This window comes from Podarcis filfolensis (genome assembly GCF_964270895.1).
Source record: "Podarcis filfolensis genome assembly, chromosome: 9".
NCBI classification, from domain to species: domain Eukaryota; kingdom Metazoa; phylum Chordata; class Lepidosauria; order Squamata; family Lacertidae; genus Podarcis; species Podarcis filfolensis.
In genome coordinates this window covers 20,739,314-20,801,098 of record NC_139610.1, presented here as the reverse complement: position 1 = coordinate 20,801,098, position 61,785 = coordinate 20,739,314, and the positions used below count along the sequence as shown (strand labels likewise).

The 61,785-nt window shown below is 45.6% G+C and overlaps 1 protein-coding gene and 1 long non-coding RNA gene across 3 annotated transcripts; both read right to left on the bottom strand.

The window, feature by feature from the left end:
• Positions 1-1,813: 1,813 nt before the first annotated feature.
• On the bottom strand, positions 1,814-26,991 carry BEND4 (BEN domain containing 4). Of its 2 annotated transcripts, none has more exons than XM_083630523.1 (5): positions 26,428-26,991; positions 12,407-12,970; positions 10,694-10,785; positions 7,193-7,362; positions 1,814-3,090 (listed from the first exon to the last, which is right to left on the bottom strand). In XM_083630523.1, exons 1-5 carry the CDS (start codon positions 26,909-26,911, stop codon positions 3,081-3,083), a joined length of 1,320 nt encoding a protein of 439 aa, XP_083486649.1. In that variant the 5' UTR covers positions 26,912-26,991; the 3' UTR covers positions 1,814-3,080. The 2 variants fall into 2 exon arrangements, with proteins under 2 accessions (XP_083486649.1, XP_083486648.1); XM_083630522.1 differs by having other exon boundaries at positions 7,122-7,362; positions 26,428-26,983.
• A 19,096-nt stretch (positions 26,992-46,087) lies between these two features.
• On the bottom strand, positions 46,088-60,492 carry LOC310770346. Its single transcript, XR_014552094.1, has 3 exons — positions 60,369-60,492; positions 50,451-50,746; positions 46,088-47,254 (listed from the first exon to the last, which is right to left on the bottom strand). It is a non-coding gene; the product is annotated as an uncharacterized lncRNA (long non-coding RNA).
• Between the last annotated feature and the right edge of the window lie 1,293 nt (positions 60,493-61,785).

Below are 61,785 nucleotides of genomic sequence, written 5' to 3'. Positions count from 1 at the left end.
CATAATCTAACGGATAGGTTGCATTCCCAGCTGTCAGCAAGTTTGGGGATCTCAAATCTGGCAGCAAAAAGCAGCTCAAACAAATTCCTCGCCCACCCCCAGCTAGGCTACAGGGAAGCAACTTCTGTGTGGCACTTCATAGTGCACAAGTGGGGCCCAAGTAGAAATCTGTAGATTACCCATCCCATTAAAATAGCCAGGCTTACCCGTTGCCTTAGCAAACCCCAAATGGTATTGCTTCAGTGAGGTCTGTTATGTGAATCTGGTGTGCATAATTCGAACAAAACACTTTTACTTGGATTCATACACAAATATTGGATTTCACACTGCTTATTACAAAAATACACTATCATGAGATTATACTGTAGACAAACGTGGACTCATGCATTCCATCTGACTTCTTTTTTTCCACCAAAAAGATCAGCAAGTGTCACCACAGGAAACATACACCAAGGCCTGCACTATGTTAGCATTGTGGCAGCGGATGTGTTACGTACAACACTATACAAACAGGACAGAAATGCTGTAATTTTTGAAGGATGGGAGTGTTTTTCTTCTCATCAGGCCACCTGGTGTCCTGCTGCTTTACAACAGATTTGTCTCAGAAACGGACGGCACTGAAATGTTGATTGTATGTTAATAGGCAGAGATGGCATCGTAGCCAAATAAAATACATAAACGAAGGATGTGAGCCAGCTAAAGCTAAGCTCACTTTTTAAAGTCTTACAGGTTCCAGTGGAAGAGAGCCGTGTGTGTAGTGATACCTCAGGTTACATATGCTTCAGGTTACATACGCTTCAGGTTACAGACTCCACTAACCTAGAAATAGTACTTCAGGTTAAGAACTTTGTTTTAGGATGAGAACACAAATTGTGCTCCGGCGGCGCGGCGGCAGCAGGAGGCCCCATTAGCTAAAGTGGTGCTTCAGGTTAAGAACAGTTACAGGTTAAGAATGGACCTCCGGAACGAATTAAGTACTTAACCCGAGGTACCACTGTACTTGACACCCATGAGGTTTAAAAGCGCTTAGCTTTTCCATGCCAAGACCCCGTGACCCTGCAGCAATCCAGCAAAGGCAAGCAGAAGGAATGACCTCCAAGTCAGGCCTCAATTTATTCCCTGCTATTTGGAACAGGCCCTCTGGCACTGATTGGCCAACCAAACCTGCCAGGAAGAAGCCTGCCCAAGCCTACCAGGACCCAAACCAATGGCTTCGATTTACAAGAAGGGAGATTCTGATTCAACACCAAGAATAACTTTCTGACAGTGGAACGGAGTCCTTCGGGAGGTTCTGGACTCTTCTTCCTTGAAGGTTTTAAAGCAGAGGTTGGCTGGCCATCAGCCATGGATGCTTTAGTTGAGATACCTGCATTGCAGGAGATTAGACTAGATAATTCTCAGGGTCCCTTCCAACACTATGGTGCTGTGAGGGTTCAGAGACCCTCTGGAATGGTGTTGGTTGTCATGTGGCAAAGGGGGCTGCAAGAAGAGGGAGAGATATTTGACACAAATCGAGGGTGGTGGTGGCAACCTTACCTACGAAAGAGTGTGTTTCTTCTCCTGCTGAGGCAAATTCACTTCCGAGGAAGAACTTGAAACAACAAAACCCCCAAAATAACAAAAATAAGCTATTTCTAGAAGTGTTATACATTTACAGATTATTCTTTAAGACTCCCAAGCAGCAGCTCCCAAACTTGATATTGCAAGATCTTGCGTATTTTTAGACTATGCTCTTTTATTTCACACAGAGAAGCTCTGAACTGTTTCAAGTCACCACCATGCGGGTCTTAACTCTTTGTTTTTTTTGGGGGGGGGGGAAACAGCTGCTCTTTCGCACCTCGGGCCCTTCCACTGACAAGCAAATGGCTGAGGGGAATAAGCAGGGGACTCTCAGAGTGCAGGACACTCATAGAGAGACTTTTGTTTGGTCTTGGCCTGTGGGACTGAGTCGGTGACACTTCTTCAGCTTAAAATATGAAATGTTAACATTATGCCACCTAGGGATGTAAGGGCCACTGCACACCTGACAGAGAGCAGGAGTGTATTCCTGAATTAGTGATTGTACACAAAACTGCGTGGCACAAGCAAAAGCAAGGCTATACAGAAAACATTTAAAGCGACAGAGAAAGCTTGAAAAGTAACAAGTTATCTCTTGGAACATTTATTAATCTATTAGCAGTATAGACTAGTTCCAGCATCTTTAGGTGACATTCCCGCCCCTGCCCCCCCCAAAAGGTAGGAAAACTTCCAAAATAAAATGCAACCTGTCAAAACTCTCCCTGATTTAGATGCCTTCCAGATTTAATGAAATGTCACTACACGTTCCTAATCCCTAAAATTGCACATGAACTCAGAAGTGTAAAGTTGTGTGTCAGTGGGGGGTGCGACTGCATGTGACCACTGTGAAGATATATAGAGCTGTGAGGCTGGTTTTCATTGCCACACGTGAGGTGGGAAGATAAAACCGCATCTGAGTTTTGTGCGTTAAGATGGCAGGTGGAGACTCGAATATGGAAAATACAGGAGAGGAAATCCTTCACATAAAAAAACTAACATGTAAGGCAGACGCTTCCTAGCCTGGCCTGTTTCCTGACGTGCCAACTTTCAAGGTGTGTGTGGCGGGGTTATTATTATTATTATTTTCCGTGGAGGAGAATTCTGCTCCCCACCCACTCAGAAGTAGGTTTGCGTCCTTATATTGCGTTTGAGAAGTCTGGGCTTAGACACTATGGGGTTTCACAGGAAGGCCTTGGATGAAACAAGACTCTGAACATGCTTTGGGTTCTTAAGTCACGTCAAACAGCACATCAAACACACAGTCTCTTTCACTGCCCCAATACACATGTGTGTGTGTGTTTCCTCCCCTTTGCCGTCAGTCTCCAGATCCATCGTGGATGCCCCTGTTGAAGAGGTCGTCTTGCGAACTATGTTGCTCAATCCCTTCGTAATACGAGTTGCCGTTATGGAGGAACGTCCCCACCGCACGACCTTGCCGTGCATGTCCCACGGCATCACTGAACACCTTGTTTATCTGTTCCTCGGAAGGCATCCACCAATCAGGGTTGGACGTGCAGTGCATCCTAATGAATTCTGCAGGGAAATGTGGAGTTAGCAACAGCGGCCCACTGGCACCATTAGCTCTCTCGCAAGCTGGGCAGTGGCATGCGGATGCATCGCATTCATACGCCGGGTATATATTCTTGGAGGCAATGCTAAGAGAGCCAACCCCATAGCTTTAACTCCTGCAACATGTGGTCCTTTCTCCAGCTCCCATCAGGGGCTTCAACACACCGTGGGAGTTAACACTGTTTGTACTGGACGGCTGCACCGTGTGGGTTTCCAAAAGCATTTCTGGGTTAGCAATTGAGGTGTTTGGGAGGGAAAGGAGTGATGGGATGCGTGGGATGTTAAGGAACAGCAGCAGGAACACAGGAAAAAGGGGTAGAAAACATCTGCATTGGAAACAAACCATCTACTGACCAGGACAGTGCTGATTTCATACTAAATAAATTAAAATACTGCACGGAAAAGTGGACATTTCGATTCTGTAAAATTGACACAGGGAGAACACACTGGCACGACTTTTCTTATTTTGCACAACTTATTCACCAAGTCAAGCTATTCTGAACAATGTTGGGCAGAAGATTTCTGCATTGCGGAGGGTTGGGCCCTTGTGGTCCCTTTCCAACTCCACAATTCTGCGATCCTTGTTTTGCTGCTGATAGGGCATGTGGGATGGAGTTATGCAGGACTCCCAAGACAGAGTGCTTCCTTTGCCATTTTAATTTTATGCTCCTTTGGATATTTTTTTTTCAGCTGTTACTCATAGCCATTGTACATACGCAACTGCAGTTTAATGAAGTTTTCAGAATTTTGAGCGACTCTTACTGTGAAATGCTTCAAGATGTTTTTTTTTTAATAACATGTTGTCCAGAATGAAATTAACAAGAGCTGTAAAAGGGGGGGAAAGCCACACAGAGACACAGCCTTCTACTCTGCCTGCACAAACTGGCAGGGCTTAGGAAAAGGTGGCTTTCTCCCTCTCCCTTCCCTGTAGGATTACTTCGTGTTCTAGAAATATAATCTATGGCTAACAGCTTGGGCCCCATTAAAAGTAAACCTCCTCCAACATAACAAAAAGCCTCTGCGAGCCATTCAGAGCAATAGGCATGATGCCAGTAGACATCCACTTCAAATGTTGGGTGCTTCCACACAGCACCCTCCTGTGGGGTTTGTGCTGAGCGAGATTTGCCCAGTGTCCATGCAATGCCCTCAGCAAAATGCTGCCCATTTAATACATCACCTTCCCATTTAATGTGGATTATTGTTTCCTGGGAAAATCTGAGATGTAAAAATAAAACTCGCAGAAAGAGTAAATCCAGATTAAATGGGACAGAGGGTGGGGTGGGGAATATGGGGTGGCATTTTGATGAAGACGATGTTGTGCAGACGCTGCGAAAAAAGGGGGGGGGGAAATTGCATGCAGAAGCCATACCAAGTCTACTATCAGCGACTGTGTGGAAACTCCCTTCAGCAGTGTCAAATGCTGGGTAGCCACCAAACCAACAGAGATGTGTTTGAAACTCTAAGTTATGTTTTGCCTAATTCTCCCACTTAATACTTGCATGCCTTGACTGGTGAGGTATATATGCAATTTACGTGCAAAAAGGCTTGCCACCTGCATTTTTTTTTTTAGTGTGCAATTGAGCACCCCAGTGCTGACATTTAAGGACGGTCTCGATCCAGCAAGGGATGGTTACCAGCATGCAGAAGCACACTCCCATGCCTGTGTGCAGCCAGTGCAAGTGCAGATCCACATCTGCATCACAAACCGGGCCCCACTGAAGCAGATGGATGCATCTTTCAAAGTGCATCCCATTCGGAGCCCAAACTGCCACTGCACTCACACCTGCTGCTCTTCAAGCCTCTGAGGGACGATTCTGCTGCAATAACCCATACAGCTCAGCAGGTGCTAATCTTCCTGAGCTGTTAACAGTGCTGCTTCAGGGCAAGCCAGCTCTCAAGCAAGCAGGAGCTTGACAGCTGCAGCAAGTGTGTCTGTCAGGCAACCAACCGAGGTGACAGCAGTCACCTGAGGGAGGGCGCACAAGGTGTCAGCCCTGCAAGGGATACCTGGGTCCTGCAAATGCCAGTTCAATGCCTAGTGCTAATAGTAGGACTGCCAAAGCCACTAGTCCTTAGCGCTCGACTGGAGCCAGTGTGTTTGGCATTTGAAAAGTTCCATCCTGGTGCCTCTGCATTTAGATGTCATAAAGGGGAGGTGGAAGAGAAAGAAATTTCTCTCTTCTGAAACAGTCTGCTGCTTCACATGGCTATAGCGTGACACGAAAACAACACTGAAATAATCTTGCCGTTGCTCTGCAAAGGTAATAAAACCCATTACTGTATTGACTCGAGTCTAATGCGCATCTCTTTTTTTGCCAAATTAAGCTGCGAAAAATTGGGTGTGCATTAGATTCAATAACGCATTAGCCTCAAGTAAATACGTACCTCACTGTGAGCTCATGCTAGCCGGCAATGAGGTGCAGGCTCTGTCCCACCTCTCCATTAAGGGGTGAGCAGCTGCAGGCCTCAATGGAGCAGTTTAAAAGCTAGTGAGAAGACGTGCAAGATCCTTGCAGAGGAAGCACGTTACATCCGCCAGCAAATACTTTTTTTTGTTGTTTCAAGGTTCTGAATATTGAGGTGCGCATTAGATTCGATGGCGCATTAGACTCGAGTAAATACAGTACGTCCTGACCTGTCAAGAGAGATCTATGGGTGGAAGCACATTGACACATGAGCAGTTGCTGCAGAGAAACCTCTGCAAGGGCGTCATCTATGCCAGTCATCCATCTCTCCCTGGTTTTGCTGGTTGCATCTTTTGCAATTGGACTGTGCTAGTTGTTGTGTACAGTGAGTTGTATGCAGCCACGGCTAGACTGTGGCCATAAGACCAGGATATCGTCTGTTCCATTCCATTACAGATGGTTTCCATATCTCATTAAAAATGGACTTCGGAAACAATTCTATCTCTTATTCTGAAGACAGTGTATTGATTTCAACGAAGAACCACATTTCATTCAATCAAGGATTAATCGGGACAAGAAAAGCCACCTGAATTTTTTTCAAACAGTGAATCCAAGTAATTAGATTTAAACGTGTAGATTAATCAACCTGAATCTATTTTATAATCAAGTTTAATTTAAAGTCTGATTAAAGTTTTAGTTGATTTGAATAGGCAGGGTCAATTATAAGCAATTGGATTGTGTTTTGATGAGAGGGGCTTGGGTAAGAACACCCTTTTTGCTATGGTGGCTGTTTTAATTTTGGCTTCCTACGATGTTGGAGAATGAAAAAGAAAATATTAAAGATGGCCTTGTCATCTAATGAGCAGCTGTTTGGGCTTATTACAAAGTAAATTAGTGAAGGAAATGCTAATTATCTCCAAAAGAGGACCTCTTTTGAGGTTTTGGCGGCGGGGCAGGGCGAAGAATGCTTCTCAATGCTGCTCAAACTTTCTATATTTATGAACCCTTTAGCAGCCTACAGTAAATTTTGGGGCATATTCTTGTCTAGGGCACTTGCTCTGTTCACATGAGGCCAGTTGGGACCTCATTGTCACCTAGCAACAACTGAGAGCGCATCCTTTAAAACATCCTCACATCTGTTCACTGCAGGGGAAAATGGGTGGTGAGGAGGAGGAGGAGGAGGCAGTCTTCCAGAGACACTTCCCAACCCGTGCTAATTGTCTTAGTGAAGAACCCTCGAGTTCCCCAGAGCACAGTCTGAAAACTGCTGGATAAACTGACTAGACAGGTAAGTGATCAGTCAACCCATCTCCCATCGGTTGATGGCGGAACCTAAGCCCCATGAACCCCATGTTTACAGGAAGCTCCCTGTTCCTTCTAGACCAGACATCTCCAACCTGGTGCTCCCCAGGGGTTTTGGACTACAACTCCAATCATTCCAACCAAAACAGGTATCTTGGCTGGGGCTGATGTAGTTGTTGTCCAAAGCATTTGAGAACAGGAAGCTAAGCCTTCTTGCCTAAAAGCCCAAAGCCAATGCGGTGAAATGGAGATTGCGTATGGTGGACACCGAGTGAGAAGATGTAGTACCTCTGAGACATGTTACTTTTACTGGATCCAGAGGGCGTCTTTCAGGACCAGTGTCTCCTGACTGCACTGACCTTTTCCTTTTCCCAAGGCCGCACGAGTACTTAAGCTCATCGGTGGTGAAGACAAATCGGATGAGGTATCGAAGGAGCCTCCGTCCATCTTTCTTTGAGGAGTTTACTGCCTCGTCCCACTGTTTGCTAGTGATGTAGACGGGATAGTTGTTAAGCAACTGTTTGCTCCCCTAAAAAAATAAGAGAGAGAGAGAGCAGAACAGTTTCCTGGTTTTTCAGCAGGCTAACAGGCAGAGAAGATGAAGTCAGTTGCCAAATAAAATAAAACAGAAATTAGGCAGCTGTGAAATGCTGACAGTGAAAACATAGGCTGACGGGAACAAGGACTTGCTCATACTGAGAATGAGCATTAAAAAAAAGAAGAAGAAATCATTTGCATTTTCTATAACAAGAACCAGTGAGGTATAATGAACACCTTGAGAGGAAAGAATCTATTTATAATGTACTTTCGCAGGTAGGTTAAAAAGTGTCAAGATCCAGTGATTGGGAAAGCTATTTAAATATAATTTTCTTTCTTCATCTATTAGAATGTGCAAAAATGTCTTTTGAAGAGTGTGATCAAACAGGCCTTTCAATGGCAGCTGATGGATAGCTACTTCAGACGCTACTTTTTATAATAATTCCATTTACATAATTAACGTATTACCTTTTGTTTAACACCCTTAGAACCTGACAGCAGTTAAGTTGCAGGGGAAACTCTAAAGCAAATAAACAAAAGTTGCAAACCCTCAGTTCCCAGAGCAGCATGACTATTAATGAATTCTACGTAAAGGCAGATGACAGCTTTGTGGGGTGGACAATTTGCCCCATAAAATCTCTTGGTTGCCATTTGCTTAGCATGCCCAGCTAAGGAGGACCATGAACAGGCATTCACCCTAATAGAAACATCTGGGGTTCTGTGGAAACTTCAGGTGGGGTTCCTCCATGAGATGATCAGTACAATGGCTTGCACTCAACCGCCTAATCTTTTCCTGCAGTTACAAGGATGTGCTATGAATATGTTATTGGACACACTGTTAGTGAACAGTTGAAGAGAAGCAGCAGTGAGGTCCACCAGGTCTGGCTCAAACAGCCTATGTGACTCAGAACACAGCCCAGAATCCTCAGCAGCCGGTTAAGGTTCCATGCTGGACGCGAACTAGTTCCTCAGCAGACAAGTCAAAGCAGAGAAGGTTCCATGTAGGAAGGAAATATACAAAACCAGGGGGTGCTGGGCCCCCATGAACTACCCTGCACCTTGGCCTCCCTTTCTTAAACACAACAAGGTAAATCCTGGCACACACTAATGATTCAGGGTAACGCCTAACTGCAAGTGGGCCATGCGGCTGTGGAGAAATAGTTATCTCCTGAAGCTCTGGTGTGGGTCTAACTGTAGGTGAGGGACACTGAACGGAGAACAGGATATTCCAAGCACCTGGAACAAAGTTTCACTCATCTCAAGGGAGCTGAATTGGGTGGCATTTCGAGTCTTGTCGGGTGTTTTGTTTCCTGTACAAAGCAAGTGATGAATAGTTGGGCTTTAGGCATTGGAGTTGGAGGCACTAAGATTATGTTACTGTGGATCTCGTATCACCTGCGCATTTCTTCCTACATTCCCATACAAACCTGCTCAACCTATATATTTGTATAGTGTAAACCAATACCTGTGGCAAACATGTAGTCTGATGCTAAGGATGCTTGATTGGTAGCAAGACCCACAGAGTTGAATAGGACTTGCTCCCAGGTAAGCAAGATGTCTAGAATTGTCGCTTTATATTTCACGATTTGGGAAGGGGAAAGTGTGTGATTATTGATGTTTGCTTAACTTTTTCATGTAAAGAGTATGCAGCAAATTGCCCTCCTGGTCAGCACAAGATTTAGGTCACTTCGCCTGTGGACATTTAAGCCTCAACGTGTAATGTAAAACCCTATGTCCATATGGCTTTTGGGGGAGGGGTGTTCAGATCTCACCGCATTTTTTTCTCGGAGAGGATATTAAAGTTGACCTAATTACAAATGGCGCTACTCAAATATCTCCCTCTTTTAACATTCCCACCCCTCAATTATTGTTGAGTGTGCGCACAGTGATCTAATTACAACTTGCTGCACAGCACTCTAGACTTAATGGCACTGATTTCTGTAAGTGGTGTGTTTCTGGACACAATAACCCTTTGTGAAAAGTATGCTGTGTTTTGGCAGAAATTCATGTGATGTAGTTAACCAACTGAACAAAGCACGTTTTAACCTCTGTACCAGCATATGATGCTATCTATCCATAGAGCCAGACAGAGACTTACAAAACAAAATGAAGAAACCTTCTAACACAACGTTATGTGGAAATATGTGAAAAAGGCAATGTTCAGTTATGTGCCTTGCGTCCCGCTTCAGAGAGGCCTCACCTACACTGTCAATTTACAGTGCTTATATATTTTGGCAACTGTCACAGCTTCCTCTAAAAAATCATGTGAACTGAAGTTTGGTTAGATGCTGAGTGTTTGCTGCTGCAGATCCCCAAGAAAAGCCTCACCTAATTACAATTGCCTACAAAGAGGGAATCACTGTTAAATTAGCCTGTAGAGAGGGCATGGACCAAAGGCTGCAATTGTTCACCACAACATAGCAATGGAAGATGTTTAGCTAGTGCTAACATGCTAGATGTCTCCCATAGCTGCAGTGAAAAGGGCTCATTTCTGTAGGATCATCTCAAATGATGAATTCAGCCAATGGCAGAAGCACATCATCAGCTAATCCTATGTGGAGAGAAGTCCAGATGACAGCTGAAATGGTCACATCAAACTTGCAGTTCACACATGGACTGGGCATGTACATTTTACAGGTACAGTCCAACATCTCAGTTGCCAAACATTTTGGAAGCCGAATGCCGAAAACCCAGGAGTGAATGGCTTCCGAGGCGCATTTTTCATTTTTTCCCCATTGACTTTGCAGCCAGCCCTTTGATTCTCAGTTTTCTATTGTTTTGGAAGTCGAACTGTCTTCCGGAACGGACTGCGTTCGAAAACTGAGGTTCCACTGTAACAGGGAGTAAGTCTCAAGTTTCTAACGCTTGTCCACTGTATGTAAACCTTTAACATCAGTTGGGGCCTATTATACAATAATGTCTACAAAGAGATGTTATCATTCGTGTTAAAGTTTATAATGTCTGATGTTTTATTGTACTTTTAATTCTGTTGGGAAACCCAGCGAGATGGGCAGGGTATAAATAAATTAAATTATTATTACTATTATTATTATTATTATTATTATTATTATTGGCCTGGTGGGGGAAGGACATGTAAACAGCAAATCTTGCACCGGGGTGTGTATTATCAATGTACCTAGGCTGAGAGTGAATGGTTCTCAGTGTCTTGTAAATGTAGTAATGCACTGCAGAAGATAAACGAGAGTTTTGCTGTTTTTTTAAAGTAAAAGGCATATTCATCCAGCACTGCATTATTTCCCTGTGCACACTTGCCCACTGAAGTAGCCAGGCTCCAGGCACTTCTTATCACCCCTGTACAGTACCTCTGCTGGCTGCTCTGCTGGCTGAGGAATCATAAGCTGATTGTGATGCTGAAGAACAGCCTTCAAGTAATCTAAAACAGTCTGGCAGGGCACTGTAAGAAAAACAGGGGAAGTGAGTGTACATCTGCTGCTTATTATTAAAAAGGCAAACATATCAGCAAGTCAAACACCATTTCAGAAAAGCAGAATAAATCCCCAGAACAGTTTTGTTTACTCTTCCTTCCTGAGGTTTGCTCCTTTGTGATGTGCGAAGAAACCCTCAGCAGGACAGCCCTCACCAACCCCTCCCGGGATTGTTGCAAGACTAAAGAAATGCCTCCTTTGGAAGAAAGGTGGGGTAAATATTGGACAGAAATGTAAAATACAGGAAGGGCGAGAAGGGAGAAGAGAATACAGAGATCCTTAAAAAGAGAGAGTCAGAGATGTGGTGGCAGAAAATGTGGATCAGGCATGGGGAAGTTGGCTTGCAGTCAACCATACTGCGCATGATTTTGATGGGCTCACCCACGTGTCAATCATAAGGCCACCTCCCCCACTTCTCACAGCAGCCCCTAGATCGCCAGCATGAGGCATGTCTCTTAATTGCCATCATTTGGGGTGGATGTGGGCAGAGCAGTTACACCTAGCGAGACCCTTCAAGCTACGTGCAATTTAGTAGATGGGCATGTCACTAAGTACAGGTGGGTGAGGAAAGCCCATGCCAAATAGCACTGAGTGAGCAGTTCAGGGCAGGCTATTCATGCCAGCTGCCAGCAGGAGTACCCAAACACTGCAAGCAAGAAAGGGAACGGAATAAACCAATAGGAACTCTAATGATGTAACATGAAGTTTGAGGCAGGAGTAGGTAGAAGCAGGGGGGAAATGTGAATGGTGGATAGAGTTACATCACTGCACATCAAATTTAGCAGGTCAGTCCATTGCTTAGACTAGCTCAATATTGTCTGCACTGGTTGGCTCTCCAGGGCTTCAGGCAAGGGTCTTCTAGAACAATGGTGGGAGAGTGAGAGAGGGCAGCAGGCTACAAAATGCTACCTGGCCACTGACGCCTTTTCTCATTAAATAGGGGCCTTGAGATGCTGATTCTAAAGGATGAGAGTTATCTGAGCATTGTCTATATTGGGATGGCCAATGCAACCAGGGATGATGGGAGTTGGGAGTCTGACACCACCACCCTTGGTCTATGTTAAGTCATCTGAGGACACAGGTTACACCAAAGAAATGTGCTGGAGTATACTTACGCCTGTCTCACTGGAATTTGTAGGAGGCTAAAGGAAACTAGCTAAGTAAAGGTTTCCAAAGGGTGGGTGCTACACTCAAAGAGGCCCTGCCATCCAATTTGAGAAGGAGGGAACAGCCCTCTGGACTTGGAAAAAATAGATATTCCTAGCTAACCTTTCTGTTGAACAATAGTACTGACAGTATGCTAACCCATTTATTTAATCATGAAGGATGATGTTTTAAGGATGGAACACTTTATGTTGGTTACGCTACTACAAAGTGACAAGTAACAATATCCTGACACGAAACGTGTTTATTTGGAACTATGCCTCTGCATTCTGGTACATCAAACATCCATGGTGGCCTTGACCCTTAAACCAAACAGCACAAACTGATGTTAACAGGATTTATAGATGCTAGTCATTGTCTATAAATATATAAGTCACCTTATATATCTACAGCACTAGATGTCTCAAATGGTTTGGTTAGGATTACCTGGAATGCTCTCCAGCTTCCGTCGGAGTTCCTCGTTTTCTTGTTGCAATGAAATTACCTCCTGCTCCAGCTCTTGGCAACGAGGACAGTAGCCTTCCTCTTCTTCCTCTTCCTCCTCTGGAAGCGTGGAAGAGGATGGGTGGCCATGAGACTCGGAGGTTGCTGGGGATGTCCATCCACCCAACGTGTGCACTGGAGAGGTTGAAAGTGGATCCACGTCGGCCAAATGGCCAAAATCACTCAATGAGGAAGCATTCTGAGATGGAAAGCTTCCAGAAAGCAAATAGTTTTGAAGGGAATCAGTAAAGACTCTCAGAAAAGCAGAGGTTTGCTGCTTCTTGTGCATGTACTGCAGCTCTAGGTCCAAGTTGTCTGACGCTTGGCTATGGACCATTTTCCCAATCTGGCACTGCTCTGGTCTTTCACTAAAGCTGAGGCTCTCCTGCTTAACACAGGAAACCAAAGACTGAGTACGGCTGTTGTCTAGAAGTTTCCCACCACAGTTTAAAAGACTAAGAACCCGGCTGCACTGCTGAGCAAAGGCATCCAGAATCATACGGCTCTCTGAAACAGAAGAGGAGACAAATCACAGAAACCCAAAGTAGAGACAGTCTAGTTGGCTAGCTAGATAGAATGAGGAAGTAGATTACAGTAAAAATCCAGAATACATTATGGATGAAAACAGCAAGACAACACCACACAAACACATTAAATTCACCACGGTCCTGCATCATCATCATCATCATTACTGCCTCTCTGCACATGAACCAACCCAGGCCCTGTGTTTGGCACCCATGGTCCTCCTATTTGTGCCCCTTCTGAAGGAGGTGCAGATGATGGCAACAGAGAACAGGCCTTTTCAGTGGTGCCTCCCCACTTATGGAGTGCTCTCCCCAGGGAGCTATGCTTGGCGCCATCACTATCTACTTTCAGGTGCTAAACAAACACATTTTTCTCTAACCAGGAAACTGGCCCTTAATTTGAAGCATTTTAGATATTTGTGGCCCCTTTCAGTTATACCTGCCTTTTATATGCATAGATGTGTTCTTGGCATCCCTCACTCCCCAAATACTTGATGAGGAGAGGTCTGAAGCCTGCTTCCCAAAGGCAGAAAAAAGCAGGAGGACAATCTTAACTTTCAGTAGGGAAGGGACATGTGTGTGCAGAACATCCAGATGACTGGTGTATAGCATCATCAGCATGTTGGAGAGGAATAATGGAACTTTAAAGACATTATCTCAGCCCATGCGGAAGCTGCTCCTCCATGACAAGGTCCTGTGTGGCAGAGAAGACTCTTAAATAAGTCAGCCACACAAATAGGGCTGATCACATAGTTCTTTTGGATAAATAGTTCTCACTTGGCTGGGGGAAAGTATCTAAAGAGTATCCCAGAGAGCCAGAGTGATGTGTTGCACAACATGATGGCTTTGGGCTGGAAAGACTTGGGTTCAAATCCCTGCTTTGGCCATGAAGCTCAACAAGTGGCCTTGGGCAAGCCCCTATGACTCAACCTCATTAACTTGTTTGCCGCAACGATCACAAGCAAAATAAGGTTATGCATACCCTATATGAAGAAAAAGGATAGGTCACAGATGCAATAGGGAACTGTCCCCTTTGCTACCCAAGTGGCAGCCCTGCATGAACATTCAACACATTTATGCATGCCCTGACCCCCTTGCTGACAATATCAGTGTGGGGATGGTTAATTTTGGCTCGCACCAGCACTTATTCAGAGGGACCAGGGACCAAAGGTGGAGGATACCAAACTGCAAAAATGCCATTTTCAATTCCATTTTACTGAACAAATGGATGTAAGTGTTGTCAGTCTTGCACTCGGATGCAGAACTCTGTAGATCTCACACATCTGCAGCAGTCAAGTCTACAGACATCTGATGAAAACTATGTGGCTAATGGCTAGTTTGTCCCCCTTACAACCAGTCATTCCTCCAGGCTGCCTTTCCTTCATAACCAACTCCACCCCATGTGAATGCAATGTCTACTTTGGCCCAGGTACCCATCCACATGTAAGACACTGCAGGACCATGGAGAGCTCCCAGGAACTGCAGAAACTCTATTCCTTATTCTAGCCCTGATGGATTCTAAAGCTCTAAGGCCACCACCCAGCATGCTGTCATTTTAGACTCTGGAATATGTCCAGGGGTGCCAACAGATTTTAAGAGTCCAGTACACTGTATGTAGCTTAGACCCTCCAACCCACTCACCAAAGAGGACACAGATTTGCATAACATTCACATTTGCTCTGTGTCATATGCAAATGTGTGTCCTTTTTTTGCAGGTGGTGTGGAGGACCCAAAAATAAAATAAGTGGTTTCACGCATAATAAAATGTATGACAGACAGAATGTGAACAAATGAAACTTTCCAAGCTCAGCCTGTTGAATTTCTGCCTGCCACACCGTTGTGAAAGGCAGAAGAACCCTGCTTTCCCTCAATGCCAACCCTAAACCAAAGCCCACCGGACAACAGACAACTCTAAACCCACCCTGGACACATTTGGTGGAAGGAAGCTTCCACAGGAGTCACACAGCTCTAGAGAATGAGAAAACAGGAAACAAAAAACTAACGAGAGACTCCTGCTAACATCATGATCAGATGATAAAAGAATAATGAAAATGTAAATATCAGTATCAGCCTCAATATAAGGTTGCCTTCCCTCATTATTCACTCACTCCATTTCTCTTTTGAAAAATATCAAAGGAAGATATTGATTGGAACTTTGTAATTCAAATACACAGCAGTTTTTCATCCGTTTTAATCCTATAATCAGATTCTAGACCTGAAGCTGTATTTACTGTGCGCATTTTAATCAGGATGAGCCCAAGTTCTCAGAAGTTCTCTGCCTTTTGTATCTCCCCTGCACCTCCTCCATCCACAGAAGAAGAAGAAACATATGAATGGAGACTTCAAATTACATTATATATGCTGTGTTAAATATTATGATTTCCCCTAGATTGTAGGCATGATCTACTTTTGAAGCCGCAAATTTAAATGTAAATGACTTATCACATTTTAAAATCAGGAAAAGATAAATTTGTAGATATGGTAAAAGGTAAAGGTAAATGACCCCTGGAAGGTTAAGTCCAGTCAAAGGCAACTATGAAGTGTGGAGCTCATCTCGCTTCAAGCCGAGGGAGCTGGCTTTTGTCCACAGACAGCTTTCCGGGTAGATATAACACCAAATGAGTAAGGAAGCTGTAGATGTCCTGAGCCTCTTTTATTTTTTACATATTGAAAAAACAATACCACTTATAGTATCAGACTATGTTGCGTATGTTCCAGCCAATAGCTTCAACCAGGGATGACCAACATGGCACTCTCTAGACACTGTTGGGCTCCAAGGGTGTTTCCAGCCTATTCCTATTTTCAGCTGGTATTCAGTCACATTTTGGCAAATTCAAGCTGTGCCATTATGGTTGACTGGAGGTCCTGCACAAACAACATGTTTTCCCGTAAGATCAGGCTTTCTGTGATAAGGAAATGATGGGAAAACACGCTGCACAGTGTTGGCAGCACTTGTTTTGACACAAGACCATCTAACCTCCAGACAAACGAATCAGAATAAATGCTCATGAAATAATCAATGCTGTCAAACCTCTCTGCAAAGTCACCAGGGTGGATGTGCAATAAACAGGGCATCTGGAAGAACCCAGCTCTCACCAGCTCCACTCATCATGGTAAATGATTGGGGATGATGGGAGGTGAGATCCAGCAACATCTGGAAGTAACCATGTTGGCTGCCCCAGCTCCAATTGTTGCAAATCTTAAAACCCATGCACATCTCTAGCTATACATTTTGCAGTGGTAGATGGACCTAATGGGCATAAGTCACGGTAAAAGAGCAAGCATGAGCGCGTACACACACATATATTTATATGCAGCTTGATATATTTGCATTCATTAGCCAGACAATGCATGTTTATTTCTTATGAAGCAACCGAGCAGAATATCTGCATGTTTTCTTTTGTAAGAGGGCTAGTAAGAGATTTTATTTGAAGAAAATTGACCAAAGGAACCCAAAACATTTCCCTGAGTGTCATAGCCTCACAGGTCCTGGGGTGATATTCTTAGGAACAATTGTTTATAGCAAGACTCTTAAATCATGTACCAGTACATCTTCTCTGAAAACTGCAGGTGCCCAAACAAAATTAGAGCTTGTGGTGGAGAACCTTTTTGTCCTACTGTAGGAATGGCACCAGCTGGTACAATGAAGGAAACAAGGCAGAACGTAAAACAGTCTTGGGTAGTTTCAGCAACATTTTACATACCAAAGTCCCTCAGATCTTAGCCTCAATTGGATGCTGGATAACAGTTCCAAATCCAGTGCTATTAACAACTGTGTGGGTGTAAAAGTTCACAAAAAGAACATAAAGAGGCATGGTGTTTATTTACGTGCTTGGGTGCACTGTTCTGATTCAAAAGGATTATCTTGCCAAAACTAAAACTGTAAACTGAAGACTGAATGTTCACGTAGGAGAAACCTACAGAGCAGAAGATTTGAGAGTTAGCCTTTCACTTACTGAAGAGGCATTTTGCAACCCTGCTCAAAACGTGCAGATAAAAGGCACATTCCTTCTTGAACTGAAAACTTTAACAAATCAAAGAAAAACTACTTGCACATGGACAGTTAATACATCAAGCAAGGCTCAAACCCTTTCACCCAACTCACTAGCCTTCCATGTGCAGGGAAGTGGCATTTTGTTTTTAAACCCCGGGGGACTTTCAAAGAGACAATCCTTGCCTTGATCGTGGTCTGAAGTCCTACAGCTCAACTCAACACCTCATGAAAATAGTCTCTTACTGATGTCATCAAACAAATAAGCTCAAGGTGGCTTTGCATGTGAAGGCAAAGCAAGCTGGTGATTCACACTTCCTCCTTTTGAGCCTCGGGGGTCATGTGCAAATGGTGAACTTGTGAGTTTCTTATGTAGTACAGTGCTCAAGATATGGAGACAACGTACAGAGCTTACAGCAGAGAATGTGTATGTATTCCCCTCCATATGTTGCTTCAGAAGAACAAAAGGCAGTCTTGTGCTGAGGAAGAGGGAACCCCAGCTGATGAAGTATCTCAGCCCCAATGACAAAGGATGAAGGTATGTGTGAGTTCAGCAGAAGGGTAAGGAGGAAAAGGGGAAATCATTCTCCCTCCCTCTTATTTGACCTAAGAGTTCTGAAGTACTGGAAGCAGTATGCCTCTGTGCACCAGCTGCTAGGAATAACAAGGGGGAAGGGTGTGGTTGTGCTCAGGTAGGTCCTGCTTGAGGGCTTTCTATTGGCATCTGGTTGCCACTGTGAGAACAAGATGTTGGACTAGATGGGGCTTTGGTCTGATCTTTTTATGCTCTTAACATGCAGACTTTACACCTGGCTAACTAGCAATAGGGAGAAGTGCAGCTACTCTTAGCTTTTTCAACATACAGTGGTACCTTGGGTTAAGAACTTAATTCATTCTGGAGGTCCATTCTTAATCTGAAAAGGTTCTTAACCTGAAGCACCACTTTAGCTAATGGGGCCTCCCGCTGCCGCGAGATTTCTGTTCTCATCCTGAAGCAAAGTTCTTAACCCAAGGTACTATTTCTGGGTTAGCGGAGTCTGTAACCTGAAGCGTCTGTAACCTGAAGTTAGCGGAGTCTGTAACCTGAAGTGTATGTAACCAGAGGTACCACTGTACATGCTTATTTTACATGGCGTTAAAAAGGGACCCCTGACCATTAGGTCCAGTCGTGGCCAACTCTGGGGTTGTGGTGCTCATCTCGCTTTATTGGCTGAGGGAGCCGGCGTACAGCTTCCAGGTCATGTGGCCAGCATGACTAAGCCGGTTCTGCCGAACCAGAGCGGTGCACGGAAACGCCATTTACCTTCCCGCCGGAGCAGTACCTATTTATCTACTTGCACCTTGATGTGCTTTCAAACTGCTAGGTTGGCAGGAGCAGGGACTGAGCACCGGGAACTCACCCCGTCGCGGGGATTCGAACTGCCGACCTTCTGATCGGCAAGTCCTAGGCCCTGTGGTTTAACCCACAGCGCCACCCGCATCCCTTACATGCCGTTAGTTGGTGGCAAAGTTGTGGATCTGACCTCAGATGCCACTACAGCCCTGTTAACTAGGCAACTGCAGAAGCAGCTGTCATAAAAGACAGATGGTGTGATACAACAATGTGCCCAATGAACATTCTGGTATGGTAACGGCACTAACTTAGGGTTGAGGCAGAGGCGATATTTGTCATGTGGTTTGCCATTTTTGTGGCTTAACAAATAGCGAGAAAGAGGTCGGGTAGGAGAGATGAAGCCAGATCAGGACCATGGAGAGAGAAAGGCTTTAACCCAGTGTCTCAACTGGAATTACCTTGCACACTTGCAATTTGCAATGAGAGGAAAGTTCCCATTGGCACCATATTGCAAACAGGCAGGGGGATTCAAACTAGAACCCCAATCTCCTGGTCCCAATCCAACCTGGCACCCCACAAAAGGAAACATGAGATGACTACAGTCACAGGGATTGTCTTTCAAGATGCTGCATTGGGTTTATATAGCTCATGAGGTGTACACTTCTAGCAATACCCCTCTAGAATTTCATGTGGCAGTCTCTCGTTGGGAGATTCCAGGGACTGAAGCTGGGACCTTTGGCATATGAAACAAGTACCTTTGCCACTGCCCTCCTTGCCCTGCCCACTTCTAGGTAAGCAGCAGCAAGGCCCTTATCAGGAGGGCTGATCTACGCCTATAGGGGCCACTTTTGAAATTGACTCAGCATCTCATACGAGCTTTTGGCCTTTGGCCACTGGAAAGACAGTACAGCAAACAGCATATAAAGCAAAACATACAACCCAGCTATAACGCAAGATGAACAAACTGGGAATAAAAATCACTGGGTGGTGGGGTGGCTTAGTGTCATTCGGTAAGACAGGCCTGTGGCCTGTAACGTCAAACCATATTTTGTGCAACAGCTCTGTGGAATGCTTGAACAGGCTGCACACACCCTAAAAACTAACATGCACAAGTACAAATCGTGCCATCAGTTCTCTTCCCTCCTCCCTTCAAAAATATTTTTGAATCTGCCTTGTGATTTGGCCTTACATGCATTGGATTTTGTGCAGGCAGACCCTGTCCAAACATTACAGTGACATGGGCTGTTCTGGAGGTGCTGGAGATAGGACAAAAGTGGGAATGACAGAAGGGGCAATCTCTGGAAGGTAGGGGAGAGCAACTTCTGAAATGCATGCTAATCCTTCACCTGAAAAAATCACAAGTTATCCCTGCTCCAAAATCAAGCTCTCCCTATTCTTCGGGTTTGCGTAACAACTCTCCCTGTGGGTTGATTTTCTGGTGCTAGCAATGGTTTTATATAATTAGGTAACTCTCTGCCTGAAGTGACTAAAATGTTTGCATTGTTAACGAGCCTCGTTTTGTATACAAGTCATTCTTCCTTGAAAAACAATCCTGCAATGCTGAAACATCTGTGTCCCTTCAGACACACACACACTGAAAATTTTTAGCAGCAGTAGTACAAAAGTGAAAAATCATAACAGCAGCTTCAATATTCAGCTGGTGTGCTGCTGTTTTGCTGCTACTTTCCACAGCAGCTCTGCATATCTCTTACCTAAGCGTACCTTCCATTCTCTTAGACTAATAATGCAATGACATTCTGTATCCAATCATATTTACCAGACAGTTAAATGCCTTCTGAAGGGCATTCCAATTCTGCAAAGACAGCACTGGTGTTTTGATAATGAAACAATATTCTGATCCCTCCTTTCGACCCAGTCAATCTGAACTCCCTCGAGGACATGAAAAGCAGAATAGAAATAATTTACAAGTTTAGAAGACCTGTTTATTTAATGTACATGGGGGGATCTACACAGAAGATGTGACAGTGAATGTGGATATTCAGAAAGCTTTATTGGCAGGGCAGAAAGAATAATCACATTTTTAATCATTTACTTTTTCCATTCTGTAAATCAAAGATATCTTCATGGGATCTGCAGGAACTGAAGAATGCAATGAGCTATATGAACTTCATAACAGTTTAAAAGGTTTGCAGCTTTTTGCAAAAATTATTGGGAACCGTAGCATGATGAAAGTGCAACGAACACTTGCCAATCACCCTTGAACTGTGATTCTGTTGGGAAAGAATGACTATTACACCAGTTTATATCTGTGGTGTAGATACTCCCTGTGAGAACAAGAGAAGAAATTGATAGGACTGTAAGCAACAGAATGGGTTACAGACAGATCTCTGGAATGTGATGATGTGATGTGACACAGCTCTTTGAATTGCATGTTTTGGTCCTACCATGTGTAGAACACCCTGAGCGATCTAGGGTGTCCTTCACGACACACACATGCTGCACTCACATGAAGCACATCACTTCTGATGGTAAGAGCTGTTTGGCAGTGGAACAGACTCCCATGAGTGCTGGTGGCCTCTCCTTCCTTGGAAGTTTTCAAGCAGGGGTTGGATGGGAAAGGGTTTGGGGTACACCTGTGTAGCATAGTGAAAGATGGTCCCCCTCGCAGAGCAGTCTCACATCGCAGGGCAATTTGTGCATGCACACGGGCAGGCAAATCACAGGAGTGCTCATTGTCAACCTCCCTTCCAGTCAGGCAGTGAAAAACTCCTCCATATTATTAGCCCCACCAAAATGGTTAGTTCCTTCACACAAACTCCCCAGGGGCAAGCAAAGGAGGCCGCTTGCACACTAAGGGAGGGGCATCTGATGGATGCAATGAATTTGAAGGAAGCAGCCCTTTTAAAAAAAACCAAATGAAACACCATTGCATTTGCTGGAAAAAAGGCAAGCAGCCATCAAAGCGACCAAACCAGGCTTTCATCCACCCCCCACCCCCCCACTGCATTCTCCTATATAAATAAATAAGCAAAGGCTGTGTCAAAATGAACAGATGAGTTGAGATGCCCACTGCTATCAAAACCAGATGGTTGCCTCCCAGTATTCAGCCTGCTCAGTCAAACCCTGACTATTTTCTTGGACCCTCAGTATATAAAACGGGGATGCTGTTATTTGTGATGGCAAACAAAAGCAATCATGCCTGCCAAGCACATACTATAACAGTCAGCCTTTCAGCTCTGCTAGACAGAAAGTAATTAGAATGCTTTTAATGTCCAAAAGAATGATGCTGATAGGCTGCCACAGATGTGTAGATTTATGAATATTTATACGGTGGTTTATAGCTGACACTTTTATCAGTTGAAGAAGATAAAATATCTGCCTGACTCAAAAGCTTGACAGTCAGGTTAATAAAATCTCATTAAAGAGAATGACCTATGCAATTATATAGGATTTATTGTAATTCATTTTTGATTGTAGTCTGCTTAAAGATGCAATTTCCCATTTCCTGGTGCCAAATTTAGGCTGCATATCAAGAACTACGTGAGCTCTAACACCAAGCCATCAGTAGGAAAAGGAGAACAGAGAGAGGGATAGAGAGAGGGAGAGATGCATTTAACATCTTAGTAGGTTATACCTTGAGAGAGAGAAAATATTTTGATCTACATCTCAGTTAACACCCCCACACCAAGGCTCAATAAATTTATTTCTAGATATATGTATATATTTTTTAAAAAATCAAAATCTACATGCACACATCTATTGGGGGGATTTTTTTAAACAGTCTGTTTTGTGCTAATGGGCTGTATCTAGAGTCTGTACATTTTACAGAAAGCAAGTCACAGAAGAGTGAGCTGTCACTCCAATGGTCATTTGTGTCCTGTGTTTTTTCTCACCTCATTGGAGAAGCAGTGTGCTGCTCTCATCCAAAAGATCGGGTCACAAAAAAGCAATAATCTTGATCACAAAGCAGCGGCAAAAAGAAATTTCTACCAAATGCTAACCCATTTTCTACAGAAAGGTTTAGGCAGGGCATGAAAAACTTTGTTTAGAGGGTGTCCTAGGTTTTTTTAAAAAAATGTTTATCTAGCAAGAGTATCTACAACAGTTATTACAAAATGAAGAAAAGTCCCCTTTGGAGGCAGAAGTCATATGTGCACGATGGAGACAAAAAGTAATATAAGAAGCCTATCGCATGAGCCTGTACTTAGGCCATGTTGAGATTTTTGAAATGCAAGGCGTTGGACTAGATGACACTTGGGAATGGCTTCCAACTCTACAATTTTCTGATTCTACGACTATTCCTGCTGGTAGCGTCTCTCCAAGGATTCAGGCTAAGCTCATCCCTATTTCCCAAGAACCGTTTAAGATCTATTACTATAATCATTTACAAGAGCACAGCTTAGTTTCTCCTTTTGCCAGCGCCTCCCACACCTTGAACCCTTTGACCTTTTTTTTTACATCCATACTTTCAGTTCTATCCTTTTACTCACCTGAAGGTCGAATGCGCACCAGGGGAGTTAATTTGTTAAATAAGATCCAAAACAAGATATGCAAGCAAGCTTGTGTTTGTACTTTTGGTAACGGATGAGCATGTTTAGCTTGGAAAAGAGACGATTAAGGTGGACACAGGATAGATGCTTTTAAATATCTTAAAGGGCTGCCATGTAGAAGGAGCAGACATAATCTGTCACTCCTGAGGCGGGTTCAGACTGCAGGGAAGCAGAATCTGGCTGAACATTAGCAGAAACTTCCTAACGGGAAGAGCTATTTAACAGTGGAAGAGGCAGCTTCAAGAGTAGGTTGTCCTTCTTGGGGAAAACTGAAGGAGAGCCTGGACACCTGGATGCTGTGATTGCAAGATTCCATAAGACCAGGCCTGATATTTATCAGAATGAGTGGGGAGGTGACTCCTAGGCATCAGAGTAGATCCTGGTAGAGAAAGCAAGATAAAGTTGAATGAAAAAGAAAAAGCCCAGTCCTTCAGCTTTTCCCTGGTTGGCTCTCTATGGCAGTGCTTCTGAAAATGTGAGTGGATCCTCTTGGGGACGTGGAGAAGGTCCAAGACTCCTAGAAGGCAGGTGCAAATGGTTTGGGGGGGTGCACATGGAAGGAGGAAGTCACACAGCCAACAGAGAGATTTTTCTTGCTACCGCCCAGACTGCTTTGCTAACCATGGGAAGTTGCAGAGATGAACAGGCATCAGATGAGGACTTCTGGCTTCCTTCTTCCTCTCCTGCCTCCTTTCCAGGCTGGTTTTTGGAGGGAATCGGAGGCCCAGCCTGCATACTATAAGTTTAAGGCAGTATTATACCACTTTAAACAGCCATGGCTTCCTCCAAAGAATCCTGGGAACTGTAGTTTGTTACGGGTGCTGTTAGGAGTTGTTAGGAGACCCCATACAACTGTCACAGTGGTTTAACTATCAATCCCTTTCCCCAGGGAACTCTGAGAATGGTGGCTCTGTGAGGGCAATAGGGGGTCTCCTAAGAACTCTCAGCACCCGTAACAAACTACAGTTCCCAGGAGACATGACTGTTTAAAGTGTTCTGGTGCTGCTTTACGTGTATAGTGCAGATGGGGGCCTGTAGCAGCCACCTAGTCCGCTTCTAACATGGAGTGCTCTCAAGCCACAAATTCTTACACCCACTTGTTTTGCAAAGATTTGGTACACTTATCTGACAAATAGTTAGGTTTGGGCACACGGTCGAGAAAGCCTTTTCCAAGCTGAGTGAAAACGGTCCAGAATCCTGCTCAGCAGTTAGTATCATGGAAGGGAGTATTGTGGACGGCAGCAAGGACTGGTCAGAACAGACCAGGGGCAGGGAACTGAGGGGGCACACTCCCTTTTGGGGAATATGGGCACCCACTGTCCCTACCTTCCACTGGTAAACCATAACCCCCCAGGTCCCAGCTTCCATTAAAAAAAAAAAAGAAAAAGTTTCTAGCATTTGTAATATTTTAGGTAGGAGACAAAATGTGCACACAGCATTCTCAGTTTTTTTGTGAGAAACTAATCTGCTGCAGATCAAACCTCTCCATTCTTAAGGGAATCAGCCCTGAGGAAGGAGAGATCCTGAAGCTGAGGCTCCAATACTTTGGCCACCTCATGAGAAGAGAAGACTCCCTGGAAAAGACCCTGATGTTGGGAAAGATGGAGGGCACAAGGAAAAGGGGACGACAGAGGACGAGATGGTTGGACAGTGTTCTCGAAGCTACAAACATGAGTCTGACCAAGCTGCGGGAGGCAGTGGAAGACAGAAGTGCCTGGCATGCTCTGGTCCATGGGGTCACGAAGAGTCGGACACGACTAAATGACTAAACAACAACAAATCTGCTGCCCACCTTGAGTGTTTTCCTCTCCCACTCCTGAAAAATGCCTGCTGATGCCATCCTGGGCAGCAACCTTCCTAAGGCCACATGCCCAGGGGGGAAAGCCAGTGGAGCAACAAGTGGGCTATTTTCAATGCACATTCACACACCCCTTTCTATCCTTCATCACACAGGTGAGCAAAAGGCACTCTCAGAGTTCAGGAGGCATTTCGGCCAGAGAAGAGGGCAAAGCAGGGTCTGTGAGGGGCATGGCTTTGGAAGAGAAGGTGTGGCATGGAGAGAGTCCTGTGGGATGGACAGAGAGGCACGGAGGACTTCAATTTGACCCTTGGGCCTGAGTTTTCTCACGTCTAGGTTAAGTCCTGCTGCTACAGTCCCCCTCCATGCCCTTCTTCCCTCTGGGCTAGCAGCTGTGCGACGACAGGGAAAATGGTGATACTGAACACAGCAGATTCGATCCAGATGCGGATCCCAACACAAGGAAATGTTCCCCACAATTAGGATCTAAAGCACCCCACAATCTGTAGGGTGTTTTGCGCACTCCCTCCCAACAGAAGACTGGCCGACAGTTAACTTGCAGTCCCCAGAGGCTACTCCCTAGCTTTTCCCAATTTATTCATTTCTAAAGGAAGAGAGTCTAGACTCTCTGGCTCGTGAAACCTTTTATGCAAATCCTTGGAGAGGGTGGGTAGGATGCTGGCTGTGGTTATTCATCAGCAGGCTTAAGGTGCTTTGTGCATGGGCAGAGACTCTTTTTTCATTCTGCTATATATTATCGATGTTTGCCTTCCGGCACTGGAAATTTTAAACCAGTTCTGAGGCTGAGCAAATGTGAAAAGCTTCTGAAGGGTTGTGGGTTTGAAATGAAGCTGGGAAGGGAGAGGAAGACCTTCCCTCTAATATTTTAAGAACCCACCCATGTGGGATACTCAGACTTATCACCAACCACAGTTTTGAACCTTCAGCTTCACTGATATCTCTTTCACGCACCTTCTGTCAAATTATAATCACTTTCCCCCTCTCCAACTGAGGGGATGCAGCTATATCCAAAGAACCCTCCAGTTTTTAATAGCAGGACAAGCAACTCAAAGCCCAACAGCAAAGATGGATCATAGTCAGCTTGCCTAACGCTTTGCAAGGCCGTTTGCAAGGGATGTCCATCAACATGCAACTCAGCAGCGACATGACGCCTAAACGCAGAGGTGACCTCCTTGGTGTGTGAACCAATGGCACCAGTTCCTCATAAGGACTGGTGTAGGGCAGTTGCCAAGAGCATTAGCTAGGGGACTTCCAGTTCCCATCTCACCTGAACAATGAATTATTCCTCTCATTCTCAATTCCCTCTTTGATCTGCAGTACTGTACAGGGACCCTTGGACCAGCCTATACTGTTGCAAGCGCAGGAGTCAATGCCTAAGGGCCAATGTCCCTTCAACACCCCCCAATAAAATATTTGAGGGGGGCAGACCCCCTCCGAGTTGATGGGCATTGACATTCAAATGGTGTGCCTGCACCGCACCATGTGATTGATTATGCGCATCATGTGATTGATTATTTCCTTCAAGTTGGCACCCCTGGTCGTTAAAATGATGGCTAGCGATCACTCTGAGCACTGCAAACGCGCTCCTCCCGCTACAAAACGGAATGTCGTGTGCTCTGCACATGCCCAGAGGCACCCTTGCTACTTTGCACAGCGCCCTTCAGAATAAGCTTGGGCGTGTGTGTGTGTTAGAGAGAGGAAGCTGAACTTCCCTCCCCGCGAAGTATGCCAGAAGAGGCACCACACGCCAACGACCCTGGCCAGCCCCCTCGGCCAAAGTTGGTACCTGCGCTGAGCTCCAGGCTGCCGCTTCCCTCGTTGCTGCTGCTGCCGCTGTTGCTGCTGCTGCTGCTTGCTGCCCCCTGGTGGCCGTGGCCGTACCTGGCCGACGAGGACGACGACGAAGCGGCGGCGGCAGGAGCCGCTGCCTGGTGTCCCAGCTGCGGAGCCGGCGTCCGGGGCGGGTGGCCCTGCGAGGCTCTGGCGCCGGGGTAGGAGCCGTGCGCCTGGTAAGGCAGCTGGTGCTCGCTGAGGGACGACGACGACGAGCCGACGGCGGGCAGCGGCTGGAAGTGCTGCTGCTGCTGCTGCCCGACGCCCGCCCTGACCTGAGGGATCTCCACCATGGTGGGTCTCTCGTAGCGCTTGCTCAGCGCCGGTCTCCGGCTGCTGGGGAAGGTCTTGAGGGCGCTGTAAGGGCTGCGCTGCTGCTTGTAGATCTTGGCCACGCTGGGGCCCTCCTCCGCCACCGCCTGCATCGCCTCCTCCATCGGCAGCGCCCGCTCGCCCGCGCTCTCCAGAGCCCCGTCTGCCGCCGCCGCCGCCGCCGCCTTCGCGCTCCGGAGCCCCGTCGTGCGGCGCTGGGGGAGACGCGGGCGGGCGGGGGGGAGTTGGCGGCTGATTGACAGGCGGCCTCGCCAATGCCTGGAGGGAGAAGGGCGGCGAGGAGCAAGCGAGGGAGCCCCCACCCCGCCCCGCCCGCTAATAGGAACGGCCCGGGGTGGGGAGGCGGGAGCGCCTCAGGGAGCGCGGCGCGCGGCGCTGCTGGCTGCGCCTCAGGCGGCGGCGGCGGCGACCGCTTTGCCCAAGAAGCCCGCGGGGGCGCTCGTCGGGCGGGCCACGACGAACCCGCTCCGTTCCCTCTGGAGTCAGGGCGCCGCCGCCGGCGCCTCCTGGGGCAACTCCGCGGGACTCCCGCGTCAAAGCGCGCCTCGGCTGGCGCAGCGCGGGAACTTTCCCGCGCTCCAGGCAGGCACGTTTCCTCAGAGACGTCGCGCGCGGGGGGGGGGGAGGGGCGGGCTGAGTTTAAGCGCGCAGAGGAATCCTGAAGAGGGTCTACACGCGCGCAACTTCATCGCGTTCAAGCGGGAAAGGAAGTTTGACTCCTCGAGCTGCCGCCCCTTATGAACGCGTGTTTCGGTGGTGTGGAGGGTGTACACGGGTCTCGTTTCCCCCTCACGGGACCGGGATCACGCAGGCATCTTCCCGACGACCTACTTGCCATTCACCCCGGAGCCTCTCGCGTCTCTCTCATCTCTCCTCCCTCCCTCCCCCCCCCCGCTCTCCCGCCTCGATTTCGCGCCCCTCGGCTCCCGTGTTAGCGATGGGATGGAGGCCGCCGATAGATGAAAGTATTCGGGGGGTCCAAGGGAACCGCCAGGGCCACCGAGAGCGCGGCGCAGAGGACATTTTGTTTCTCATTATGCCCGAGCCGTTTCCTGGCGAAATCGGAGAGGCGGCTGGGCTGTAACTCAAGCATGTCAGATTTCCAGGAATCCAAGAGATTAATCACGTCGCTCGACGTGATTTGCACAAAAGGAGCAGGAGGAGGGAGAGAAGAAAGAGCGCTCGTCTTCCTTGGCCTGGCCAGGCGAGGCGGGTTTGGATTTGGTCTTTTCTTTCTTCCGAAACTCTTTCGACTGGGCGGGACACGTGGCTGCCTGGACCCCAAGACTCGGAAAGAAGAAGCATCGGCTCTCCGGATTTGTTTGCTGAAGAAGAACGGAGATCTCTTTATATGCCTGTTGTCTTTGTCCAGGGAGTTTTCTTGGCAGGGATACTGGAGTGGCTCGCTGGTTCCTGCTCCAGGTGGAAAACGTTTGGTCAAAACTCTCCATTATGACTTGTCCATCCTGGGGGGCCCTGCACGGCATAGCTCATAGCTTCTCTGAGTTATTCAAGCCCCTTCTCCACGGCAAGGCAGTGACAGTGACAAACCTAGACAGCATCTTAAAAAGCAGAGACATCACCCTGCCAACAAAGGTCCATATAGTTAAAGCTATGGTTTTCCCAGTAGTGATGTATGGAAGTGAGAGCTGGACCATAAAGAAGGCTGATTGCCGAAGAATTGATGCTATTAAATTATGGTGCTGGAGGAGACTCTTGAGAGTCCCATGGACTGCAGGAAGATCAGACCTATCCATTCTGAAGGAAATCAGCCCTGAGTGCTCACTGGAAGGACAGATCCTGAAGCTGAGGCTCCAATACTACCTCATGAGAAGAGAAGACTCCCTGGAAAAGACCCTGATGTTGGGAAAGATGGAGGGCACAAGGAGAAGGGGACAACAGAGGACGAGATGGTTGGACAGTGTTCTCGAAGCTACCAGCATGAGTTTGACCAAACTGTGGGAGGCAGTGGAAGATAGGAGTGCCTGGCGTGCTCTGGTCCATGGGGTCACGAAGAGTCGGACATGACTAAACAACTAAACAACAACAACATAGCAGCTCCAGCCTGGGGAGAAATTGCCCAGGGAAGAAAAGGAGCCAGACCCAAACGCTCGTTCTCCCAGTTTCCAGCCACGCAGTCTCATGTGCATGGTCTGCATTATCATTTCCTGTCTTTGCACGGGGGGGGGGGGGTGCCAACTTGAATAAAATATTGGGGGGCCCAGGGAAGCCCTGCTTCGCATAATCGATCACATGTCACAGTGCACACACACCATTTGAATGGCAATGGCCATCAACTGGGGGGGTGATGGCCCCTCCAAATATTTTATTAGGGGGCCCGAAGAGACCCATCACCCCCTAGGAGTTGGCTCCTATGCTCTGCACTTACACACTCCAATATCCCCACCCCCTGCCTTTATTTCAGTAATTTAATTTCTCAGGTTCACAATTAGCCCCTTGGCTTTTGAAAGTCAAACCACAGGCTGCCCGACTCCTTGTGTTATTCCAGGTGTTGCCCTGTAGAGTTTGCTAACCTGCTTCTGTTGTGGCATCTCATAGGAACGTAGAAAGTGGCCTCACACGGAGTCAGACTGCTGGTCTGTCTGGCTCACTATTATATAGTGGAGGCTCTCTAAGCTTTTAAGAGGGGAGGGATCTCTTCCAGCCCCACCTGGAGATGACCGGGGCATTCGGCATGCAACGGGGATGCTCTAACACTGAGCTGTGGTCCTTCTCTTAGTTCAGCTAATTCTAGTGGTGCAGCAATGCTAGCACATTTGCAAAACTAAGCAGGGACTGGTGTGGTTTCAAATCGGATGGAGGAACCACATGATGAGATTCTTGCATTGCAGGAGCTTGGTCCCATCCAATTCTACGATTGGATCTAATGGAACAATTGATTCTATCCTGAGCTGCGGCCCTTCTCTTGGGTTCATCTAATTCCGATTCCTCTAGATCTTATGGAAGAATTGATTCTGCTCATTTAGGTAAAGGTAAAGGGACCCCTGACCATTAGGTCCAGTCGTGGCCGACTCTGGAATTACGGCGCTCATCTCGCTTTATTGGCCGAGGGAGCCAGCGTACAGTTTCTGGGTCATGTGGCCAGCATGACTAAGCCGCTTCTGGTGAACCAGAGCAGCGCACGGAAACGCCGCTTACCTTCCCGCCGGAGTGGTACCTATTTATCTACTTGCACTTTGACGTGCTTTCGAACTGCTAGGTTGGCTCATTTGGGTAGGACCCAGCTAATTTTAGTTCCACTGACATTTAGGGAAAGCGAGGAGGTACTTTAGGCTGCAACCTTAACCCCATTTGTTCAGCTATCCTTGTTACACACACACACACAGAGAAACAAAATATGTGTTTTTGGGGGTGGGCATCGGGGGGGGGGGGGGAGTAATGAATTCCTGGCCATTCAACATTGCATGGCCAGGCAATAAGGGCTCAGTGACAATGCTCAACAGTAAAGTAAAGGCACTTACATTTCAACCACAGTTTCCCAGCAAGTTCATTCTCTACAACACTGTAAACCAGGGCCTTGCCAGCGAAGGAGCTGCTTGCAGGGATGGTGCCACATGGGCAGAAGGGCACTCACAGGGAACCAGTGTTCAAGTGACCAGCAAACCTGTTGGTGTGGAAAAGGCTGAAGAATGTGCATGCCTTAAGTGCTATATTGTTACAGCTGACAAGTGAGACGACAACCTTTCCTTCTAGGCTTTTTTTGTTTGTTTCTCTTTTAGCCTATAGCTAAAGATGCTTCAGTGAACCTTGACAGCTAGATGATACTTGCCTATATGACCATTCAGCGGTTTTGGTGGCCAGTAGCTACCATTTTCTAGGCACACCAGGATGGACGCTGGAGTGAAATAGTTTGGCAGTAGGACTATAGAAAGAAGGGGGCAGGAAGGGAAGGGACTTAGAAGCCCAGCGATGGATTGCAAGAATAAGCCTTGGTGTACCAAAGACATGCTGTTTGCTTTGAGGGGAACTGTTGTGGCTTTTTGCAAAGCAAGTGAACATCTAGACTGTCACGGTTTTAAAGGTGGAAGTCAATCACATACTAGCAAATTCAAGTTGCACAATTAAAAAGTTGCACCACAACCCTGCTATCCCTTTAAATAATAATTTTTTGCAGTAGGGAAAGTGATGTGGAAAGTGATGCTCTGGAATGAGTTGGGATAACAACTTCCTTGAATCAATGTCCCTGCCAACAAATCAGTTGAGTGTTCTAACATGCCTGCAAACTTTGTGCAAACAAATATGTATGACTCATTAATAAAAAGGTAACCTGGAAGTGACTTAGCAATGACTGACTGAGTCTTTTTCTGTCCCCACCCCACCCCCTATGCTCAGCTTACAAAAGCACCCTACCCTAATACTCTACTCACAGGGAAACTGTGTAATAAACTTCTCCTGGAACTTCCTTTGATTGGGAAGCCGGGAGAGCTAAACGATTTTAGGAGAATTGGGGGCAGGATTTACATCTTATGATGTAAGAAACAGCCCCAAATAGACTGGGGGAAATTATGGAAAGTTGATTTAAAATTCACCGCATGTACAACTCTGAAAGAGAATTATATGAAAATGATGTACCAGTATTTAACTCCTGTCAAACTGGCAAAAATGTATAGAATAAGTGCTGGAAGTGTAAAGAGAAAGAAGGTACGCTTTAACACATGCGGTGGAATTGTAAAGTAATTAAAAGTTATTGGGAAATGATATATAATGAACTGAAGAAGGTGTTTAAAATAACCTTTGTTAAAAAACCAGAAGCTTTTCTGTGGGGTATAATAGGACAGGAACTACCAAAAGAGCGGAAGAAGTTGTTTATGTATTCTACAACGGCGGCTTGGATTCTATTAGTCCCAAAATGGAAGGAAGACAAGATACCAACGGAAGAAGAATAGCAAGTAAAGCTTATGGAATATGCAGAAATGGCGAAACTTACGGAAAGAATCAGAGACAATGATAATGAAGAATTTAAAAAAGACTGGGAACCTTTTATGTTGTATTTACAGAAATACTGTAAAGATATGGACTCACTAGCAGGTTAAGTAAGGACAACATAGAATGAAATGGACTGTAAGATGTAATCATTAAGGAAAATTTGGTATAATACTGATAAGAAAATAAGAGCATTAAAGTGTAAGATTATAAAAATAAGATAATAATTAAGCAGAAGTAGTAAATATTTAAAGAACCAGAAGGGGAAGTTGAGGGTGTGTGTCTTTTTCTTTTATATGACAAATGTTATATTGTGTTATTTGATTGAATATAAAACTGCAAAAAACCAATAAAATCTTAAATAAATAAATAGGAGAAACAAATGACCTCACACCTACCCTTACATCCTATGGATTCAAGGTTTTTATAAATGAGTGTAATTTTAATTGTTTCCTGTTATTAAATGAAATAAAACAACAGAATAATAGATTTTTATTTTTAAAAAGGGACCTGGAAAGTCAGCCACATTGCTTTATATGCTTTCATCTTTCTAGGAAATATTATGAAGTAGTACATGTTTGTAGTAGATCGAAAAAGACCCAGTCTAGACATGGGCTATCAATCATGAAATGTGTCGGTGTCTGAAGGTGCAGTATTCAAAGAACAAAGCAAGTACTCAAAGAACAAAAGCCATTTATCTCTACCTTCGTAGCAGTGGGTAAACCTCTCTCCTTTTATGCCATCCTCAACTGCTGATGGAGTACAGAGGGCAAATATGATTTGCCCCCCACCCCCAACACGTCACTGTTACAGGCGGCATTTAGCAAGTGCGATGGACGCTGCAATCGGCAATTGCTTCCAACGCCCCATACTAGTTTGTAATCTAGATGGATTTTGAGCAGACTAGCCGGCTTTCCCTTCCCGAAGCATTTAACTTTCGCTAGCTAATTGAAGCCTAGCCCAGTTGCTCCTGTTTATTAATCACGAAACAAAAATAGTCAGGAGGATCAAAAAGAAAATGAACTGCAGAATCCACTATTTCAGCAGCTCTTGATAGACATAAAATGGTATCAAAGAGCGACATTCCAAACCATAGGCCTTCAATTATGATAATGAGCCTAACAAGGAAATGAGATTGATGCAGCAATTCTATTCCTCCCCCCCCCTTAAATCCCCTGTGGTTACAGATTATTCAGTGTTTGTTTCTGTTTTTAACCTCATTGGCGATTCTAAGCTATGAGGCAACACTGGAGATTGGATCAATCGGGTGACTCTGAAGCCCAAAGGGTTATGCACCTGAACGAAGCATTATCCCCCTTTCAATATTTTATACAGGTTTCCATTTGGGATTGCTACCCTCTGCCCAGTTGCGTTGTTTGCCAGCACGTTCTGGGAGAAAAGAGATGGGGAATGGAGTTAAGCGTTAGTCATACTAATCGCATCCTCTGCAAGAATTGGGGTCTTGCCATTGTTATATATGTCCAAGTTGTTTCTGGCTTGATTGCTGCAATCTGCTCTTGGTGGGGCTGCCCTGGAAGACAGTCCGGAAACTGTAGTTTCAAGGAGAAATGGCCATAGCTTAGTGGTAGAGCATCTGCTTTGATTGCAGGTTCAATCCCCAGCATCAATCCCACTCGATGCAGAGAATTGTCATAGACTGGCTGGATGCAGAGGAATGGTGGGAGGAACAGGAGTGGATCAGTTCTTGTCATCTTCCAACAAGGGTTAAACTCCTGCACTCTCAGTCCATCCCACCAAGCAAGAAGAAAAAAGGGCCTATCTGTCCTCTTCTGGACCAGAAGCCCACAGGACATGACGAGGCAACCAGGAAGGGCAGCTGCAGTACCTTGGAGAGCTCCAAGTGAGCAGCTTCGCCAGACAAGGTCTGGAAAGGAAGAGAACAGAAGCTTCTTATTCTGCCAGGGCCAAATCACCCTCTCATAGCTTCCTGACCTTTCCTGAAGAGTAAAAGGTAAAGGGACCCCTGACCATTAGGTCCAGTTGTGGCCGACTCTGGGGTTGCGGCGCTCATCTTGCTTTATTGGCCGAGGGAGCCGGCTACAGCTTCCGGGTCATGTGGCCAGCATGACTAAACCGCTTCTGGCGAACCAGAGCAGTGCATGGAAACGCCGTTTACCTTCCTGCCAGAGCGGTACCTATTTATCTACTTGCACTTTGATGTGCTTTCGAACTGCTAGGTTGGCAGGAGCTGGGACCGAGCAACGGGAGCTCACCCCGTCACGGGGATTCGAACTGCCAACCTTCTGATTGGCAAGTCCTAGGCTCTGTGGTTTAACCCACAGTGCTACCCGCATCCCTTTCCTGAAGAGTGGAATGACTTAAAAAAGCACTCCTCTGACCAGCAGCCCAGTAACACTTCTCTCCTCTGTTGATTACCTCTAGGCTACATTGACGGTGTGGAGCAGGCGGTTTCTCAGGAGTTTTCCTCCCCATCCCTAAGTCATGGTGCAAACAAACGAAAAACCAAAGTTAGTCTAGTTATTCTGGTACCTGAGAGAGAAAATTCCACAAGTGCCTCTCCTTTGGCAACAGCAGCAGCAGCAGCAGCGTCAAATTAAATGATTGAAATTGAAATACTTTATTGTCACTTGTACAATTTGTATAAAGTGAGATTACACGAGCGCCCCCCACTCAGCTCTCTTAGTCTTAATTCCCCTCATTTACTGACGCACACCCACCAAACCCGAAAGTCAGTTGCCCTGTTGTTATCTTTTCATTCAGCAGCCTAACAGCCCACGGATAGAAGCTGTTCTTTACCCTGTTGGTGCGACTAATCATGCTTCTATATCTTCTGCCCGAGGGCACGAGATCAAGAAAGTGCCGGCCAGGGTGTGAATCATCCCTGAGAATTTTCCTCACTCTCCTGAAGCAACTTTCTTCCGGAATGTCATCCAGTGGATTGACATTGATTAATTAATTGACAAATTAAGCAGTTAACCATTTGATATCCTTTTGGTATACAGTCATACTTTGGAAGTCAAACAGAATCCATTCCGGAAGTCCATTTGACTTCCAAAACGTTCGGAAACCAAAGCGCAGTTTCTGATTGGCTGCAGGAAGCTCCTGCAGCCAATCAGAAGCCCTGTTGGAGTTTGGCTTCCAAAAACAGCTTGCAAAATGGAACAGTCACTTCCGGGTTTGCGGCGTTTGGGAGCCAAAACGTTCAAGAACTAAGCTGTTCAAAAACCAAGGTACGACTGTACTCCAAATCTGTTGCCTGAGGCAGCCACTTCACATTGCCTAATTGTAGAGCTGGCCCTAAGAGGCTGCTGACATTGGAAATCAGTTAATGTATATGGGAGAACTACCTAACAGACATCTCTGTAGGTTGTTTTTCAATTTAACCTCTAAATAAGCACAACCTAAAAGGGACACGGGTGGCACTGTGGGTTAAACCACAGAGCCTAGGACTTGCCGATCAGAAGGTCAGCGGTTCAAATCCCCATGACGGGATGAGCTCCCACTGCTTGGTCCCTGCTCCTGCCAACCTAGTAGTTCGAAAGCACATCAAAGTGCAAGTAGATAAATAGGTACTGCTCTGGCAGTAAGGTAAACGGTGTTTCCGTGCGCTGCTCTGGTTTGCCAGAAGCGGCTTAGTCATGCTGGCCACATGACCCAGAAGCTGTACGCTGGCTCCCTCGGCCAATAAAGCGAGATGAGTGCCGCAACCCCAGAGTCGGTCATGACTGGACCTAATGGTCAGGGGTCCCTTTACCTTTAAGCACAACCTTGAGACACATTCTCTTTTGTTTCTGACTCTGCAGATCCCAATTCTGGCATTCATGGCAGAAAGCACGGATAGGCTCATGTTCAGACTGTCCTGATGTTAGGGTCTGGCATTTTAATCCAGCACCTCCACCTCTGGTACTCTGACCGGTCTTGCATATCTCTGGTGCTCCCTTGTCATCTTGGTCAGAGCCAGAATCGAGGCTCCTGCTCAGGGTGCTAAGGCCAGCACTTTGGGGTAGTTCTATTAGTTCTTTGCCATATATATCTCTGTGGCTTTGATTAATGTAACCTTTATTGGGGGGGGGTATTTTTAATTCCTGTGGGGTTCTCAGTTGACAAGAAGCCATCACATACTGGTAAATTAATGTAACTCAATCTGGGCTTAAATGTATGAGTGTGTTTTTTCGTTGGTTTTTTTTGTTCTTCTTCTTCTTCCTGAAACTGTAGCAAATTGAATACTTGGACGGAGTAAACAAAAGCAGAGGAGAATAATGGAAGGAGAAGGCGAGACTGTGTGTTTGTAAAGATCATGTTGTCTGAGGAAAAGAGGAGCGTGCTCCCCTGAGAACCGACGAATGGATGAATGAATTATTTAAAAATAGTCAAAAGGGTATGCAGGGAAGAAGTAATGGCTCTGACACCAGATGTGGGGGTGGGGGGGGGGCGGGAGATGAATATTTTAAGGGATCCAATTGTGAACATATGGGAAAGCTCATTGTATCGAAAGACGGCAAATAAAATGCAGCTTGGAATCTGGAGAACCTGACTCGGCTAAATGAAACAAAGTGGTAGCTGAAGGGGGTTCATGCCAGGCCCCAGGGCAGACGCTGCGTACTTGGACAGTAAGGGCAAAAATTAAATAAATTTGATACTGTTCTAATGTACCACTGTGTGGTGTTTTGGGTAGAACAGAGGGGAGGCAAGGGATTCATGGGTGGCAAAGACTCTGGAGCTCCTGCCCTTTCTGAAAACTTGGGGTGAGGAGGCTTCCATTCGGGAAAGCTACGGCTCAGTGGCAAAGTATCTGGGTTTAATCCCCAGCAGCTCCAAGTAGGGCTGGAAAATATTTTCCTCCCCAAACCCTAGAGAGCCCCTGCCAGTCATTGAAGGCAGTATTAGTTCCATGGTCAGACTCAGAACAAGGCAGCTTCCAATGTTCATTAAAAAAGCTGCTGGCCAGTCAAAATATCACGAAAAAGGCAGATAAAGTTCTTGCCTATGTAAGCACTGCACCCAAACACATATAAATCCCGGTATGCCCCTTGGAGAGCCTCAAGGTCCATAAATAGCAACACCCTAGTGGTCCCGGGCCCTAAGGAAGTTAGATTAGCCTCAACCAGAGCCAGGGCCTTTTCAACTCTGGCTCCGGCCTGGTGGAACGCTCTGCCTCATGAGACCAGGGCCCTGCAGGATCTGCTTTCTTTCCGCAGGGCCTGTTAGACAGAGTTGTTCCGCCTGGCCTTTGGCTTGGAGCCAATTTGATTCCCTCCCCCTCTTTCTTTTTTCTTTTCCTTTCTCCTCCTGCGATGAGGCTGCATTTTAATATTTTAATATTTTAATGTTTCAATATTTTAATGTTGTATTTTAATATTTTTTTTTAAGTTGTATTCATTCAACTTGTTTTTATTATTGCTTGTTAGCCGCCCTGAGCCCAGCCTTGGCTGGAGAAGGCAGGGTATAAATAATAATAATAATAATAATAATAATAATAATAATAATAATAATAATTATTATTATTATTATTATTATTAAAGCAGATGACCATGGCTCAGTAGTAGAGCACAAGCTTTGCCTGCATAAGAGCCCAGTTTCAATGTCTGGCATCTCCAGCTAAAGAGGATCTGGTAGCAGCTGCCTGAGACCAGGGGCAGACATTGGTATTATGGGGCCCTGAGCTAGTCCAAAATTTGGCACCTCTCCCACCAGCCCTCGCACTGGGAAGGAGGTGAGAGGGCTCTGGCAGGGTCCCCAAGCCCTACGACCTCCTTCCCAAAGCTGGGAAAGCACCAGCTAGGCTTGGGAAAGGAGGTTGGAAGACTCTAGGACTGTGATGGCCTGGGATTCGGACTCAGAGGCTGAACCTGAGGAATCCCAGCCTACACAGGATTCCCCGCCTCCAGAACCTCCTGAGCCGGGGCTGGGGCTTGAGCCTGAAGGGTCCTCACCTGTGCTGGATCCTCAGGTGCAGGCACCAGTTGAGTCTGCTCTGGCTCCTGAGGAGATGGAGGACGCATTGCCTGCAGGTGCTCCACTCTCAGCCCCGTCAGGGGAAAGTGAGGTTGCCTCTGGGTCCAGTAACCCTCCAGCCTCTCCTGAGCCACAGAGGCTCAGGGCAGAGAGGCAGAGGGAACTAAGTTCTCGCAGGAGGAGTGCTCCTGACCTCACCCGACTCCCTGCCTTGGACCCCGCTTCAGCTTTGATGGACAGCCTCCATACCGCACCCTCGACCTCGGACTGGACTCGGACCTTGCCACATGGTAACACTCAGGACCAGCACAACGACCCTGCCAGAGCCCTCATGCCTTCTTCCTGTGCCAGGCAAGTGCTTACTGGGTGCCCTCTCCACTCGGTGCCCAGTGCAAGGGAACCACCGGTCACACTGCTCCAAAACCACCTCTGCTGACACCTTGGAGAGCATTTGCCATGTAAGAGTTGACAAATGTTGGGCAAGATGGACAATATACATAAATCTCCAACTCCTCGAAAGATTCCATCAATGGTGCCTCCGAAAGTTTTTACACATCACTTGGGAAGACAGGCAAATAAATGCCAGTGTAGTGGAAGAAGCAAAGATCACCAGTGTTGAAGTAGTGATTCTTCAGCATGAACTTCGTTGGACTGGTCATGTTGTGCAGATGCCTGCCTGATGATCGTCTTCCAAAGCAACTACTCTATTCCCACCTTAAAAATGGAAAGCGTAATGCTGGCGGTCAAGAAAAGAGCTTTAAAGACTCCCTCAAGGCAAATCTAAAAAAATGTAGACAACTGGTAAACACTGGCCTGTGAGTGCTCCAATTGGAGAACAGCCTTTACCAAAGGTGTCATGGGCTTTGAAGACACTTGAACTCAGGATGAAAGGGAGAAACCCTCACTATGATCAACTCCCGTCCGGAAACCTATGTCACCACTGTGTGGATCCAAAATTGTCCTCCACAGTCACTTACGGCAAAAGTCTCCTGAGCCAGGTCCATAATTGAACTTTTGGAGCTCTTGGGAAACCTGCATCACACAAAAGCTTCAGAATTTTTCACTGTCTCAGATTAATTTATGAGCCAGGTAATGTCTTGTTGACCATTTCTTTTTTTATCCTATCATGCCTGATAGCACATGGCAGGCTTTAGGATGTTAAAAGTGTGCTTATGGAAGACAATCTAACTTGGCTACGATCACCAAAGAATAAGAAGAATCCATTTGTGTCTGGGCTGTGATGAAGCAGTTATGGCTTTGACCCTATATAGACCTCCAAGGTCCACAAAGGGGTTGGTGGAGTGGAACCATCATTAGGCTACTAGGCAGCCACCTATGGCACAGACCTCAGAAGGGCACAGTTTTATACAGATTAGCTTTTACTTCTACTTTATATTTTGAATAATTTTATCGTTTTTGAAGTAATTCATGCATTAGAATGGTTTCTTTATGTACATATGGAAAAACGCACTTAATTTTAAATCTTACAGTCGCATCTTAATCTTATTTAGAAAATGTCTTCATTTTTCCAGTGAGCAACATCTGGAGCTCAGTACTGCAAACGTAAGGCAGAAAAAGCTGAAGAGCAAGCTATGCAAGAGGGGTTCTTCCTGAAATGCCTTTGTACACAGAAAGCAACTGAAGAACAAGACTATGGCTATACTCTTGTTGCAACTAGTACATAGCTGTCAAGCGTCCCTTATTTGGTGGGACAGTCCCTTATCCCAGGGCCATGTCCCGCTGCTGTCCCTTATTGATGATGTCCCTTAAATAAGCTACTGAAGGTAATGGGGTCCTTTCTATGTCCAGCTGTGCTTTGTCAACAACAAATTGTTGCTTTTTTGTGTGTTGAATATATGCTATATGGTAATTTATAGGACCTAATAGGTATCTAAAGCCATTTGCACACAACAAAATATGTATTTTATCAAAGTAATTGTTGATCCCTTATTTTGGCTGCTGATCCCTTATTTTCGAGGCTGCTGGTCCCTTATTTTCAAATCTGTAAGTTGACAGCTATGAACTAGTACCGAGGGAGTTAAATGTGGTGGTGCTGCTGCTACGACAACTGAGATAAACTCTAAGATGGAAGTTTCACATATTGGAGATAATTTTGGAAAACAACCCAGAGGAAAAAGAAGGTATCAAGAAAAGTGAGAGTGCTGCAAAGTCTGCAAAAGAACTGTGCCTGACTTGAATGACAGTGACCCTGCTAATTGGCCTAACCATTGCAGCGATAATTTGCAATACAACATGGACCACAACAGGTTGTATCGCATATTTCCCCAAAGACTCAAAAAACAAGATTTTCTCCTATGCGCTATAAGAGGAGACTAGCAAATGGTGAATAAATGTGCCGCCAATGGTTGCTATATTCATCCTCAAAAGTTGTGGAGGTGTTTTTGGTTTGTTTTTGGTTTTTTTGCTGAAAGTTGTTCAGCAAAAAAGAAAAGGTGCATCAACCCAAAAAGAAATAGGTTCAAAAGACTGGAAGAACATTGGAGCAATTCTGTCTTCACATGAAAGGAATACTGACCATTGAGAAAACTATCAGACCTGCGGAGAACTTGAATTGTGCTTATCTAAAGGGGGGGGGGGGTGGACAACTGATGATATTAACCAGCAGAAAATTAGGCAAGAACAACAACATTGGGGACAAATCTTGGAATGCTTTATCGCTTTGGTCAGAGTTCTTGGCATGCAATCATTGGCATTACATGGTACAACCGAAGAGCTGGACAGCGCTAAGAAATGATTTTTTAAAAAAAACAATGTTTGTGCAGTACCTAACCATTTTTTTTAATCCTATCATAAATGAACATTTGTACAGAGTTAAAGATCAAGAAGCAATGGTTCACTACTTAGGAAAAGATACCAACAATGAGCTTATACAGCTTCTAGCAGGTGCTATAAAGCAGAAAAATTTAGGGCATGCAAACTCAGCCAAATTCTAGTTATTCTTTGGAATCATTGAGATATCATCTTGGTAGTATATATGGTGCTTTGATGGAAATCTTCGATGATGCAAGCCTAAAAGGTTTATATGGAAATATTTCCTGGATTGAAGCTATTAGTAATTTCAAGCTTGTGACATCCCTTGGTAGTTTGTACAACATCCGTTTGGAAGTCAATCTTACAAGCAAGCTACTACAAAATAAGGAATCTGATTTAAATTCAGCTAGAAGCCAATTGCAAGTGACCAGGAATTACCTTGTGAACTGCAGGTGTGATGAGGGTTTTCGACAAGTTTTGATAGATGTTACTGCGATTGCAAAGGAGCTAGAAATACCACAAACCTTTGAGACAGGATAAGTTAGGGGGGAAAGAAAGAAATGGCAGCTTGTGTATGAGGCCTAAGAAGAGGCACTTCAAGATCCATAGCAGAAAATCAATGCAAATTTTTTCTGCTATGCTTAGACAAGGCCATCCAATCTGCTGAAGAAAGATTTCAGCAGCTACAACAATCTAATTCCCTATTTGCATCCTTATGATATCTATAGCATCAACAAAAAAAAAATCTACTGAAGATGTACCTGCAGGAATTTGGAAAAAATCATTGATGCACAATGGAAATAAATGTATTGATGCAGAAGAACTGTGCTGTGAATTTATAGCAACATCTCAAACACTTCCAAAGTCTATGCTGCCACAAAGGTCACATCTCTTCATACCGACAGCAAAAACTCCTGGATAACGTGCCTAAATGTTTCTGTTGCTCTAAAGATCCTTCTCACGCTTTCAGTGGCAAGTGGCAAACTAGTTTCTCAAAGCACAAACTTACATGTGCTCAACTAAGTTGCAAAAGAGATTCGTTGACTTGGTAACTATTATCAGCTGAACATGCCCAGGGCATCAGCACGTGACCTCAAGGAATTGGTGACAAATTTTGCAAAGGAAAAGGCATGCAAAGTGAGGTTTTGATGTTCCTGAAATTTAAACTGTTAAGTGATTTACATTTTAATTTATTATTCAAGACCCAGGCTTTGGCCTTGGAAAGTCCCCAGAACCACAGGGGCTAATGGGCACAATCCATCATGAATAGGAAGCTTCCATTCATTTCAATGGGGCTTACATACAAATCTTAATTAATGTTTGATGTTTTATTATGTTTTTATATATGTTGTAAGCAACCCAGAGTGGCTGGGGAAACCCAGCCAAATGGGTGGGGTCTTCTTCTTCTTCTTCTTCTTCTTCTTCTTCTTCTTCTTCTTCTTCTTCTTCTTCTTTGTGGATTTTGCCTGATGTTTACTGATTAAATGTTTAACTGCAAAATAGACTTAAAGTAATTAATTCAGTCATGCTGGAAATTTCACCATGTGAAAATCAGCCTTCGATTTCTCTGAGCTTACAGACCCATGAAATGCTATGAGAAAATGCACTAAATGGTGACAACAGGTTGTTTTGGACTTTGTGTACCAAATATTTTGTTTCACCCAAGGAAAGAAACTGTGCATCTTGGGCCTTCTCATGCTTACTTGGTTCAATGGGCTATATTTCCACATTAGCCTACATAACACTGTATATCCTTCACTGATCAATTAGACTGGTTTTAGGTGAGTAATTGAACAAATCTGCATGACATTGTACGTGAATAAGCAGTAATTTTGAAGGAAAAAGCATGCTCTTTTCCTGCCAACATATAACTCAGCAGACACTAACTTAGGGAATGGAATTCTCTACTGTATCTTAGAAAAGGTGGTGGAAAGTTGCCTTTTCAATAATAATAATAATAATAATAATAATAATAATAATAATTCCTACCCCAGTGGATGGTGCCTAAACTCTGGCTTTTGTGAGTACTTATGTTTTTAAAAGAATCATGAAATGATACACTGGGAAGACTTTTCTAATCCATCAAATGATTTTAAATTGATTAATTAACCAACGAATCAGCTAATAGTCACAGCACCTTTTGCATGCAAAACAGATGCTCTACCATCAAGCTACAGGCTTTCCCCACTAATTATTTGGACTGCTGGACTTCTAAAAAATGCAAACGTCCCATTTTTTTTGCCTCTGTCCCTTCAACTGGCATGTGTGCAAAGTACTACAATGCCCACTAGCTAAGCCACCCAGCTCTCTCCACAAAAGTGTGGCTGTGGCGGCAGCTCAGAAGGAACTACATGCAATGCATCCCTTTCTGACACATGATGGATCACTCTGAATCTCACCGTTTTGAGCTTATTTATGACAACATCTTTTAATGCTAGCTTCAGCATTTTAACAGGGGTGGGGGTGGGGTTGGAATCACAGGAATTTGTACAGCAAAATTAAAGAAATGCAGTCTGGAAGTAGACAGCGTGGATAAGGAAACAAACGCTCCAAACAGAATATGGTTACATCCTGTTATCGTTCATGCAGGTCAGTATTATATATGATAATAGATTCAGGCTTTGTGCTGTAATATATGCAGAAACGAACAATTTGCATGATGTATGGAGTTTAAATCATTTGATTCACATTATTTCATCCACAGTATATTACATATCTTTGCACTGTATGCTCCCAGTAACTAGCAATGATATGGTAGGCCTGGAAGTCGGGCACACTTAATATTGGCATATATTTAAAGATGGTCTTTTTCAAAAGGGGGTAGGGAAGCTGTGCCCCTCCAGATGTTGTGGGGCTCTTACGCCCCCCCTCTGCCTCAGCAGGCCTGGCCAGTGGTCTGTGACAATAGGTGCTGGAGTCTAGAAACATCTGGAGGGCCACAGGTTATTCTACCCTTGTTTTAAAATAGAATAGACTGGAATATCAGAATGGTTCTTTCCTTGGAGCTGCTAAACACACTCTAAACTACCAAACAGGAGAATTTCGAACATTGTAAGCAGATATATACCGAGGGACGCAGGTGGCGCTGTGGGTTAAACCACAGAGCCTAGGACTTGCCGATCAGAAGGTCGGTGGTTCGAATCCCCGCGACGGGGTGAGCTCCCGTTGCTCAGTCCCTGCTCCTGCCAAACTAGCAGTTCGAAAGCACGTCAAAGTGCAAGTAGATAAATAGGTACTGCTCCGGCGGGAAGGTAAACGGCGTTTCCGTGCGCTGCTCTGGTTCGCCAGAAGCGGCTTAGTCATGCTGGCCACATGACCCGGAAGCTGTACGCCGGCTGCCTCGGCCAATAAAGCGAGATGAGCACCACAACCCCAGAGTCGGCCACGACTGGACCTAATGGTTAGGGTTCCTTCACCTTTAATCATCATGTATATATTGAGGAGGAAGCTTCCCAAGGGGGTTCACTGGCTAGATTCCCCCCCCTTCATCCAGCCAGTAACTGACATACATAAAAAACACATCTTCTAGATGACATCCTGGCCTGCATTCCAAGTTCTTGGATCCTTCAACCGATCACCAATTAAGCAAGCACTTCATCATCCTAACTGTGCTTCATGGTTAAAACCAAAGTTATAATAAGAACCATGAACCTTAGATTACGAAGAGGTAACCATTCCCAGCATAAACGGCAATGGTACATCTTCAGCATTTGGACAGCAGCTGGAGGTCAAAGGTGAAAACCAAGAGCAAAGTGCTAAAACCAAACAGATGCAATAATGTCCCAGTGTCTCGTGAAAATATTGTCCAAATAAACTCGTTCGGAATGAAGCAGCCATTTTGCCAGTGCTGGGGAGGGCCAGCTTAACTTTCCTCCACTCCTGTGGCAAGGATAAGTCGCAACTTAACAGCTGCCCTGTGGTGATCTCCCTTAATCTCCAAGAGAAGCCGTGAGAGCCAAGACGTCGAATAAATATATAGATGATCTATGATTCGCTCTTCATTCAGTAAAGCCAGTCAAGTTAATTAGGAGTAGGGGAAGGATTGATTAATGGCCGTCACATAACATCGAGTTGGCCTTTCCTGCATAAATGCTGCATTGCATTTAAGCAGCGGGTCCACTTTTGACGTTTAAAATGGGGGAAGTGCAGTGCTATAGCAGCTGCAGTGGAGAATAGGTGTTCTGCCAACCTTCTATGATCTGGTAGCTGCCATGTTTGCCCAGCAGTGTATAAAGACTGCACGTGACCTCCAGCCTTAGCTGTGCTCAGAGCAGACCCACTGTCCATTAATTTCAGCAGGTCTACTCAGCATATTTTGCAGCCTTTAGTCAATGGACTTAAAAGCCCATTAATTTAGTGAGTATGACTTAGTTGGGAATCACCCATAATCACTTCTGAATCCCATTTTGGGGCACTTGGCCAGGTCTGGGGAATGGCAAGCACCTGCAGCAGACAGCCACAAAGTCTGGAGATGCAGAGGGAGAAACTGGTGGCATCCTGCAGTGACAAGTGAGGGACAGGAGCTTTAATAGCAAGCCGTGGCAGAGGATTGGCTCCTGGCTGTCACCTGATCATAGCTGTGACCCTCCAGGTGTATTGTTTCCCCCAACACAGGTGTATCTATCTGATCCCGCCTCAAGCGTATTGATTTGGATCCCGCTGCTGCCGTCGCTTTTGTGATGGCTAGTAGCAACAATCTAAATATCCCACCACAGGGTATTGATTGGATCCCACCGGCGTATAGATGTTATCCCAACACTTGCATACCACTTTTGTGGTGGCAGGTATTGATGTTATCCCACCACTGCCGACACTTTTGTGGTGATCACACAGGGTCCCCGGACGTTTGATGGTCTATTGATCCCTGTGCCACCACTGTGATTGCTTTCCCACTGCCACCAACCCGTTTCTCTCGGGTACACACAGAGTCCAGACAATTGTTAACATTAAATCAAATAAGCAAGTTTATTTTATAAGCCTTAACAAGTTTATGGTTTCAGATAATTTTTCTTGTCAGTTTCTTAATCTTAGTTTCTATACCGGCCTATACCTTTCCTAATAACTGCTAACTGATTATCCCAACTGTCTATCTGACTCCTCCTATCAGTTTCTCTCACTCTCTCACAACACAACTCGACCAACCCACAGACTTATCCTCCCTCTTCCTTCTCCAACTCCCAACTGACTTTCCAACACCTCCAACTCTAACTCTAACTCCTCCCCTTGGGTTCCCACAGGCTTCACACTCATTTAACCCTTTCCTTATGACCCACCTAGGAGGGCAAACGCCACAATGGGATGCTTCCATCCTACTATTATTATAATTTTGTAATGTATGAAGCCCAAATGTGGATCACCATGCGTGATGAGCACATTGGTTTATACATCTGTTGCAATGGCCAACTGAAACATACTATGTTCTGGTATTGAAATAAATGCAGGTTTTCTGTGCAGGAAAGACATGTCAGGTGTGAGGCACCCTGAGCTGGGAGGGCACTTGGCAATTGCACTCTGCAGACTGTATCCTATTAAAAATATTGCATTTAGTGGGGTGCAGTAAATATTTATTTGTAACTTTCAGAGAACATTAAGCTGGGAGTAAACATTTTGTTGATGGCTACACTCTGCTTTTATTGGTAATTTTCACATAAATCAACTTATATATATGGAAAATGTATTCATAATCTGAGTTTTCTCTATAGTGATAAAATGTTTCTGCTTCTGGGGTAGAAAATAGCTTATTATGCAAACAACATTGCCTGTCTTACATTATGCATGGAATTCACCTGGCGAACATCAGAAAGCTTCAACCCAAATATGTGTGTGTGTGTGTGTGTGTGTGAAGAAAAATAGTGAGTTGCATTTACTGAACCACTTGGCAGTTATAATTAGTAGAAAATGAGTTGATAGCTCTATTTTGAAATGTATTTCATATTTGCCTTAGTAAAGTCACAGGAGAAACAAAAATGAAAACAGATATCACAATGCATGCCTATGGATTTTGAAATGATAGCCTCCAGAATGTCATCCCCAAATAAAACAAAGTAAAATGCAGGTGACACAGTTTTAATTGCTTTTAGTAATTTTTACTTACAGAGTGGCTCATGGCTATGATTGTGTTCACTCATTATTGCATTATCTTCTCTGTCGCTCACTTGATTTAATTAAGGGATTTGTGCATGTATTCTGGATTATCAGTAAAAAGAATAGCACTGTTAAGGAAGGTGGCCAGTTCTAAATAAACCAGACATATGGTACTGGTTCAGATACAAAACAGTGGTCCTCAAAGGGTCAGTACACACAACTGAGTAAACTTCAACACATCTCAGTGTGGATGTATTCAGGCCTGGCAAAAGACGATGAATAACTCATGATGTGATGTTCAGTTGATGTGTCTCAGTGGCCATAAATGAGATATTTTATTCAGTTTCTTTGACAAGTTATCCAACACCCCTTTTCTGCCTTGGCTATGCAAAAGGCCAACAAACAGAATGAAAACTGCAGTCCCTGGGAACACAAACAATGTCGACGCACAGCTGTCCTGCAAGCTCTGCCTCACACTTGCTCAAAGTCTCAAGATGCAAAATGCCATTGCACCCCCCAAAACAACATGCGCGCCATTGCGCAACGCACAGGCACTTTTTATATTTTTGCAAGGAACTTGCTGCTGAGACATCTCTCCCTCTCCTTTGATCTTCTTGCAGGGAATCTGGCAGAAGAAGGAGCTCCAATTGCACACCAGAGCCCTTTCCCCTCCACTGCATCCTGCAGTCTGCCTTGCACCTTAAGGAATCCTACAGAGGAAAAAGGGAATCAGAAAGGTTTGGAGGTCCATAGACAGCCCTTCAGCAGGGCCATAGGAAGGGGGTGAGGGGGCGGACTGCCCTGGGTGCCCTCACTGAGTGGGGTGACATTCAGCACGCCGCCCACCTGCGACTCCCAAGCCTACCCCGAGCTGTTGGGGTAAGGGGCAGGAGCTGCGCTGCTTTGTCGGCGGCATTCCCTCCCTTCCCCCTTCATTTTGACAGCTTGGGGGAGGCTTGGGAGTCACGGGTGGGCAGTGCATCAAATGTCCACCATGGGCGGCTCGCTCCACCCTGTAGGTGGCTCGCGCCGCTCCTGGCTGCAGGGTGCATGCGCCACTCTGGGCACCCAAGCACCTATCCCGTACATGGGAGGCCAGTGTGATGGCCTGGGATTCGGAATCGGATGCTGAACCTGAGGGATCCCAGCCTGCACAGGATTCCCCGCCTCCAGAACCAGCTGAGCCGGGGCTGGGGCATAAGCCTGAAGGGTCCTCACCTGTGCTGGATCCTCAGGTGCAGGCACCAGCTGAGTCTGCTCTGGCTCCTGAGGTGAGGGAGGAGCCATTGCCTGCAGGTGCTCCACTCTCAGCCCTGTCAGAGGAAGCGGAGGTTGCCTCTGGGTCCGGTAACCCTCCAGCCTCTCCTGAGCTGCAGAGGCTCAGGGCAGAGAGGCGGAGGGAACTAAGTTCCCGCAGGAGGAGTGCTCGCCTCCAGGCCAGGAGAGGTGAGTCACCAGAGGATCGGGGATGCCCTATGCCTCGGGGCAGATAAAAGCCGGCCAGTCCCAGTCCCAAGTTGCAGAAGCAACATTGTTGGTTGCTAGTACCTGCCTGAACCCTGTTCTGCTTTTCTGCCTGAACCCTGTTCTGCTTTCCTGCCTGAGCTCCTGACCCACCCTGGCTCCCTGCTTGCAAGCCTGTTCCTGACTTCACCCGGCTCCCTGCCCTGCACCCAGCTTCAGCTACTACGGACTGCCTCCACGTTGCACCTTTGACCACGGACCGGACTTGGACCTCGTCTCTCGGGTAACCCACGGGACCAGCATAGGCACCCTCTGTGCCACGCATCCCTTGGGAGCACGCCTGCCCTGGGAAGTGTGGGCATCTGTTCCGCCGCTGCCCTTCAGTGGCAGGTTGCTGGCTTCACTTCAGCCCAAATACCAAGCCCCTGTGGCTGTGAGCTCATACCGATGTGCTGATCTCCACTTCCAGAGTTCATGATCAGCATAAGGGGAGCATTCATGCCTAGCCTCAATCCCCATAGGTTTGGGGAGGGGGTTGTGCATGTTAGGGTATTCCGTCCCACCTTTAGTACAGGCATGACTGTTGTGTGTCACATGCCTGTTTACACCCCAGCACAGCTTGCTAGGAACTTCCCTTTGTGTATAGCTTTCGCTTTTAGCTGCTTGCTTGGACCCGAAGGAGAGAAGACATGTTTACCTCTTGTCCCGATGTATGCTGAATAAACTGCTTGTAAATATGCTCATCACAGCCTCTCCCTGCCACTTCTGTTGCGTAGTGTTTACTCTGCTGAGCAGCGTGCTCCAGCTTCTGAAGCTTGAGTCGCTTATGCTGCACCAAGGACTGCAGATTGCCCGGCACACCGGCCGGTGGGCTGGAGCCAGCCGGGGGTCTGCCAATTGCCCCCGATATCTTGGCTGCATCCCAACAGTGCATGCATGCATGCATGTTGTTAAATGACCATCCTGCACAACTGACAACGCTGTAGACATCTCCTGTCCGTCCCTGCCGCCATTTACCTAACAGAGATAGCAACAACAGTAGCCTACCTTACAGGACTGCTGTCAGGATTACTCAGATATAATGTGAGCAAAGCACTTGCAGCATTTGAAATGTGCTATACAAACACTAAGTACTCTTATTATTGCGACTTTGCCAAGAATTTAAACCAGACGGCTCAGTTTGAAAATATCTGAAAATGCTATGCAAACCAGTGTATGGAGATTGATTGCTGCTGTCTGGCTTGATCATCAGCAATTCTATTTCTTTGGCATTTCTGATGCGATACCAAGGTGGGGGAAAATTGATAGTCGGGAAACGTCCTTGAAAATGGATCTACTGGGTCATTCATTGCCTCTGAACTGTTGGGTTTTTTAAAATGCCGGCTAGGGTGAAGTTTGGCGTGGTATGCGTTAGAAGAAAGGCTAACACAGGGTAGTCCTGCTCAGAAAAGACCCATTGAATGAAGATGACTAACTTAGCTCCATTCATTTCAATTTTGTCTACTCTGAGTGATTATTTGTTGGCACACCACCCGTTGTTCTCATGGAGCCACATTTTAGCTCCGAGCTGCATTTGTCTGTTGCCCATGTTAGCTTTCCTGTGGATCCAATGCAGGGGTTGCCAACCTTTTTGGGCCACTGAGCATGCGTGCAAAGTGGAGAAATTCTTTTGGGTGCTACACGGACACACAAATGGTGGCTGCTGCTGGTAGGTCAGAAGCTAGGCAGGCCAACAGTAGATTAAACCAGAACCAATGACAGGCAGAACCACCCCCTGACTGCTTGCAAGTAAGAAAGGGGGTTAATCGGAGAGCAAACTAAAGTTGGTGGGGCATTCGAAGGAGCCAGCCTATACTGGCTGTAACCAAGCACACACCACAACCGATTATATTAGGTTGCTTCTTTCTGGTATGGACCCAATCAGTGACAGGGAATGTTTCTATGGGCTGATGCGCAAACATGGGCACCATGTTTGTGACAGCATTGGACTAAGCATGGTTTAGCAGCTATTCTCTCTCCACAAGACATCCTGGAACTGTAGCATGGGTGGGAGACTAGGGAACGTGGCTCCCTCAACAGACTTCAATTCCTAGACTTCCTTGGATGTATCAAAATTATCTAAAAGGCAGGAAGAAGAAGAAGAGAAGATTTTGGATTTGATATCCCGCTTTATCACTACCTGAAGGAGTCTCAAAGTGGCCAACATTCTCCTTTCCCTTCCTCCCCCACAACAAACACTCTGTGAGGTGAGTGGGGCTGAGAGACTTCAAAGAAGTGTGACTGGCCCAAGGTCACCTAGCAGCTGCATGTGGAGGAGTGGGGAAGCGAACCTGGTTCACCAGATTACGAGTCCACCGCTCTTAACCACTACACCACACTGGCTCCCTGCTCTTCCACATATAAGTATAATTATAAGGATATAAGTATAATTAAATAACATACCGTAAATATTCCCTCTGGATGCAATTTGCAGCCACTAAAATTGATGAGAGTCTGCCAGCAACGTCCGTGAGGTTCATCCTCTGATATTCATGATCAGATTAGTGTACTGATCTCTCGCCTCCATTGAGGTGAATAAAGCAATGGACACACAGCTTTGTGTCCTCTGTAGAAGGTTCCCAAAAAAGCCAAAGGAAAATAACAAACACAGACGGCTGTTAGAGGAGGCAGAAGAAGTCATCCATCCCATGGAGACTGGCCAGCTCTCTGGCTGGAGCAAATTGAAGCACAACCATCCCCTGGGAACAAGAACTTAGTTTAGCTGTTTTTCAAAACCAATGGTGAACTCTTCCTTTTCAAAAAATAAAAAAATTGTCCAGTAGCACCTTAGAGATCAACCAAGTTCTTCAGAAGAAGTGTGCATGCACACGAAAGCTTATACCAAGAACAAACTTAGTTGGTCTCTAAGGTGCTACTGGACAATTTTTTTATTTTTTTGATATATTTTGACTGCGTCAGATCAGACCAACACGGCTACCTACCTGAATCTTCCTTTTCAAGTTTAACTCATACTGATGAGGATACCTAGTGTAAGCTTCCTCTCTCATGCTTGCAAAAGAGAGCCAGTGTGGTGTAGTGGTTAAGAGCGGTAGTCTCGTAATCTGGGGAACCGGGTTCGCGTCTCCGCTCCTCCACATGCAGCTGCTGGGTGACCTTGGGCCAGTCACACTTCTTTGAAGTCTCTCAGCCCCACTCACCTCACAGAGTGTTTGTTGTGGGGGAGGAAGGGAAAGGAGAATGTTAGCCGCTTTGAGACTCCTGAAGGGGAGTGAAAGGCGGGATATCAAATCCAAAAAAAAAGCCCTGTACCTTGCACAATTGCCTGTAGAATGCAGCCCAGGGAATCAAGGAATTAAGGGACACGGTCTGAGTGCCAGGAAGAATAAAGGTAAAGGTAAAGGGACCCCTGACCATTAGGTCCAGTCGTGGCTGACTCTGGGGTTGTGGCACTCATCTCTCTTTATTGGCCGAGGGAGCCGGTGTACAGCTTCCGGGTCATGTGGCCAGCATGACCCAGAGCAGCGCATGGAAACACTGTTTACCTTCCCGTGGGAGCGGTACCTATTTATCTACTTGCACTTTGAAGTGCTTTCGAACTGCTAGGGTGGCAGGAGCAGGGACCGAGCAACGGGAGCTCACCCCATCGCGGGGATTCGAACTGCCAACCTTGTGATTGGCAAGTCCTAGGCTCTGTGGTTTAACTCACAGCGCCAACACATCCCTCTGCCAGGAAGAATACAGGGCGTTAAATGAGGCTGCAGTCCTAGGCAGACTTGCTTGGGATTTATTTCTGAGCAGCTGTGCGTCAGGCTGCACTGTCAATAGTGTTATGAGTTTTTGGGGGGAGGTAGGCTGTATGCCTGAGCTCTACTTCTAATTCCTGGTTCCAGCACAGATTAAATTTCTGGAATAGCCAGGTCAGCCTGGTAAATATGGGTCGTTAAGGGAACAAAAGGAGTGGCTGTGTGCCAGAGGGCCAATGGGTAAGCCTTCCCTCCTCAATGGTCTGTTACTTAGAAAGACAAAAGACCAGAATTGAGTTATGTGGGCTAGAAGCTGGATGCAAAAGTGGCAAGCTGGGAAGGGAGAGAGTCAGAGCCATGCCTGATATTTGCTGAGATCCAGGACTGCAGCTGTGGGAGAAGCAAGACCCTCTTGGGGGTGTTTAATGCTGTGAACCCCTCCATTGTAGGCTCAGGCTGTCTATATGTGTAAATAAACCATATATCATAAAGACGCCACATTCCCTGCTGTGCCTCATTTCCAAAAGGAATCACGAACTCTGGGTAAGCATGTCTGGAATCTTGTACCACCTGGAGATTGGGCTGGTGTGCAAGAGTAAGTTTGCATGAACATAAACTACATAATCTTAGCTCTGAGATGGTCTTAATTTCTACTGTACTCTCAGTGCAGCTGGTAATCTTCCAGCTGAATATAACCCTATCCCAGTTAAGAGTTCTGTCATTTCTCCTCCTCCACTGATGTAAAAGCCCTTCATCATACAAATCACTTTGTTAAAGTGCAGCAGAAAAATAATTCTAAGCTGCAGACCACATAAGTGATAGCCATAAAAAGCCAATAAGAGTTTCAAGATTCACTACTTACCACTGTAATATGGTCTTTATGCTTGATATTATACCCCGTGCCAGCCTCAACGTTGCTTTGACTTTCTCTTGTATTATATTGAGGCCTGGTGTAGCATATTGGCTAAGGCTGCAATCCTATGCATGCTTACACGGGAGTAAGTCCCAAAGAACATAGTGGCATTTACCGTATAGACTCGAGTATAAGCCAACTTTTTCAGCACCTTTTTTATGCCTAAAAAGCCCCCCTTGGCTTATACTCGAGTGAGGGTCCTTTCGGGCTGCTCCTTCCTCCTTTGCCGCTGATGTCGTCGTCGTCGGAGGAACGAACAGCCCAAAAGCAGACCTTTCGGACTGCTTGTTCTTCCTTCGCCGCTGCCGCCACCACCAGGTTTGTGGTGTGGTGAACCGGCTTATACTCGAGTCAATAAGTTTTCCCAGTTTTTTGTGGTAAAATTAGGTGCCTCAGCTTATATTCGAGTTGGCTTATACTCAATTGTATATGGTACTTCTGAGTAGACGGGCAAAGGATTGCCCTTTAAGACACTGAGAAAGTCCATTTTCTTTGAAACTTGCCACTGTCACAGGTTAACCAACACCTCGGTCCTGTTCATTTTTACTTAAGAACAAGTCTTACTGTGGTCATGACCATTAACAAGGTTTAAAATGTCAGCTGCCAGGGCAATCCTCTACATCAGTGGTGGCCAAACTCCAGATGTTTTGAGATTACAACTCCCATCACCCCTAGCTAACAGAACCAGTGGTCAGGGATGATGGGAATTGTAGTCCCAAAATATCTGGAGGGCTGAGTTTGGCCACCACTGCTCTACATGCTAGCTCAGAGGGAAGCCCCATTGCCTTAAATATGACTTTCTCCCAAGTGAGTGAATACAGGAATGCAACCTAGCAGCCAATAGGGTAGCAGTGCACCCCTATGCAAGTCTATTCAAATGTAAGTCCTGCTGAAGGCAAGTGGATAAGTGGGTGTAGGTGCCCTTTGACAACCTCAGTTTTCCATCTGTAATATGGGTATAAAAATATTGGCCCACCTTATAGCAATGGGGCCTGTTTCAGCAAAAACCTTGTTACTCAAAGTAGTTTCCTCTGTTCCATTACGCGCATGTAACTTATTTTAACACCTGTTAACTGATCAAGATTCTCAGGAGCAGGCAAAAGCATTCATGATCCGACTAGCAATGGAAGAACGCATGTTTTTTGAGTGCTAGAAGAAGGAACATAGCACTGGTGTTGCACACACAAGGTCAGGCGGATAATAGCCCACAAAAGTCAAACTGCAGGCAAATACATTGTAATGCTGCTAGATAAGAGTGATTTGCAGTTGTTAAGAGAGCCAATAATTTATATCTTTGTTATGTGGAGGGCGTTTTACAATCAGAATTAATCACATTGCTTTATGGTTCCTCTGCTGGCTCAAAACTCGAAATACAAGGGAGAGGTTGCTAGATCATTATAGTAATTGCAACAAGGCCATTTCCATACTGAATGCCCCAAAACAACAAAACCAGTTACATGATGAAGGTACCCTCGAATGGGATGAAACACCTCCAAATTCTGCAGTCGGTACACAGAAACAAACAAGCAAATCACTCTCCCAGCCTGATAGTGAAACATGTCTTGTGGCCCAAGTATCTGTGTGACTTTAGCTATAATATAATACTGTTTTCAGCATGGATCACAAGTTCATTATTCATAAGGTTGGTCTTCTGGAAACATATTGCATCATTGGCTCCAGTTATTTCTCAGACAGAACTGTAAAGGTAAAGGGACCCCTGACCGTTAGGTCCAGTCGTGGCCGACTCTGGGGTTGCGGCGCTTCTCTCGCTTTATTGGCCGAGGGAGCCAGCGTACAGCTTCTGGGTCATGTGGTCACTAAGTGGACTAAGCCACTTCTGGCGAACCAGAGCAGCGCACGGAAACGCCGTTTACCTTCCCACCGGAGCGGTACCTTTTTATCTACTTGCACTTTGACGCGCTTTTGAACTGCTAGGTTGGCAGGAGCAGGGACCGAGCAACGGGAGCTCACCCCGTCGCGGGGATTCGAACCGCTGACCTTCTGATCGGCAAGTCCTAGGCTCTGTGGTTTAACCCACAGCGCCACCCGCGTCCCGACAGAACTGTAGATACTGTTAAATACCACCCCAATCTCTGCTGGTGAGAGACTCTATGGCAGGCATGGCCAAACTTGGCCCTCCAGATGTTTTGGGACTACAACTCCCATCGTCCCTAGCTAACAGGACCAGTGGTCAGGGATGATGGGAATTGTAGTCTGAAAACATCTGGAGGTCTGAGTTTGGACATGCCTGCTCTGTGGGTTTCAAGTGCTTACCTCGGGTTTGGTTTCCTTGGAATGAAGGTCGGCAGAGACCGTAGTGCTTTTAGGATATATTGCTTTATTTACACATATATACAACCTGAGCATTGGATGGAGGAGCTCATGACACTGACCCTCTCACAGATCTTCCTTCCTCTTTAGGTTTCCAGGGGAGCCCAAAAAGTCCAGCACAGAGCAAACATGTCATTGCGTCTCCAGCTTCCAGCCTCGCTTTGGCTTGTTGTTCTTGTAGCTATTGCAGCCTAACTCATCCGTTGAGCTGCTGATGAGGGTGCTTAAGTGGCCAGCTAAGGCCATTGACTTACAAAGAAACTTGTCATTCAGTGTCCTCTTCTACTAGATCAGGCATGTCCAAAGTCTGTTTCGGGGCCTAATCTGATTTAATCCGGCCCCCGTGGCAGTATAAGTCCTGGGGTAAAATCCTAAAAAAAGCTCAGCAAGTTAAATCCTAGAAAAAGCTCAACAACTTTGGTTGGCCCTCACATATGTTCACTTCATCAAATCTGGCCTTTGTTTGGACACCTCTGTACTAGATTCTAACCCTCACTGGATACAAGATCACAGGCTAGGCAGAGTTCTGAGTGTGTCATTCAGACCAGAAGCGCCAAGATCTGCCTAACCTTGGTGTGTGTGTGCGTGCTTATGATGTCATGCGTGCAATGCTGACCTGGAAGTGACCTAAAAACATCACAAAAAGTCACAAAAACGGGTGGAATGGGGCAGGGCAGAGGCGGGATGTTGGCAGGCTTTTTCAATGGCGTTTCAAATATACGCAATTTCACTGATGTGCACGGCGCCTCGGAACATAACTGCTGTGTAAATGGGGAGTTGCCTGCATATGAACTAAATGCTGAGAACATCTAACCCCAGAAAACCAGGCTACTGGGAAATTTTTAGCTGTTTATGTCAGTTACCTGGTTTGGCTATGCAGCTATCAAGCTATCACTGGCTGGAATCTACGGGGCTGTTCCTTGGCTTGTGGTTGGGCACACAGCCAGAGATGCTAGCAGGGCAGGACTTTGGGGGGAAAGGGTAGGGTCCCACACAGGGGGATGAGCAGTGCAATTTTAACCAGCAGCCTAACATTACATTTCGAGCTATGCAAAGCGATGCTATCTAAAGAAGTGCCCCCCGTAAGACCATTAAGTCTTATAGTACTGTTTCTCAATCTTGGGTCTCCAGCTGTTGTTGGACGACAAGTCCCATTATCCCTAGCTGGCAGGGACAGTGGTCAGGGATGATGGGAACTGTTATCCAACAACAGATGGCGACCCAAGGCTGACAGACACTGTTATAGGAAGGGCCACAGCTCTGTGCTTTGCATGCAGAAGGCCTCAGAGTCATTTCCAGTTAGGGCTGGGAGGGCTGGGAGAGGCTTCATGTCTGAAATTCTGGAAAACTATGGCCTATCAGCACTGACAATACTAGGCCTCGGTCCAGTATACCTGAAGGAGCGTCTCCACCCCCATCGTTCTGCCCGGACACTGAGGTCCAGTGCCAGGGGCCTTCTGACGGTTCCCTCGCTGCAAGAAGCCAAGTTACAGGGCCTTTTCGGTAGTGGCACCCGCCCTGTGGAACACCCTCCCACCAGATGTCAAAGAGAAAAACAACTACCAGACTTTTAGAAGACATCTGAAGGCAGCCCTGTTTAGGGAAGCTTTTAATGTTTAAAAGGTTATTGTATTTTAATATTCTGTTGGAAGCCGCCCAGCCAGATGGATGGGGTATAAATAATAAATTATTATTATTATTATTATTATTATTATTATTATTATTATTAGGTGGACCCATGGGTCTGACTTGGTATAAGGCACCTTACTATGTTCCTAAATCCAGGGTTTTACAAAATCTAACTGGACCACTGCACACACAAGTGTCAGTTTAATGAACTGTGCCTCCCATTTAATGAGCCTCTAAATTGGGAGCACCCATGTATCTGCCATGATGCTCCTTTTTCTAAGCCACCATATTTCTGCAAATCTCAGTGGCCACAATGGGGGCATCGGTTCCTACCAGTTGTGACCCTGGTGACCTGGAATAATATTGGGGACAGTAGTGTGGAAGCTACTGGGTACACGAACCAGCCCCAATTCCAATGTCTAGCAGGCTCTAGGCTGAAATTAGTATGAATGTGTGAATACTTGTCATTTTCCTCTCTTCAAAATTTGACAGCTAGAGATGAGAAGAGGCTATTTTTGCATCACTCCTCCCAACAATGGATGCGCCTGCCTTTTCTCCTCCCGTAATGCGGTGTTTTCTTTGGTGAGAGAGTTGATTTCCAGTCACTCTCTTTCGGCCAAGGTGAATGCTCAGAGATAAGGGTCGCCTGATTCCCCTTTTATTTTGTGCATAGGGAAAACCCTTGTGCAAGAGTGAGCTGCTGGGGGAAATTCATTCACATCGGGAGAGTAAATTCTGTGGCAATTGGCATGGTAAGTGGTTAAAATGAATATGGACCCATTGCCTGCTAATAGCACGTCAACCTTGGGACATATTGATTATAAATGTAGATGAAAGTGGCTTAGAAGTACTGTACTGATAAAACGGTCCTTGCACATTTCAAAATATTAGCTACATCCAGCTAAAAAGGGCAGGGAGGAGGGGGTGAGAAACGAAACCCACCGCACCTATCTATTGTGTATGCTAGACTAGATTTGTTCTGATAGATTGGGTTCCCTTTCCATAACTCTTTGCCTGGTTTAATATGCATGACAGAGAGAATGCGTCTCTGTACCAACATTGCAAAGATAACCTTGAAGAGTATAAATGAATGCACGTATTGATGGAGCAATTTGTGTTTTTATTGATTTCTTACTGCGTCTCACTGAATTCTTAGTACGAAGACTAGGCAATGGCGATTTTGCTATCAGGGATGTGCAGAATAATATTTTCTTTCACAGGTTTTTAACAGCCTTAGAGAATGTACTTTTTCTATTAAAACAAAACAAAACCTGACAGACACTCTCTGATATAAAATGCATGATGCCAAATGTGGAAACAGTAAAAATTCATCAGTAGATAGGAACCCAGAGAACATCAAGTGGCAGCTTAGGAACATACTAAGGACCCCATTCCAATTAAAGATGTATTTCTTGTTGCAGGAATTTAGAGTTACTGTCACAAATTTTGGTATGTTTCCTGTGCTGATTCTGATCGCCCATATCGACAAGCAGCTATTGGAAGGGAAGCAGTCCTTTTCCAAGCAAGCAAACATTTATATATTACTATTCAGATGTAGGCAACCTCTCAAAGCAGTTTACAGTAATCTTACAACAAAGCATGAACGCTCAGGCCACAGGCTGAACTACGTCAGGGGCAACTTAGTCATTGCTGAACTACAAATCCCATCTTCCCTGCCCATTGGGTATGCTAGATGGGGCTCATGGGAGTTATGGTCCTGCAGACCTGGAGAGCAACATGTTGGCTACTTCTGAACCAAGTGGTTAGACCAGAGAGCTAAGTTTTATGAGGAGAAATCTGTCCCACACCAAGTATGAAGAATTGGACAGCCTTGCCGAATCATGGGGCTAATGACATTTCAGGAGCAGATGTCCCAGGAACCACAGGCAAGCCATCACAAGGAGACGGTGGTTTCCCCTTCTTAACAATCTTCTGGCTTTTCTTGAATGTCTTAGGGGCAAACTGCATGTTGCATGATCGATGTTTATTAAAAAGCTGTCTTAAATTGGCTCCATTTATTCTTAAGAAAAAGCAACTGCAGGATCCCAATCCAGAAACATGCTCCTTGTCTAGATTGAGGTCCTGCACCAATTTCCTGTTGAGGAGCATCCCCCTGACTCTTGTCCCTGAGGGTGCTGTTTATGGTCAGCAAATTTGGGGAGAAATTGCAGCAGGGACAATTTTCAGAAGGAAATTGGCGCAGTTCCTGTCTGGACTGGCAATACAGTGGTACCTCGGGTTAAGTACTTAATTCGTTCCAGAGGTCCGTTCTTAACCTGAAACTGTTCTTAACCTGAAGCACCACTTTAGCTAATGGGGCCTCCCGCTGCCGCCGCGCGATTTCTGTTCTCATCCTGAAGCAAAGTTCTTAACCCGAGGTAATATTTCTGGGTTAGCAGAGTCGGTAACCTGAAGCGTCTGTAACCTGAAGCGTATGTAACCCGAGGTACCACTGTATGTACTTGAACAGAGCCTCTGAGCTTCTTTTTCTTTGAAAGGCCCATTGGGTACTGCTGAATGATGCCCAAAGGGCTATCACATGGAAGATGGCTTCAGACTTCAAGAAAGGAGATTCTGACTAAACATCAGAAAGTAAGACCTGATCGACAGTGGAACAGTCTCCCTCAGGAGGTTGCGGACTCTCCTTCTCTGGAGGTTTTTAAGCAGAGGTTGGATGGCCATCTGTCATGGATGCTTTAGCTGAGATTCCTGCATTGGAGGGCATTGGACTCGTTGACCCTTGACTCTACAATTCTATGATCATAAAGACACTACAGTCTCCGCTGTGCCTCGTTTTCTAAAAGGAAATACAAACCCAGGGCAAAGCATGCTAGGAACCCCTGTGGAGACTGGGGTGGTGTGTAACAATATCATATAGTTGGGTCCTTATGGGGGGGCAGTAATTGGCACTCTGATTATCCACAAACCTCTTTTTGTGAAAACATTGCTAGATCATATCTCAGCTACGAACCCATATCAGTTTTGTGTCTTTGCTTCCCCCAAATAATCTTGCAGACAGCGCTTGGAACTGTCTGTTGTCCCTCAAAGAAGAACTACAATAGGAAGATTTCACGGGGAGAGGACATGACTGTTAAAATGCTAAAAGGCTGTAGTGTAGCCATGCTGCTAACAGTCTCAGTTATTCAGGGCACACTGTCTGCATATCATACATGAATAAACCCTGAAGAGGCTAATATATGCCTGTGCATAGTGAGTCTCTGTGCAACATGTAAGAGAGAAAAAGTCAATATCGTTTGATTTCTCCCAAGACAGTGTGAGATCGCTAAAATTTAAACAGACACCACTTTTTTTGAGCAGCTCAGACTAGTCTCTTTCCTCTTATGCTATCTGCTTGAAATCAAGGCTTAATTTAAGCAATTCTATTACAAATCAAATTTCTATGCATAGGCGATGCTTGCGGGGAAGGGGAAACGTTTGCAGAGTATTTTTATGTGGGTAAATGCTGTTGATTCTCACCTCCTTATTTGTTCTATTAAGAGTATATTCTATGACAACTCATCTGTATTTGCTTTAATCAAAACAGGATTTCTGAAAAGCAGCCTATACAAATACATGAAAGAAGATCGCCTAATATCCCCCTTCTCCTTGCCATCGAGCTACACATCTGACTCTGGCTTTCTGCAAAAGGAGACATTTCTAACAGCACAAATGTTTGGCTAGGAAACCTTTCCCCCCCCCTTTTGGTCTCTTAAAGATTGATTTTCAAAGGGACTCTGTACTCACTGTGCACCCAAGATTCTGGATTCATTAGAAAATCAGGTTTTTGCAGATTTTTTTCTTTTTAACCTTCAGACTACCTTGCCACACTCCTGCAAAGAATGACACATGAATGTTGATACAGCACACTTTTTTTCTCTCCTAGAGACAAAATCATGCTATGTATAAATAGTGGATGCATTCCCTGAGCACCTATTCTTACGTAGCCAAAATGGGACTGCCTATGGACATGAGGGACGTATCAACATGCTCAGGGGAATCTTAAATTTGCAGAAGTACCAAAAATCTTGGGTGAGTGGAATGAAGAGAACCTTCCCCCCACAAATTCTCCAATGAGGAATGAGCATGTTTCCATGGTCACAGAACAGATTGACAGTTGGGGTGGTTGTGGAATGGAGTATTCTGGAAGAGGAAGGCATGGCTGATTGGCAGCAACACTGAACAAGGGCATTGCATGCTGGAACATTCTGTGGCAGGTTGCATTCGAATTAAAAACCATGTGTTCTCTATTGGACGCACCTTTTGTCAACGCTCACAAAGGCCAACTCTGTTAAATAACGTGTTTAGAAGAGAAGGGTTTCACTCAGAATGGAAAGTAGAAAGTTGGGAAGTGTTAAGTTGTGGAGGAACATATCAGACGACACAGCGATTCTTCCAAAGCAGCTCTTTATTTGTAAGCTGGAACAGAACTGAACTGAGGAGCTCAGTCAGCCTGCTTATAGAGCTCCAGAACAATGTAACTGTTGCCATTTTCTAAAACTATCCAATCACTGAACGTCACTTTCGATCCTTCATTTGCATAACTATCTACAGTATCCCCCTGCTGGCCCAGGGTGAGAACTTCAGTACATAACAGGAAGTATTTTAAGGACAGGTGATTGCAATAGATGAAAATGTTAGCCAAGGCTACTATGCGGTTTGTTTTATATGCTGCTGTGTCCATCATGTTCCATATCATATTAAAGCTCATGAAGTTCTGAAGAGATTTTTCAGGAAAGCGCTGGAGAAGGGATGGATGGATAAAGACAACCTTTTTTTTTTTGACTGGTATTTCTCCTGCCCTCTTCATTTTCTTCATCTGTAGCTACAAAGCTCTTTTTTACGTGAGGGAAAAGAGAACTGGAATCCATCTTACTAAACCAGGGGGCCCAAATTCTATTTTCTAAATCCTTCTATTCTAAGTGATGATCTGTGTGATGGGATGATGAGCTGCTTGTGCGTAAAGTTTCTAGTCCCTCAGGGTTTGGCTAAGTCCACAAACCCCTGTCTGTAACGGAGCTCCATCAGCATGGCTCCGTCAGTCGCTGGCAGAATCCGACAGTGGGCGTTTACGGAATTTCTTCCAGCATAAAAGCTCCTTAACGGAAACACGCCTTCTGGACTCTCTGCGTGACAGTTTCTGGCGAGGAGTGGGTGTCCCTAT

What these genes read in the sequence shown, in the direction of transcription:
- BEND4 (XM_083630522.1), bottom strand. Translation starts at nt 26,911, where the DNA reads ATGGAGGAGGCGATGCAGGCGGTGGCGGAGGAGGGCCCCAGCGTGGCC. An exon ending in CAGCCTGGAGCTCAGCGCAG is followed by an intron (nt 12,971 to 26,427) that starts GTACCAACTTTG and finishes CTTCTGTTTCAG; the next exon opens with AGAGCCGTATGATTCTGGAT. An exon ending in AAAAGTAACATGTCTCAGAG is followed by an intron (nt 3,091 to 7,121) that starts GTACTACATCTT and finishes ATTTCCCTGCAG; the next exon opens with AATTCATTAGGATGCACTGC.